We start from the raw sequence: 69582 nt of genomic DNA, 5'->3' as shown, positions 1-69582 counted from the left end.
TTTACTTGGTTTACCCAAAATTCAGGGTTACATCCAAGGGTTGCAGGGATTTCACTATGATGATAAAAAACGGTAGCGGATACAGAGAGTTCAAAATAAATAAATACCCTCGCACTAGGGCAATATAGCAAGTGCGAAAATAACCAAAATATCCTCCAAAAAGTTGGGCCTTGGTGTACAGTATCTATCAGGCTCCACACTACCCATCATATCAAAGCCCTCTCGCTAAGAGAGAGTATGTATTTTGAGATCATTATCATATTGTACATTCATGTTTCGGTTAATGTTGTTTATGGTTTCTTGCTATAACATTTTGAAAAGTTATTTATATAATGTGATGTATGGTGTGAATTTACTAAGGATGTGTTCGGCTGCATGGAATTGAAGAAAATTTTAGTTTAATTTTAAGAGTTGGTTTTCTCCAATTCCACCAATTTTAATGTTAAAACTTCAACTCGATGCAACAGAACATAGCCTCTTGCATTGTATGCTTTTAAGTTCTATATTTTAATATCACCACACCTACTTGAGAAAGTCATTACTTTTGAACAACATTTACATCAATGACAAACCAAACACACCCATCTAATGGCGGTCAAGGATAATTTTGAAATGTGGAATTCTCTCATCAATGTAAAATTTATATAGTTATATAAGTAGTTAGTTTATATAATATTCTTACTTTCATTTGTCCTTATGAAGACTTGAACCAGGTCCATACTATTCGGAAGTGCTTGAAATTTTTATTATTTTTACACATTCTAAAAAAACTCTTTGGTATCTTAAAAAACATTGTTTAATGAATAGTTTTACATTTTTAACAAAATAGCAATCCCTCACAGAAAGTGAAGAGCTTTCGAAGTGTTCCTTCTTCTACTCTTTAAATTGTTCACACAATCACAAGCTTTTGGGTTTCCAATTAATAATGGCTTCCATGAGCACACACACAGTGTCTTCCTCTTCTACTTCTACCCTAAAATGGAATTATGAAGTATTATTGAGCTTCAGAGGTGAAGACACTCGCAAGAACTTTGTAGACCACCTATTCGCTGCTTTGTCTCAGAGAGGAATCTAAACCTTTAAAGACGATGAAGAACTCGGAAGAGGGGAAGATATTTCACCGGCGCTGCTGAAAGCGATCGAAGAATCAAGGTTCGCTCTCATCGGCTTCTCTAAAAACTATGCTTCCTCCAAGTGTGTTTGGATGAAGTCAAACTTGTAATGAGAGCGGGGGAGAAGACTTGTTGAAAAGAAGAAGATAAAATATAAAAAATAAAAAATAAGTCATATGAAAAGTTTTTGCCATTTTTTCAAACAACAATATTAAATAGATATTTAATATTTTACCGTTGGTGTAACTTAATCAAAAATATTTTTAGTGCTAAAAAACGTGAATGAGTGAGTGAGAGAGAAAGATTTTTGGGCCTAATATTAAATTTATATATTTGTTAAGATTTATTGTAAAATGTGAATGAGAGTAGAAAAAGAAAAGGAAAAAAAGTCATATAAGGATGTAAATATTTGGGGGCCAATATTAAATTTATGTATTAATCAGAGTTCAAACAAGCAAGGAGAAAAAAACAGTTAATGTTAGGATATAAATCTTTGAGGCCTAATATAAATTTTTTATGTTTGTTAGAGTTTAACGAAAATTTTAAAATTTTGGGGCCTTCCTATTGGCTGGGCCCTTAGGCAACCACCTAAGTCGCCTAAGGCTCGAGCCGCCCTGCAGTGTTCTATGATGTGGATCCTTCGGAAGTGCGGAAACAAACAGGAAGCTATGGATCAGCCTTTGAAATTAAATGAGAAAGTTTTTAGCGGGTAATTATCACAAATTTAGTGCATTCTAATGCAATCTACTCTCATTCATCCGTTGAAGTTGAATATCGTGCAATGACTACAACGACATGTGTTCGATTATGAATGATGAGATATTCTAAAAGATCTGACACCACCATCATTAGTCAAAGGACTCTAACTCGATGGTATATGCTCTCCAACCTCAAAATAGAAAGAGAGGAATTCGAGCTCCAACATCAAAACCTCATGTTGGGAGATACAAGATACTGTTAACTAAAATAACATATATTTATTTTTAGTCAAGCCTGTTTGAATTTTTGTATCTATTCAAAATTTCTTGTAGCTCAATTAGAATCGGGCAAACACATTTGTAGTCAAATTAACCTTTTTTTTTCTTCTCCTAAAAACTAAAATTCTATTATTTTTTACCACTTACAACAAGTTAAAATGATTCCAACATTTAATTATTGGATGTAATTCAGCACATAAAGAGTGTGAAATGGATATTTGAGGTGATAATTTATCAAACAAATTCATAAAGAAAGCCTGTGAAATCGATTTTTGAATCATTAATGTTATTAATTAATAAAAGAGTCTATACTTCTCTCATGCTTGAGAGTCAAAAACCATGACTGTGATAGAGAGCAACTGCATACGACAGCTCTCGCAATATATCTCAATCTATCGTGGACTCGGTTTAAGTCTTAACTAATTAAATGTCCATCCATAATTACCGACTTTAAACCATTTATGTTTACTAATTTATAACATAGTATTAATTGTCATTACATACATATATAAATATATTTTGTAATCAAGCGGACACAATCAATTCCATAATGAATCGAAAAATAATACATTCCATTCACCAATTGTATAATGCTTTAATAATAATATCCAGATAAGAAACCATGACTTTTACAATCCAAAATTATAATTTGCTATGCTAGGGCACATATATCCTAACAGCTCCCACTTGCACTTATAGCCAATTCGAATCACATCTAACTCCCATGTTCTCCATATGACGATCAAACATCTTGATTGGTAAAGCCTTTGTGAATGGATCAGCAAGGTTATGTTCCGATGCAATCTTGGCCACAAGTATATCTCTTCGCTTTACTATATCACGAACCACATGATGTTTCCTCTGAATATGTCTTGTTCCTTTATGAAATTTTGGGTCCTTGGTTTGGGCTATAGCTGCACTATTGTCGCAATGAAGCGTCATAGGCTGATCTATGTGCTCCACAACCTCCAGTTCAATTAGAAAGTTTCTCAACCAAACAACTTCTTTTGCTGCCTCAGAGGCTGCAATGTATTCTGCTTCCATGGTTGAGTCAGCAATACAACCCTGCTTGACACGCTTCCAACTAACTGCCCCTCCATTGAACTTAAACACATATCCAGATGTAGATCTCCTGGCATCTGGATCTGATTGAAAATTAGAATCCGTATATCTGACTGGAACCAGATCATCACCTCAATAAATGAGCATTAGATTCTTAGTTCTTCTAAGGTATTTTAAGATATTCTTCACAGCTGACCAATGATCAAGTCTAGGATTGGACTGATATCTACTGACAATCCCTACAGAGTAGCAGATGTCCGGTCTGGTACAGACCATGGCATACATGAGACTACCAACTGCCGAAGCATATGGTACCCGCCTCATTTGCTTAATTTCTTTATCAGTCTTGGGAGACTGGTCATTAGAAAGAGCCAACCCATGTCTAAATGGCAAAAACCCTTTCTTAGAGTTTTCCATTCCAAACCTGATCAGAACTTTGTCAATGTAAGATTCTTGAGACAAGCCTATTTTCTTTTTAACCCGATCTCGCATAAGCTTGATCCCAAGAATATAACTTGCTTCTCCAAGATCTTTCATCTCAAATTTATTGAACAACCACCTTTTAACTGATGACAAAGCCTCTACATCATTACCAATGAGTAAGATGTCATCAACATATAAAACGAGAATCATGATGACATTACCCTGTTTTTTCTTGTAAACGCAAGGTTTAAACACGTTTTGTTCAAAGCCAAATAATTTGACTGCCTGATCAAAACAAATGTTCCATGTGCGTGAAGTTTGCTTAAGTCCATAAATAGACCTATTCAACTTACATACACAGTCCTCATGACCTTTAACCACGAAACCGTCTGGTTACCTCATGTAGATGTCTTGTTCAAGATGGCAATTTAAAAATGCCGTCTTAACATCCATCTGCCATATCTCATAGTCATAATAAGCACTAATGGCCAAAAGAATGCGAATAGATTTAAGCATTGCAACTAGTGAGAATGTATCCTCATAATCAATACCTTCACGTTGAGTGAAGCCTTTGGCAACCAGTTTAGCTTTGAATGTCTTAACATTCCCATCCATTCCTCTCTTTCGTTTATAGATCCACTTACAACCAATGGGCTGAACCCCACTAGGAAGTTCTACAATATCCCAGACTTTGTTAGAATACATAGATTCCAACTCTGATTTCATGGCATCTTTCCAACGATTCGCATCTATATCGGTCAACGCTTCCACATAGCTTATTGGGTCTGACTCATGCTTATCGGGGACGGCCTCATAGACCTCACCCAAAAGCGTGAGTTTTTCGGGTTGGATGATAGTCCTCCCACTACGCCGAAGGACCGGTGCAGGAATCGATGTACTAGATGATGGTAATTCAATAGGGACTTCTTGTGTCTAATCATTCTCAGTATTTATATTAGGTGTGTCCACAGGGTGTATATCTGACGTGCCAACCATCTCCTCTAACACTATCTGGCTACTAGGTCTGTGGTTCATAATATAATCCTCCTCCAGGTAAACAGCATGAATGCTGACAATAACCTTATTGTCCCTGGGATCATAAAATAATCCACCTCTAGTGCCCTTAGGATAGCCAACAAATAAGCATGTATCCGATCTTGCTTCCAACTTGTCTGCCTATTTCTTACGCACGTGTGCTGGACACCCCCATATATGCATGTGATTTAAACTAGGTTTATGTCCAAACCACAGCTTATATGGCGTTCCTGAAACAGACTTGGATGGAACACAGTTCAAAATATACATCGCTGATTCTAAAGCTAATCCCCAAAATGATAGAGGTAATGTAGCAAAACTCATCATAGATCTAACCATGTTAAGTAAAGTTATGTTTCTCCTTTCTGCCACTCCATTCTGTTGAGGGCAGTCAGGTGCGGATAACTAGCGCACAATACCCTCATTGACCATATGATCCTTGAACTCCCCCAAGAGGTATTCACCTCCTCGATCAGATCAAAGTGTTTTGATAAGTTTACCTAGTCTACGCTCCACTTCTGCCTGAAACTCACGGAATTTTCCATAAGCTTCTGACTTGTGTCACATTAGGTAAATATATCCAAAACGTGAATAATCATCAATGAAAGTGATGAAGTACTCAAACCCTCCTCTTGCTTGGGTGTTCATGGGACCACACATGTCTGTGTGCACCACTCTAATTGTTCTTTGGCTCTATATCCTTTGGCTGAGTAAGCCCTTCGAGTCATCTTTCCTTCAATACAGGATTCACAAGTTGGCATAGGCTCCTCTGCCTCACAAGGTAATAAACCTTCTTTAACCAACCTTTGAATCCTATTTTGATTGATGTGACCCAATCGTAGATGCCAATAATACAATGAGTTTGGAGAAACTGCTTTTCTTTTAACATTCAATCTAGATGAAGTTATATTCAATTCATAATTTTGCATTTGATATGAGCTAGGAGTTAAAACATATAGATTATCTTTCAATGCACCAGAAGTTATAACACAACCATTTAATTTAATTAAAACATTTTTTCCAAAAGTAAAAATATAGTTTTTGCAAACCAACGAAGAAACTTAACTCAAATTGCGCCTAACATTTGGCACATAAAGACAATCTTCTAAAATAAGACTCCTCCCACTATCAAATTGCATATTAACCACTCCCACTGCTTTAGCTTCCACCTCGGCATTAGATCCCATATGTAAGTATATCTCTCATTCATTGAGGCTTCTGGACTCCTGGAATCCCTGCAATGAATTGCAAACATGATTAGTGGCTCCAGAATCTATGCACCAGGAATCTATAGATTCAACCACATTACATGCCTCAATAATGAATATACCTTTTCCTTTGCCTTGTGTGCGAAGTATTGGGCAGTTAGGTTTCCAGTGACCCGGTTGACCGCAATGGAAGCAGTTTCATTCGCCTTCAACCCGCACTTTCTTCTTTCCCTTATCCTTTTGGATTACTTTGTTTGGCACAACCACAGTTTTGGCACCATCATTCTTCTTTTTCTTGCCCCTCCTCTTGGGCCTAGAAGTGGATGGTCCAGCAGACTAAGTGTAGCTGATAGATGCACCCTTACTTTTGATTATCCCTTCAAAGGTTACCAACTCATTCAATAGTTCAGCGAGTGTGTACTCAAGCTTATTCATATAATAATTAACCCTAAAAGAGTTTAATGAGTCTGGCAATGAAGCGATAATCATGTTAACCTGAAGTTCACCATCCAAGTTGCATCCAAGGTTCTCCAGTTCATTTAAAAAACCAATCATTTTTAAAGCATGTTCCCGAACTGAAGTACCTTGGACCATCTTAATGGTCATCAAATTTGTCATAGCATTTTGGCGTGCACTCTTACCAATTTGCCCAAACATTTCCTTAAGGTTAAGCATGATGTCTGCAGAAGTGAGATATTGAAGATGTTGACTTTGGAGTACATTCGAGAGTGAAGCAAGAATGTAGCACCTAGTCATCTCATCTGCTTTATTCCATTTCTTAAAAACTTCATGCTCCTCAGGAGGATCCTCAGGCAAAGGTGGAGAAGGTCTGGGAGTAGTAAGCACATAATTCAACCCCTCATATGTGAGTACAATATCTAGTTGCCTTTTCCAATCGATATAATTAGGTCCAGTTAATCGATTTTCTTTTAGTATGTTTGCAAATGGACTGAATGGACTAATCATGATAAATCTGAAAATAAAAGCATTCATACAATAAATAAAGTGAATAATAATAATCATGCAAGTATAAAATAATTAATTAATTGTGGGTCCCTTAACCACATTGCATGAAAAATCGGACAATCAATATGCCAATAACTTATCCGGTTGGCGGAATTCATTATTGCTTATTGACGAAAACAACTCATTATTTCCATATCTCTTTAGACAATGCCTTATCTATACATGAAATAATTCCCGATTAGATTTAGCCTTTCTAAAATCACCTAGTATAGACCACTCCGTTGGGGAGCTAATACTATTGATTTTAGATTAAGTGTATAACATAATTAATGCTCCAACGAAAAATCAAATATTAAATATATTGCCATTAATAGCTTAGACTCTTTAAATCATGCGTAGGGCCTTATTTTTAAAGATCTAACTATAATGGTTATTTAATAAATATATTTTTGTGAGACAACCATTCTTGTAATCTAGACTCTTTAAATCATGCGTGGAGCCTTATTTTTAAAGATATAATCATAATGGTTATAATTACGAAGGCCATGGGGTAATGTATAAAAAATCCCCGCTCCCACTCAATTTTTAATAATATAAAACTAGGGTTTTCAATTCATGATTTAATACATGTAAAACGCCTTGATTTTAATCCAATTAAATTTAGAAAATATATGGATTTTAAATGATTCACTAATATTTAATTTGAGGTAAAAAAAAAATAATTTACAAAAATAATTTTTCTGTTTCCCAATAAATGCCCTCAAATTAATTAGCAATCTAATCCAATTTATTTTCATAATTTAATTAATATAAATCAAGCCATTTAGTTAAAAAATCATGGATCCAATGCATGAACAATTATAATAAGTATTAAATTATTCCATGCATCAAATAACAGACAGAAGCAATATAAATGGCCAATGGATTCAACTTTTAACATTTAAAAACTATTCTTGCTGTACGGGCGTCCTTCAACTGTCTGTAAACACTCATAGGAAGCTTGTACGCGTCAGGAGAAGCAAAACGCCGCTTGGAACGAGCCTGGAGGACCCCACACGCGCTGGCACGTGCCTAGGGCAGGCTGCAAGACTCGGCATGCGCTTGGGGCGCGTGGGACGTGCCCTCACGCGCTCCTACGCGCCTGGGGCGCGTGGGACGGGCCTCCACGCGCGTGGAGGACAAAATAGCTTTGGCTAGCGCGTGCAATGCACGCGCCAGCATGTACTTGCTCAGCAGCTTCCTGGCGCGTGAAGAACACGCGCTAGGCTCACCCTATCTGTGCCACACCTGATCCAGGCCACCTCCGACGCCCCCTTCTCGCCGTCGGCGAAGCTCCGGCCACCGAAAAAACGCCGAAAAAATTCCAAAAAATCCGAAAAATTCCAGAAAATTAAATTAAGCCTCAAAATAATTCCAGAAAAATTCCAAAAAATTTAGAAAAATTCTAGAAAATTACTGAAGCATAATTTAACCCTTTCGGACCCTCTTGAAGCTTCATAGCATCCTTTGATGAATATTACATGGCTTTAATAAATACTCACAATTTGATATACAATGGAAAAAATTAAATTACATCATTGAATTTTCAAACGGCTAAAACAAAGCCTTAATTACATTCATCCAAAAATAAAATTACATTCTATATACCTATAGGCTTCATCCATGGCCCAAACACGCATCATCATCCATTCACAATTATACATACATCATCATGTATTAATATATATCAACATAATAAATCATACATCAACATATATCAATAATTTTATATATTTATATATAATTTGGATCCATGAATATGATTTTTATAAACATATGTTCTCTAGTAATGAATCAAACCATGTGCTCTGATACCACTGTTGGGAAACGTGTAAGTTTTTAAAACTTTTGAGGGATTTGCAATCATGGATCTTGACTCATCACATAGAGACAAGTTTTATGCAAAGATAAATAAAAGATAATGTATAATTCAATAAACAGATTGAATACTTACATCAAAGGTCTGAGTAAACCTTTTGAACTTTCCTCTAAAGTGAATGTTCTCACTTATTGTAGATCCCTTTAGCAAGATCCTTTCTCCTTCTTTTTGATTATTATCTTCCCTTTAGGAATCACCAATATGCCTTGATGAATGACCTTGGAATCTAGGCTGGTGGTAGCCTCCTTTAGAAGAGAAAACAAAACCCTAAAATCTAGAGAGAGAAAGTGTATTCCTTTTTCTTGTTTTAAAAGTCACACCTAAAATATATATGAACTCATATATATATAGGCAAAATAAAAATAAGAATAAGGAAATAATAAATCATTCTCCATCTCTAATTCAACTTTCTTAATTCTAACATGACTCCAATATCAACTTGGGCTATTGATGAGAATCCTTTTGGGCTTACTATTTTCTTGGCTCCTATAAATTAATAATTGGTCTGGTCCATTAAACCATGGACCCAATTCAATTAATTCATAAATTAATTTCTACTCCACTAAAAGAAATTAATTGCACTCCAATTAAATAGTAAATAACCTGTAAGTCAATGTTGCACTTTGACCCCTCTATACTTAATTATTTATCGGATAATTAAAGTCATCAATCCGATAACATAATTAATATAATTATTTTGTTATCTTTGATTATTTCCTGCTCGATCACAATAAAATATTTATTTGACAAAAAATAATAATAATTTATTAAATAAATATATATAGAAAACATTTGTCTAAAACATACGAATGCCTTCAAATTTAATTTGTGATCAACCATAATCAAAACAAAATAAATACAAATAGCACTGATGCAAATATTGAGAATATAGACCTCTAATTATTAATTACATAACTACCCAAAGTATCGATCTAAGGATCCCGAGGTATCCGCCGAACAAATCAAAGTAATTATTAATTAATAAAAGAGTCTATACTTCTCTCATGCTTGAGAGTCAAAAACCATGACTGTGATAGAGAGCAACTGCATACGACAGCTCTCGCAATATATCTCAATCTATCGTGGACTCGGTTTAAGTCTTAACTAATTAAATGTCCATCCATAATTATCGACTTTAAACCATTTATGATTACTAATTTATAACATAGTATTAATTGTCATTACATACATATATAAATATATTTTGTAATCAAGCGGACACAATCAATTCCATAATGAATCGAAAAATAATACATTTCATTCACCAATTGTATAATACTTTAATAATAATATCCAGATAAGAAATCATGACTTTTACAATCCAAAATTAGAATTTGCTATGCTCGGGCATACATATCCTAACAATTAATTCATCAAAAAGTATTTTCAATTTTTTTTTTTGTTTTTCACCAAATGAAAGACTATTAAAAGGGAGGATTAATACAGGGAGAATAGTATTTAATAACTATGGGGTCAAATACTCCAGTCCAAATCACTATATTTGATTTTAATAGTTTTTTTGCTTACCACGTAAACTACAACATTACATTTTTTAAGGGTCCAAGCGAGGGACAAATTCGGACAAACCGAGAGGAGGAAAGAAATGTCATCAAGTACCACCAAGAGAGAATCCACAGTTTTTTCAATTTGTATCCACTGAATTAGAAAGAAGTTTCGTGCTTTTCCACTTTATATTAGAATAATTAGGAGGAAGTTTCCTGTTACACCAAATACAAGGAAAAGAAGAGATTAAATTATAAATAAAAAAAGTTAAGAGAAAAAGACTGATCAATTTATGATGGTTGGCAAACATTTAACAGGTATGCATATAATTCATATCACTGCTTATAGGTTTTGAAAATTGCTGATGTCAATGGGGTGATAAAAATACTAAAATGCTTTTATTATAATAAAAAAATAATAAAAATTTAATTAATGTAAAATTATTATTATATCCTTAATTTTGAAATTTATATACAAAAGAGGAGGACGTTTTAAAAATTAATAAAGAATAATTTTAATATTTATTAAATTTAGTCAAGTCATGTGCCAATGACAAACACATGTTTTTTTTTAATGGTAACAGCAAAATGTCCTACAATATTTTTAAATTATTAAGAGAGTAAAAGAGTGAGTTGTTTGCTCAAGAAGTAAACCTTATATTGTTTTAGATAATTAATATAAAATAAATTTTGGTGATCATCTTTTCAGTCAAAAGTGTCTTCCTTTCCAATGGACTTTCACACTCCGAGACAAAGAGAGACCCACAGAAAACCCAAAATTGACCAAGACAAAAGAGCACAATGCCATTTGGCAATACTAAATTGACTTTAAAATGAATAGCTTTACAGTTTACATTTTCCAAAAACATAGCAATCCCTCGCAGAAAGTGAAGAGCATTCGAAGTGTTCCTTCTTCTACCCTTCAAAATCTTCACACAATCACTAAAGCTTTTTGGTTCCCAATTAATGGCTTCCACGAGCGCACACACACTGTCTTCCTCTTCTAAGTGGAATTCTGAAGTATTCTTGAGCTTCAGAGGTGAAGACACCCGCAAGAACTTTGTAGACCACCTGTTCGCTGCTTTGTCTCAGAGAGGAATCTACACCTTCAAAGACGACCAACAACTCAGAAGAGGGGAAGATATTTCCCCGGCGCTTCTGAAAGCAATTGAAGAATCGAGGTTCGCCCTCATCGTCTTCTCCAGAAATTATGCTTCCTCCAAGTGGTGTTTGGATGAACTTGTGAAAATCATTGAATGCAAGAAAACTATGGGGCAGACAGTGGTACCAGTGTTCTATGATGTGGATCCTTCGGAAGTGCGGAAACAAACAGGGGGCTTTGGATCAGCCTTTGAGATTCATGAGAAAGATTTCAGTGGGAACATGGAGAAAGTGTTGAGGTGGAAGACAGCTCTGGTGGAAGCAGCAAATATAAGCGGATATAGTGTTCGGGATACAGCAAACGGGTAATTATCACAAATTCAGCGCATCCTTAGTTCACTTATCTAGTAATTATATCGTGTTTTGGATAATTGAAAAAAAGTGAAAAAACAAATTTCAATGTTTTTTTAATATTAAAAGTGGGTATTCCGATTACCAGGAGAGAAATGATGGATTTTGTATATAAACATGTATATGCTCATTAATATATCATTTGAGTGGTTGATTTCGGTTTTTCATTAATAAGTGGGTTCCTCACAAATCAGATCGTCCTTATAAGTGATGAGGATTCTAGACCAAAAGTAATTTTGATTAGAGATCAATCATCAATAATATTAACCCCACTAGTCCTTTGAATTGGGGATTAGCCACCAAAGTTATTAACTTTCCATTCATTAAATTCAATACGTTAATTCTATTACAATAGCATCAATACATAGGAAAAATAAGGAAATAAAAAAGAAAATACATATTACCTCAATCAATAAAATAATAATTAGAAAGAAGACGGCCTAATATAAACTACTAATATTATTGGTATTGGTTTCCTAACATTCCACCCCCTTGAATCAAAGGAACGGTTGAGAAGCAAACATTGTCACATTATGGGCTGGTGTTGCAACAAATTGCATCTTCTTGACACGGTGCTAATTCAAATGCCTTAGTTAAACTCTTCGGAAGAACCAAATGAACGCAAAAAAATTGCGTCTTCTTGACACAGAGTTTGGCTAGTCTAGCTACAAAAAAACTAACTTGATGCGATGCCAGCAAACCTGAAACCATATTAGCAAGTCACTCCAACTCAGTAATAAATTCACGAACCATGCCCATTTGAGAGACTTTGCTAGTGAACTATAAGGGTTAATATGTTGTCGAGACCCAAAGCGAGTGCATATTGCACGAGAAAATTGTTGCCAAGTCAGAATACCGAGGGATCTAACAATACCAAGAAATAGAATCTCCTTGGAGGTGCACTACAGCCAATGGAACCATCTGCTCATCTAAAATACCATTGAGTTTCTGTTTTTATTCAGCTTGAAACAACCACCTTTAGGATCAGCGCCATCAAATTTTGGAAAATTGATTCGGAGAGTCCGACCTTGAATAATCGGACCAGCCCGCAGAACAACATCGTCATCACGTTGTATAGGTGGATTAAGGTTGATGTCATTTTGGAGAACACGGTTGTCACGTTGAGGATGACCAAGAATAGGTTGAGGCTCTTGCTTATTCTGTAACATCTCTTTGATTTTTAAAGAATGGCATTGGTGGTTTGTCTATCACGCATCAACTCTTTGAAATTAGCAAACAACACTTCAAAATTGGCAAACAACACGCCCACCTAGTAGTAAGAGCGGCACCTTTTTTGTCGAGTTCCTTGACCAACATATTGAGAACACTAATAGAATCAAAGATAAGAAAGAAGAATAATAGAGAGAGAGAAATAAATTTTGGCGGGGTCTCAGATCGAAGATGTTAGGATTCTAGACCCTAAAGTGATCTTTTGATTGGAGATCAATCATCAATGATCCTTTGAATCGGGGATTAGCCACTAATAATCCTTTGAATTGGGGGTTGGGCCACCAAAGTTCTTAACTTTTTCATTCATTCAATTTGATACCCTAATTCTATTACGATATCATCAATATATAGGAAAAATAAGGAAATAAATAAGAAAATACATGTTACCTAAATCAACTAAATAATAATTAGAACTAGGGAAAGAAAAACTAAATAATAACTAGAAGAAGACAGCCTAATATAAATTACTAATAATATTGGTATTTGGTACGGACTCTGCAATCTAACAAGGAGTCTAACAGATACGGAAGCCAAAAAGTCGGATAAGCTACAATTAATAAGGCGATGTGGATAAAGAGTAGTTCTTCGATTCATATTGAACAAGGAAAGGAAAATTAATTCTATTGTTAAATACTACAACTTACCCTATAAAAAGGTGGTCAACTAATTCAAAAGGTACGACACAAATCCCTAACAGAGTCTATTCATTTTCTTGGTCTTGTACTAACATGACCGTTGGAGACTCTTGGGCTGGCACCACACTGGTGCCTTTTTTGATCACTTTTTCTCTTCTCTCGCAAGTTACGATGTCGTTTCTGGTCACCGCAGAATCTTGCATCATCAATTGGCGCCATCTGTGAGAACGTACTAGTTTCCTAGAAAAACGATGGTTCAGTTACGATTCGGAGCCCATCTCGGAGAAGGAGGTCAACACCCCTTGCGCTTGGACAGTGAAGGCCACCACCAACAACATGTGAAATGTTTGGCCTAGTTCACACCATAGCATACATAAGGCTACCAACTGCACTAGCATAAGGAACACGAGACATGTTCTCCACCTTCTCTTCGGTCTATGGTGACAATCGTGCTGAAAGTCTAAAGTGGGCAACCAATGGAGTACTCACAAGCTTTGATGCTTGCATACTGAAGCGTTCCAGCACCTTCTCAATGTATTTCTTCTGTGACAAATACAATCTGCCCGCTCTTCTATCCCTATGAATTTCCATACCCAATATCCTCTTTGCAACACCAAGATCCTTCATCTCAAATTCACCAATAAGCTCAGCCTTCAACGTGTTAATTTCAGATTGCAAGCTATCAACATGTCATCAACATATAGCAACAAGTACAAATACGAACCATCTGAAAGCTTCTTGTAATATACTCCTACAATAGCCATTCCCAACCATAAAGGTGTCAAATCGTTTGTACCATTGTCTAGGAGACTTCTTCAACCCATACAAGGACTTATTCAGTAGGCAAACATAATCTTCCTTTCCCAAAATCTCAAACCCCTAAGGCTAATGCATATAAATCTCCTCTTCCAACTCACCATGCAAGAAAGCAGTCTTGACATCAAGTTGCTCAAGCTCCAAGTCATACAGAGCAACCATAGCAAGTAACACCCAGATTGAGCTATGTTTCACCACAAGAGAAAACACTCCATTGAAGTCCACCCTAGATTGAGCTATGTTTCACCACAAAAGAAAACACTCCATTGAAGTCGACCCCTTCCCTCTGTGTATAGGCCTTCGCCACAAAGCGTGCCTTGTACCTCACATCTTCCCTCCTAGGCCTGTCTCTAGCCACACTATACTGCTGCAACTGTGCATCTCCCTTAGCCCAAAACTGCACCTGCTTCTGAGTACCGATCAAAATTATCCTCTAACTGAACCTTTACATGCTCCACCTGCTCACTGATACCCTGAGCTTTTACTGAATCAACTACCTCCTTCTGCGGAGTAAGCATCATAGACTCATGAAAGGTCACATCCCTGCTAACAAGTATCTTCTTTCCTGAAGCCTCTGGGCACCGCAATTTGTATCCCTTGACCCAAGCTGATAACCAAGAAATATGCATTTCTTAGCCCTCGGTACAAGCTTCCCCTCATTCACATGAGCATACGCTGGACAACCAAATATTCTCAGATTATTATAACTAGCAGGAGAACCAGACTATACCTCCTCTGGAGTCTTCCAGTCAATAGCAGTCGATGGAGACCGGTTCACCAATGGCCTGTTTACTAACAGGAATTACTTCCTGATTTCTTTTGTCAATTCCTAAAATAGGAATCAAAAGTGAAAATCATGTTTAGTAAAATATTTTTACTTTTCTACTTTAAGGAAGTACTTTCTAATTTTGTGAAGAGAAAAGAAAGTAAGAAATTCTCACTTTCTCTATTTTCTGTACTGTTACAAGGAATTACTTCCTTTTACTGTAGCTATCAGATTTGTTCGCTCTCTCTCTATAGATTTCCTTTTACTTCTTTGACTCCATTTCTGCTCTACTGCTTTTTTATTAATTCTCACTCTATCTGTTCTTTGGTTCCATTTTAGAGGGAGAAAGCGAGGATAGTTTAGGGAGAGAAAGAGAGGGGGCTCTCTGGGACTGTGTAATGGCAATGGCGGTTCTAAGAAGTGGATTTCTCTGTGTTCGTTTCTGCTTCTGGTGCTGTTCATTGGTGTCATGGCGAGAGTGAACAAGGACGAGATCTCTGAGACGAGTTTCTCTCTCTAAACTCACTCGTACTTTCTCTCTCTAAATCCCCTTTTTCTCTCTCTGAGTTTGTGTTCTGTGAGATTGAAGGTCATTTGAATGTATAAAAACCAGAGATTCTCTGTAGTAGTCTCTCTTTCTCTAAATTCCCTGTTCTGAGTTCATTTGAGCATAGAGATTCATTACGATGCTCGGTCGATTTTTGTGTTTGTAGCTATATTTTGTGATTAATTGCTTGTTTGGTTCGAAATTTATCAGCATTACATGGTTTTCTCAGCAAAATCTTGATAGTGTACAAGTTTGTTTGTTTGTTTGTTTTTTTTTCAATTCTAAACAGAATCCAAGAAAGTACTTGTAGTTCTTTGGGAATCTCTGGTTCATTAACTATATTTTTACAATTTTGCTCTACGAAATTCAGTTTTAGAGAGAGAGAGAAGGAGAGAGTTCATAGAGATTTAATTGTGTTCATGAGGTCTCCAGACCCAATTGAATATTGGAGGAGCTGAGGCCAGTTGAAAGACCCAATTTACACCTTGCTTCTGGGTTGAGAGACCCAATTGAATAATGGCTCGCCGGAGCAGACCAAGTTTAGTCCAGCATTGACTTAGAAAGATAACAGGAAAACAAAATTAAAATCAAAATTGTTAAACTTACTTTCTATTTTTTACTTTCAAAATATTAAAAACAAAATCTTCTTATTAAACATCATTTTACTTTCTATTTCATCTCAAAAAAGTAAAATTATGATTTTACTTTTGAAGAAAGTAAAAGTAAGAAAGTGAAAGCGTTAGTAAACGGGCCCCAAGTAACTAACTGTAGAAACAGCTTCAGCCTAAAAAGCTTTGTCTAACCTTGCATTAGACAACATACACCGTGCCCTCTCCAATAGCGTTATGTTCATCCGCTCTGCAACTCCATTCTGATGCGGAGTGTTCCTCACTGTGTGGTGTCTCACAATCCCGTGAGTCTTGCAGAACTCATTAAATTCTCCATCACAAAATTCCAAGCTATTATCTGTCCTCAAGTGCTTGACTTGTTTTCTAGTCTGCTTCTCAATCAAGGTCTTCCACTGCTTGAATGTAACAAAAGCCTCATTCAGGTGCTTCAGAATATAAACCCAAACTTTATAAAAGTCATCAATCAGTAGCATCATATATCTACCACCACTATGTGAAGTAACCTGAGAGGGACCCAAAGATCAAAATGAACATAATCTACCGTACCCTTGGTCTTGTGAATTCCTGTATTGAACTTCACTCTGCATTGGTTTCCAAAGACACAATGCTCACAGAAATCCAACTTCCTAGTTTTCTGACCACCAAGCAATCCCTGCTTACTCAGAACATCCATTCCCCTCTCACTCATATGCCCAAGCCGCATATGCCACAATCTGGTAGTATCTGAATTCGGATCTGAAACGATACAGCAACTGGACCCGTGACTATGCTACCCTACAGAGCATATAAACCATGCTTCTTCAGTCCTTTCATCACCACAAGAGCACCCTTTGAAACCCGAATGACTCCATCTCCAGCCTTGTAAGTGCACCCGATGGAGTACCTAGCGAAATTGATAGGCGTGTATTATCGGATGTTATCGTTGTGAATACACTCTGTACAAAAATAATTTGTCTCCTACAATTACTTTATTAAAAGTGTACAGTGATAAGCAGGGTCGAACCCAAGGGAATGCGTTGATGAAAAACTAATATGAATTCAAGTTAATTTAAATCTTAACACAGTAAAAATTGGGTGGATTTGAAAATGGATTTAAACTAATTAAAAAAAGAATAAAAAATAATAAAAGATAAAATATATGAAATTAACTTCATCACAAATCTCATAACAATGTCTAATTGTATCTAACATGGGAAAATTCATTGTATGCATAACTATGATATGTAGAGATACATGATGACTACACTATCGTCAAGAAGATAAATGCACATATAACAAAAAAACTAAGCATAATCCATCTTCGGTTGGCATGGGCCGTCTACATAATTACATTACTCTAAGGTTGTAGTACGGTCCGTCTTCCCTAGGCATGGCCTATCAAAATCCTTACATTGCATGCCATGAAAACCATTGCATAATCATCATTCTCATTGTCACTATAAGAATGATTTTGAGCTTACTCAAGATATATTTTTTGTTTAGATTATGCAACTGTCACACACATGAATAAATTTCCCTAATTATAAATACAATCAAACAAATATTACTTGAATGTAATTACATCAATCCCGAATAAGAAAAAGAAAACAAACAAAAACAAAATAAAAAAAATAGAAAAAAAAACACTGAAGGGGCAGGAGCCCCTTCTCGGACTCCACTATGTGGCTCTCTTCTCTGCTCCTTCTTCAAGTCTTGTAGGGGGGGAATTTATAGTTAAAATCTCCCAAGTAATATTTTTCTTGATTCTTTCCATTCCCATTATTCTTTCCATTCTTTATATTTTCTCATTCTTTATTTCCATTATTCTCCACTTTCCTTTTATATTTCTTTCTTTCTGCAAAATGTTGACGAGGTAGTGGGGCCCGTATGATGAGGTGACTGGCTTGATGACGTGGAACGGTTGATTAAGCAGGCTGACTGATGAACATATGCTGCTCCAAGAATCTTGTGTCAAAAGTTGACCGAAAAACTTATCTATGCTCTTGCATCTTGTAGCCTACTTTCACTTGTCCGCCAATTTCGTTCTAATTAATTAATTTTTTCAGTTCTTTTTGGTGGACATTACAAATAAACCAAACAAATATAAAAATCAACTAAATAACTAAAATAAATAAAAATAAGACACTAGCAAATATAAATTTGGGGATAAAAAATGTAACATGAACTCATCAGAAATCAAATTCTTTCTCAGTTTTGGTACATGTCTGACATTAGTCAATGTCCTCACAACCCCATCATGCATCTTGATTCGAACTGGACCGATACCTACAACCTTGTAGGCTGCAGGCTACATCATTCTCCATCAGAACTTCCCCTTCATCAATAGATCAATAAGAGGTAAACCAGTCCTTGTTTGGACAAGCATGAAATGAGCAACCCGAATCAAGAATCCACTCATTGCAAGAGCTGCTGACTGAAATTGTGAGAACGTTACAGAAGAAATATAATATAGAAGAAAGAGAAGAGAAATATGTAAAAAGCTTGAATGAGATGTATGTACACTCATTCACAACTCTCATAGTTATATCCTAAAAAGATCACATGTTAATATTACAATAAAGGAAACTAAATGAAATCATTGCATATTCTATGCCTAGACATATGCGTAAATAAAGTCAAATCCGTGATTTGTGGCAATTATATCTTAGATAATATGGTAAGTCACATCCCATCATTTGCGCCTATCATATCTCAGCAAACACTCCTCCTCAAGTTGGTGCGTGGATGTCTGAGACGCCCAACTTGGACAATGCATCCTTAAACACGGTCTTGCCAACACGTGCAAATATGATTAGCGATGCTTTTCTGTCAAATGAAGTGTCGATCAACAAATCAAAGTGTCTCCTTAGACTATAAACATTCAACAATGTCTTGTCAGACCCAAAACAACCAACCATGTCTCCTCAGACTGTAAACAATCAACAATGTCTCCTCTGACCGTTTCCCTTCATACACATGTTTAAAATATGTAGATAGAAGAATCAACAATGTCTCCTCAGACCATTCCCCTTCATACATATGTTTAAACAATGCAGATGAAAGAATCAACAGTGTCTCCTCAGACCATAAAAAAAAAAAAAAAAAAAAAAAAAATCACGACTCAGACCATTTTCGAATGGGTGGTTTTGAACTTGCAATGCCCTCATTGAGGTCGGATAACCCTGTCTACTTGACACCTCCCGGATGGGAGATGTATCCTTGGACCATTCTCGAATGGATGATGCCGAACTTGTAATGCCCTCATTGTAGTCGGACCATCCTGGCTCTGATACCAAGAAGAAATATAATAGAGAAGAAAGAGAAGAGAAATATGTATCAAGTTTAAATGAGATGTATGTTCACTCATTCACAACTCTCATATTTATATACTAAAAAGAGCACACGTTAATATTACAATAAAGGAAACTAAATGAAATCATTGCATATTCTATGCCTAGACATATGTGTAAATAAAGTCAAATCCATGATTTGTGGCTATTATATCTCAGATAATATGGTAAGTCACATCCAATCATTTGCGCCTATTATATCTCGGCTAACAGTTACCACTATCTGAATCATTACCCTCTGTAACAGCCACACTTTCAACTTTAGAGGATTTTCTCTTTCCCTTCTTACTCTCCGGATAATCTTTTTGAAGTGCCCTTCCTTGTGACAAATGTAGCATCTCAACACCTTCGTTTTGTTCTTAGACTTAGAACGACCTTCGCTACCAGATGCTGTCTTTTGATTCGTTCTCTCTCTTGTTAAACAGCCCCTCTGCTGAACTTTCTGTATTGCCCTCAAACGCCCTTTTTTTTGTAACTCCTTGGAATTCAGAGTTGCCTTCACGTCTTCCATGGACAAAGTAGTTATGTCATACATCATTGTATCGACAAAGTTCTCATATAAGGGTGGTAGAGAACACAACAAAATAATAGCCTAATCTTCATCCTCTATGTTGACATCAATATTATTCAAGTCCATGATGATCCTGTTTACCTCGTCAAGATGGTCTTCCAGAGACGAACCGTCATGCATTTGAAGGGTGAACAACTGCTTCTTTAGATAGAGGCGGTTCGCAAAAGATTTCGTCATATACCGAGACTCCAACTTCTGCCACAGCCAATCTGCCATAGTCACTCCAGCAACTTCTCGCAGAACCTCGTTACTCAAGCACAACAAAAAAGCGATAGTAGGCAAATATGTAGAGAGGTGAGTTTGAAGAGTCGTCCGCCCAGAGTCTCGTACTGTATGCTTTCTCTATAACCTTAACTTTGTCCTTAATCTTTTCTGGAAGTGCATCATCCCCCTTCAGCGCCTTGGATAATCCTTGTTGAACCAACAGAGCCTGCATCCTAACCTGCCACAAGTTGAAATCGTTTCTGCCGTTAAACTTCTCGATTTCCGAAAACTAGGATGTCATCCCTACTTCGAACCGAAAGCTCTGATACCAGTTTGTTACGACAAATGCAGCGAACTAAGCAACAATTACGAAACACGACAGAAAAATAAACACACCACACAAAGAACACAAAAATCTATACGTGATTCGGTAACTACCTATGTCTACGATGGAGATCCAACGAAAGTCTTCACTTATGTAAAATCAGAGATTACAAGTTTTTAGCCCCTCACTCTATTTTTGTACGAATTTCAGTGTCTCTCTCACACCCACTCCAAACCCTAAACACCCATATATATCGGGTTACAAGATAATACTAATTTGAGTCCATTATCCATGAGGAAAAATGGGTCAAAAAGATTTTCTCGGGGTCAAGCCCTGAACCCCTAGAGCTTTGGTGGGCTTGGGACCACACAAAGCTTAGCAAACGGGTCGCAATGTGACTTGGCACCAAACTCGGGCCACAACATCACAAAATATTTCTTTGGTAAATTTGAACAAAGGGAAGTGCATGCCCTATTCGAAAAATAGTTTCAAAGAAACAAGTCTTGATGCCTTGAAGGGCGTTGCAAGACCTCTCGTAAGGCTCTGCACGACGGAGGATGATGTTATCCGGAAAGGAGTGTTTGAGGTTCAAGTACGCAATATTATTGTTGGTTATTATAAAAATAGCCACCTCAGGTCTGACCGAAAGACCTTATAAGGTGATGTGGATAAAGAGTAGTTCTTCGATCCATATTGAACAAGTAAAGTGAAATTAATTCCCTTGTTAAATACTAAAACCTACCCTATAAAAAGGTGGTTAGCCAATTCAAAAGGTACGACACAAATCCTTAACAAAATCATCTTCCTGGTCTTGCACTAACTTGACCGTCGGAGACTTTTGGGCTGCTACCACACTGGTGCCTTTTCCGATCACTTTTTCTCTTCTCTCCTAGCTTACAACGTCGTTCTAAGTCGCTGCAGAATCTTGCATCATCAGTATTGGTTTCCTAACATGCAGTCCAATGAAATTTTCACACATCTGAATCCAAAAATCTTTCTTTTTCTTATTACGCATCACTGGTTCTTTGTTTGTGTCTTTCTCACCACTCTCTCTCTCTATCTAGCGAAACCATCACCACTTCTTCTTTTGCGTCTTTCAAGGCCAAGCACTTGACCGCGTACTAGCCTCCACCACCACCATGAAACACTTGGAGAGGGGTGGAGGGAAGATAAGAAGGAAAAACAAATATCCTTCGTTTGGTAGAGAGGAGACAAGGAGAGAAAGGATAACAAGGTAGATGAGTCATCCTTCTTCACAAATTTTCATCCCACCAAATATGGATGGAAGAGATGAGGGAAGACAAGTGGGGCTATTATAAAAGTTTTAAATTACAATATTATCCTTCTTAAATTACAATAATATAGATAGTGATGGATATAATGGTAAAAACAATTTAAAACTCTCTCTTTCCTTCTCTTCTAACGAACAAAGTAAGTTGTCACCTTCTCTTCTTTTCCATCCAACAAAATAAAAAGAGGAAAGGACACAATGTCTTCTCTAGGTATGACTCATCCATCCCTTCTTCTCTCCATTCCATCCACTTTTTTTCCTTCTTACCGAACGAAGCATTAGTGTCGCTTTCTTTAAACCATATCAAAAACTACTTTCTTAAATCATTTGGAAGCTAAGGGTTTGGAAATTCCAATTATACATGGAAACCTTGCTACAAAATCTTCAGGTAAATTTAGTGTTACTGATGAATATCTTATCTGACATGATGGTGTTATATAATGAGGAAGGTATGAAAGTTTGTTTGGCTGGATCACCATAATTTATGGCATAAATGAATTAATTGTGTAATTACCATAGCAAAAGATGCAGCTTGCATGTAATTAAAACAACTATTGTTCGATGCAAAGTGCAAACATGACGCCTGGTAAGTATGGTAGTCTCTATGGTGCCTGCTTCCCACATCGAAAGTTTAAAAAAAAGTAGGTGTGAAGGAGTCATATAAAAGCAACATACACATGGAGTTCAAAGAGTACACTTCTTAGTTATAGTAATCCAAATTTTTTAAAGTAAGTGTTGAACCACCCGGCTCTGAAAGAGAATTGGCTGATTCTTGGTCATACCATCCAGCACAACCTGAGTACCCGCTGATTCTTAGAAAACCGGCCGGTACTGATGTGTATACTGGCACTTACTGTTATACCAGTGAGTCTTGGTATTGGGACCATAAGAACACGTTGTGAACCGGCCGGTTTGCAAAACATGACCCTAGGTAGCATAGAAACAGGCACGATACAATACCGATACGTCAACACGCTAAATTTTTAAAAAGCAGGGCATGGCTACGGCGTGGAGTAAGAGTACTATAGAACTTTAATTCTTTTCTAATTTCTATACCAAGAGTTGCTCTAACATGATTTAGAGAACTAAGTAATGCTCTTATTGTAATGATTGTATTCCACTGCCTTGGCATTACAATATATTTGGTTTTAAATGAACAAGTATCATTTTATGGTTGACTTGTGACCATGTATATAATTTCAATTTTTATTAAAGAAAAAAGTTGAACACTTTAGAATGTGTTCGTATTATTTTCAAGATTCACGGGCATGTTACACTACATGTGTTTGTGTATACAAGACTGGTGTTAAAAATGTCAAAAAGTCCCGGTCAAGTGTCTAGAAGTGACAGGAAAAGTATCCAGAACTCTTGGCTAAGTATCCAAAGTAATAAAATTTAATTTTCAATTATGGACACGTAGGTGTTCGAGGAGTGTTCGTATAGTGTCATGACACGGACACAACACTGATACAAACCCTTCATAGAAGTATTCATGCTTTCTAGGTTATACCCACTAACCCGTTAAAAATGGGCCAATTTCATTTTTAATTTTGTGGGGAAGGACACTATGATGTTGTGGCCCGAATTTGGTGCCAAGTTGCGTTGCAACCCGCTTACGAGTTTTTTGGAAATAGGTTACGTACCCTAATTAGTCTCTTGTAGCCCAATATATAAGGGCCCTTAGGGTTTGGAGTGGTGTAAGAGAGAGATTCTGAAATTCGTACAGAAAACTTGTAATATCCGATTTTACACATAGTGAAGACTTTTGCCAGATCTCCACTGTGGACGCAAGTTGTTGCCGAACCACGTATAAATCTTTGTGTTCTTTGTGTGGTGTGTTTACTTTAATGTCGTGGTTCTTGGTTCTATCTTAGGTTCGCTACGTTTGTCATAACAAACTAGTATCAGAGCTTTTAGTTCGAAGCAGGGATGGCGTCCAAGTTCTGGAAATCGAGAAGTTTAAAGGCATAAACGATTTTAACCTGTGGCGGGTTAGGATACATGCTCTGTTGGTTCAACAAGGGTTATCCAAGGCGTTGAAGGGGAAGGATACACTGCCAGAAAAGATTAGACAAAGATGAGGTTATGGAGGAAACATATAGTACGATTTTGTTGTGATTGAGTAACAAGGTTTTGCAAGAAGTTGCTGGAGAGACTACGACGGATGGGCTATGGCAGAAGTTGGAGTCCCGTTATATGATGAAATCTCTTGCAAATCGTTTGTATCCAAAGAAGCAGTTGTTCACTCTTCAAATGCACGAAGGTTCGTCTTTGAAAGACCATCTTGACAAGGTAAACAATATCATCATGGACTTGAATGATATTGGTGTCACGATTGAGGATGAAGATCAGGCTATTATTCTGTTGTGTTCTCTACCACCCTCGTATGAGAACTTTGTCGATACAATGATGTATGGCAGAACTGCTTTGTCCATGGAAGACGTGAAAGCATCTCTAAATTCCAAGGAGTTGCAGAAAATGGCATTTGAGGGCAATACAGAAAGTTCGGTAGAGGGGTTATTTGTTAGAGGGAGAACAAATTAAAATGGAGGGTCTGGCAGCAAAGGTCGTTCGAAGTCTAAGAACAAAACGAAGGTGTTGAGATGCTACATCTGTTACAAGGAAGGGCACCTCAAAAAGGATTGTCCGGAGCGAAAGAAGAGAAAGGGAAAATCCTCTGAAGTTGAAAGTGTGGCTATTACAGAGGGTAATGATTCAGATGGTGGTAACATTCTCACAATTTCAGTCGACAGCTCTTGCGATGAGTGAATTCTTGATTCGGGTTGCTCGTTTCATGCTTGTCCAAACAGGGACTGATTTACTTCTTATTAATCTATTGATGGAAGGGAAGTTCTGATGGGTAATGATGTGGCATGCATGGTTGTAGGTATTGGTACAGTTCAAATCAAGATGTACGACGACATAGTGAAGACACTGACTGATGTCAACCATGTACCAGAACTGAGAAAGAATTTGATTTCCTTGCGTACGTTGGATTCCATCGGGTGCACTTATAAAGCTGGAGGTGAAGTCATTCGGGTTTCAAAGGGTGCTTTTGTGGTGATGAAGGGACTGAAGAAACATAGTTTATATGCTCTGCAGGGTAACACAATCAAGGGATCAATTGTTATATCATCCTTGGATCCGGATTCGGAATCTACCAGATTGTGGCATATGCGGCTTGGGCATATGAGTGAGAGGGGGATGGATGTTTTGAGTAAGCAGGGTTTGCTTGGTGATCAGAAAACTGGGAAGTTGGATTCTGTGAGCATTGTGTCTTCGGGAAGCAGTGCAAAGTGAAGTTCAGTACAGGAATTCACAGCACCTAGGGTATGGTGGATTATATTCATTCTGATCTTTTGTGTCCCTCTTAGGTTACTTCACATGGTGGTGACAGATATATGATGACGCTGATTGATGACTTTTCTCAAAAAGTTTGGGTTTATATTCTGAAGCATAAGAATGAGGCTTTTGTTTCATTCAAGCAGCGAAGTGAAAGACCTTGATTGAGAAGCAGACTGGAAAACTGGTCAAGCGCTTGAGGACGGACAATGGCTTGGAGTTTTGTGATGGAGAATTTAAAGAGTTCTGCAAGACTCACGGGATTGTGAGACACCACACAATGAGGAAGACTTTGCAGTAGAATGGAGTTGCAGAACGGATGAACAGAACGTTATTGGAGAGGGCATGATGTATGTTGTCCAATGCAGGGTAAGACAAAGTGTTTTGGGCTGTAGCTATTTCTATAGCTAGTTACTTGGTGAACCGGTCTCCATCGACTGCTATCGACTGTAAGACTCCAGAGGAGGTATGGTCTGGTTCTCCTGCTAGTTACAGTAATCTAAGAATATTTAGGTGTCCAGCGCATGCTTATGTGAATGAGGGGAAGCTTGAACCGAGGGCTAATAAATGCATATTTCTTGGTTATCAGCTCGGGGTCAGGGATATAGATTATGGTGCCCAGAGGCTTCGGGAAAGAAGATCATTGTTAGCTGGGATGTGACCTTTCATAAGCCTGCGATGTTTACTCCGTAGAAGGAAGAAGTTGATTCAGGGAGAGCTCAGGGTGTTAGTGAGTAGGTAGAGCATGTAGAGGTTCAATTAGAGGATAGTTATGTTCGGTCGACTCACAAGCAGGTGCAGTTTCGGGTTGAGGGAGATGCACGGTTGTAACAGTATAGTGTGGCTAAAGACAGGCCTAGGAGGGATATTAGGCCACCTGAGAAGTATGAGTTTTCATATGCTGATTTGGTTACTTATGCACTTAGTGTGGCAGAGGATATTGATGAGCCATGTACTTATTATGAGGCCATCATTGGTGGAGAGTCAGCACAGTGGTTTGTTGCTATGAGTGAGGAGATTAGTATCTTCATAAGAATTAGACTTGTAAATGGGTCTTCAAGAAGGAAGGAATTCCAGGGGCGGAAGATGCGAGGTACAAGGCACGCTTTGTGGCGACGGGCTATACACAGATGGAAGGGGTGGACTTCAATGAAGTATTTTCTCCCTATGGTGAAACATAGCTGAATCCGGGTGTTACTTGCTATGGTTATTCTATATGACTTGGAGTTTGAGCAACTTGATGTCAAGACGGCTTTCTTACATGGTGAGTTGGAAGAGCAGATTTATATGCATCAACCTGAGGGGTTTGAGATTCTAGGAAAGGAAGATCATGTTTGCCTATTGAGAAAGTCTTTGTATGGGCTGAAGCAATCTTAGATAGTGGTACAATCAATTTGACACCTTTATGGTTAGGAATGGCTACTGTAAGAGTAAGTTTGACAGTTGTGTGCATCACATGAAGCTCTCAGATGGTTCGTATTTGTACTTGTTGCTGTATGTTGATGACATGTTGATAGCTTGCAAGAACATGTCTGAAATCAACATGTTGAAGGCTCAACTTCAAAGAGGATGAAGGATCTTGGTGTTGTAAAGAGGATATTGGGTTTGGAAATTCATAGGGACAGAGGAGCGGGTAGATTGTATTTGTCACAGAAGAAATACATTTAGAAGGTGCTGGAACACTTCGGTATGTAGGCATCAAAGCCTGTGGGTACTCCAATGGCTGCCCACTTTAGACTTTCAGTATGATTGTCACCATAGACAGAGGAGGAGGTGGAGTACATGTCTCGTGTTCCTTATGCTAGTGCAGTTGGTAGTCTTATGTATGCTATGATGTATACTAGGCCATACATTTCACATGAAGTTAGTGTAGTGAGCAGATACATGGATAGACCTGGGAAGGTCTATTGGTAGGCTATGAAGTGGATATTACGATACTTGCGAGGCATTACAGATGTTAGGTTAATCTATAACAGAGGCAGCGACACATGTGGGAGTGTTGCTGGATATGTTGATTCGGATTATGCTGGAGATCTTGACACGAGGAGGTCCTTGACAGGGTATGTCTTCACTCTTTATGGGAGTGTGATCGGTTGGAAGGCGACTTTGCAGCCCGTAGTTACATTGTCTACTACTGAGGCTGAGTACATGGCAGCTACTGAGGCAGTGAAGGAAGCTACATGGTTGAGAGGCTTGGTTGGTGATTTGGGCTTGCAACAGGATGGTTTGACTGTGTTTTGCAACATCCAGAGTGCCATACATCTGATTAAAAATCCGATGTTCTATGAGAGGATCAAGCATATTGATGTCAGGTTTCACTTCATCAGAGATGTGGTTACACAGGGTGCTATTACAATAAAGAAGATTGGATAACAGAGAATCCAATATATATGATGACTAGGTCATTCCTGCACTCAAGTTCAGACACTGTCTGGACTTGATTGGTAATTGTAGTTGCTCAACCCCTTAGGGACATATGGAGAAGGCGAAAGGAGTAGCTGGAGATCGTGGATCTTGGCGTAATTCGAGCCAAAGTGAAGATTTGTGATGTTGTGGCCCGAATTTGGTGCCAGGTTGCGTTGGAAAAATTTTGACGATTTTTTTCTCATGTGTCGTGGACCCTAATTAGTCTATTATAGCCCGATATATAAGGGTGCTTAGGGTTTGGAGTGGTGTAAGAGAGAAAGACTAAAATTCATATAGAAACAGAGTGATGGACTGAAAACTTGTAACGATTCTAAACATAGTGAATACTTTCACTGGATCTCCACCGTGGACGTAGGTTGTTGTCGAATCACGTATAAATCTTTGTGTTCTTTGTGTGGTGTGTTTACTTTTCTGTTGTGATTTTTGGTTTTATCTTGGGTTCGCTACATTTGTTGTAACAGACACAAGTATTATGCATAAGTTTTTGGGCTATTGTATGTATTGTGGCTTATATATATACGCACCATAATTAACATTGCATTTAGGTTTTTACATATACGCAAACATGTACTATGTGAGAGGTGAGAAATGGTGTAAGTGGGCAAGGCCATTTTTATCTTTTTATTTTAGTTGCTTAGGTTAGCATGATACATACAATAGTTGTATTAGAGAGGAGGTAGTTTGGCAATTTTACCTCTACAATCTAACCCAGGGATGCTAAGATTGGATGGTTAGAGCAGACTTGCTACAATTGATAGCAGAGCATGACTGGTCCCATCCGTACATAAAGTACATTTAAAATAAAGCCCAACACCCTTCCCATCCGTATAAGTAGAAATATAAAAAGAAGAAGAAGGAAAGAATTGTGTAAAGACTTAAATGAGATTAATCACTCATTCACAACTCTAGTATTTATAGATAAAAAGAGTACATGCTCATATTACAAGAAGGGAAACTAAATCAAATCTAAATCAAATTAAAGCATATTCTGTAGCATAATTAAATCTCTGTTAATATGGTAAGTCATTCCATGAATCGTGGCTATCATATCTGCTAACACTCCCCCTCAATTTGGTGCATGGATATCTGAGATGCCCAACTTGGACAATGCATCTTTAAACATGGTCTTGCTTGCACCCTTCTTCAAAATCTACAAGTTGCAGAGTGTAAATCTGACTAGCGATGATTTTCTCTAAAATGAAGTGCCGATCAACAAATCAACAATGTCTCCTCAGACCATAAACAACCAATCATGTCCCATCAGACCATAAACAACCAACAATGTCTCCTACAATATAGAAGAAAGAAAAGAGGAAGGAGAAAATTGTGTAAACACTTGAATGAGATTAATTACTCATTCACAACTCTAGTATTTATAGATAAAAAGAGCACATGTTTATATTACAAGAAAGGAAACTAAATCAAATCAAAGCATATTTTATGGCATAATCTATAGTATAATCAAATCTTTGCTAATATGGTAAGTCATTTCATAAATTGTGGCTATCATATCTGCTAACACTCCCCCTCAAGTTGGTGCGTGGATATCTAAGAAGCCCAACTTGAACGATGAATCTTGAAACACGATCTTGCTAGCTCCCTTCTTCAAAATCTACAAGTTGTAGAGTGCAAATCTGATTAGCGAAGATTTTCTCTCAAATGAAGTGTCGTGCCGATCAACAAATCAACAATGTCTCCTCAGATCATAAATAATCAACAATGTCTCCTTAGACCATAAACAACCAATCATGTCTCATCAGACCGTAAACAACCAACAATGTCACCTAAGACCATTTCTCTTCGTACACATGTTTAAACAATGTAGATGAAAGAATCAACAATGTCTCCTCAGACCATTAAAAAAAAAACTACTATGTCTCTTTAGACCATTTCTGAATGGGTGGTACTGAATTCACAAGTAAAAATATAAGTAGAAGAAAAAGAAGAGAAATATGCCAAAGGTTTAAATGAGATAAATCACTCATTCACAACTCTGGTATTTATAAATAAAAAGAGCACATGCTCATATTACAAGAAAGGAAACTAAATCAAATCTAAATCAAATCAAAGCGTATTTTAAAGCATATTTTATGGCATATTCTATAGCATAATCAAATCTCTGCTAATATGGTAAGTCATTCCATAAATCGTGGCTATCATATCTGCTAACAGTATCCGATGTTGGACAAGGCCTTGTGACTATTAGTCTGTTTTAAATATAATCAGTTGACAGCCTGAGTGTTGAAAAGAAAGTAAAATCAGAAGGGGGAAAAAAATCAAAATAGTATAAACCAAAAACTATATTTTATTTGTTTGTAGCAGTCCTATGCATGCCTCAAATGATTTGATATATCTATAGTAAATTATTTTTTCTTCACATGTTCGAAATCGCTCCTTTACAAATACTATTTCTTCATGTCACTTGAACTCAATTATCTCTTCTATGAAATCAATTTACATTTCAATTTCTTGATCAACATTTAGTTAATCTTGTATTTTATCCAAAAGCATGCCATTCAGCTGGTGCAAACTCAACAGGTATATAAAAAGATCTTTCAATTCTTTTACATGAAATAGGGCTATTTTGGTAATTTTGCAACAAATGTGCTTTCCCAAAATACTATTTCAGCTAAAAGTAACAACTCAAAGAAAATAATTCTAAAAAGGAAAGCATAACCAAGTCTTTTACCTCAGATCTTAGAAGAAGTTCGAATTTCCTTGGAGCCATCTTTAGAGAATTTCCTGGTAATTGTCTGGTGCATGTGGGACAGGTAAACTGCATGTACTCAGTGGTGAAATATGAGAACATTGATAAAAAATAAACAAATAAATAAATGGAAGAAAAAAAGTTGAATGGAAAAGGAAATCCGAACTTCTTCTAAGATGTGAGGTGAAAGACTTGGTTATTCTATCCTTTTTAGGATTATTTTCTTTGAGTTGTTACTTTTAGCTGAAATAGTATTTTGGGAAAGCACATTTGCCTAGAATGTCATAAATGTGTGTCAATATGCTTAGATATGTAGTTGTTTCAGTTTCTCTTTACAGTTCATTTATATTTCTGTTGGGGAGATTCAATAAAAAATCAACCAGCATTGAATAATATTTCTTCATTTCATTATTATGAATTTTAAGTTCTCAACTTACCACATAGTCATGATTCTAACTCTACAGGCATGAGTCAAAATGTATTGTACAAATAGTTGAAGAGATTTTCAATAAACTGAACCATAGATCTCCACTTGCTGCCCAATATCTGGTTGGAACAGAGTCTCGTGTGGAGAAAATGAAATCATTGTTGTCTGAGGGTTGGATGAGGTTCGTTTTATAGGAATATGGGGAATGGGGGGAATAGGTAAGACAACTATTGCAAGAGCTGTTTATGACCGGATCTATCATCAGTTTGAGGGTAGCTGCTTTCTCGCAAATGTTAGAGAAATCTCAGAAAAACAAGGTTTGGAAGCTTTACAAAAACAACTCCTTTCTGAAATACTTATAGGGATTAATATAAATATAACCGATACTGTTAGAGGAGCAAACATAATAATATCCAGACTACGTTTTAAAAGAGTTATTGTTGTTCTTGATGATGTGGATAAACGGGAGCAACTAGATGCAATAGCTGGAGAGCGTGGTTGGTTTGGCGTTGGAAGTAGAATCATCATAACGACACGAGATAAACATTTGTTAACTGCTCATGGAGTGAATGAAAGTCACGCAGTTGAGGCATTGAATGAAGATGAAGCTATCCAGCTCTTTTCTTTAAAAGCCTTCAAACAATATTTTCCTTCTGAAGGTTATTTGGAGCTCTCAAACCAGATAGTAGATTATGCTGGTGGCCTTCCATTAGCACTTACAATTTTGGGTTCTTTTCTATATGGTAGAAAAACAGATGAATGGAAAAGCACATTGATTAAGCTGCACAAAATTCCTAACAAAGAAATTCTTCAGGTGCTTAAAATCAGTTTCTACGGACTGGATGAAATGGAGAAGGAAATTTTCCTTGATATTGCATGCTTCTTCAAAGGGAAACACAAGTGTAATGTAACAAGAATACTCAACAGTTGCGGCTTCTGCCCTGGAATTGGAATACCTGTTCTTATTGAAAAGTCTCTCATAACTATTTCAAACGATCGGTTTTGGATGCATGATTTGATACAAGATATGGGTTGGTATATTATTCATCAAGAATCTCAAGAATCTTGGAAACGTAGCAGGTTGTGGCTTCGAGAGGATATTTGTTATGTGTTGACAGAAAATATGGTAAGATAGCTTGGGAAAAATCAGCCTTTTTACTAACAGACATTTTTATTGAAGAAGCCACATTTTTTAATCCTAGCAGACATTTTATATTGTATCTCTTACTTCTACTTTGTGCTCTCGGTTGTTATGGGGCAGAAAAAGTTGAAGCCATAGTCTTGGAACTGCCTAAACCAGAAGTTGTTGACCTTAATTCTGAGGCCTTCACAATGATGAAGAAACTAGGGCTATTCAAAGTCCATAATGTGGTGTTCAATAAGGGCCCAGCATATCTTCCAAATGAGTTGCGGTGTCTTGATTGGCATGCATACCCTTCAGGTTGTCTGCCTGCAAGTTTTCGGGCAGAGAATCTTGTTGAACTTAGCATGTGTTATAGCAGCATTAAACATCTTTGGAAGGAAATAAAGGTATGCTCAATATTATATATTTGAACTTTATTGAATAGACTCTCCTTTTCATTAGAGCCAGTTATTCTAATATTTTTCATTTGTTTCAACAGCCTCTGACCAAGTTGAAAGTCATCAACCTTAGTTACTCCCATAGGTTATCCTTGACCCCGGACTTCACAGATATTCCAAATCTGGAGACACTGATTCTTGAGGATTGTATGAGTTTGGTAGAGGTTCACCCATCCATTGGAGTTCTCAAAAGGCTTGTTTTTCTAACTTTGAAAGACTGCAAAAATCTGAAGAGATTTCCGAATGGTATTCACATGGAATGTCTTGAGACTTTTATTCTATCAGGCTGTTTGAAATTGGAAAAGTGTCCAGAAATCTTGGGGGATATGGCACGTTCATCAAAACTTTATTTGGATAGAACTGCCATAAAAGAAATGCCCTTGTCAATTGAACATCTCACTAACCTTACTTTGATGGATTTGAGTGAATGTAAAAATCTTACAAGTCTTCCAAGAACCATTCGTAGGTTGAGATGTCTAAAAACTCTCATCATCTCTGGATGTTTAAAACTAGAAAAGTTTATGGAATTATTGGTTAATATGGAATGTCTATCAGAACTTTATTTGGATAGGACATCCTTAAAAGAACTGCCCTCGTCAATTGAACATCTCACCAGCCTTACTTTAATGGATTTGAGTGAATGCAAATACCTTATGAGTCTTCCAAGAACCATTTGTAGGTTGAGCTGTCTAAAAAGCCTCTCTCTCTCTGGCTACTCAAAACTTGAGGAATTGCCAGAGGACCTGGGAAATATAAAATGTTTGGAGGAGCTTCGTGCAAATAATACTGCTATCAAACGACTACCATCCTCCATTAATCGTTTGGAAGGCCTCAAAGTCTTATCCCTCAGTGGATGCAAGGGAACAATATCTCAATCATTTTTTTCATCTTGGTTTTTACCAAGGAAATGTGAAGATTCTGTGTATTTGGTGCTTCCTTCCTTAACAGGTTTGAATTCCTTAACAACACTTGATCTAAGTGATTGCAATCTGTCTCTAGGAGGGATCCCTAGTGACCTTGGCTGCATATCCTCTTTGAAAGACTTGAATTTAAGCAGAAACAATTTTGTTAGTTTACCTGCAAGCATATCCCGGCTTTCTCAACTTGAAAGGCTCGAGTTAGTAGGCTGCAAGAGGCTAGAAGCATTACCAATGCTTCCATCTTGTATTCTTAAATTAGTGGCAGATGATTGTGAATCATTAATAAGCATTGGAGATCTGTCTACAAATAATAGATCACTGAGTACGGTCACATTCACTAATTGCTTTCAGCTGTTAGAGAATAAATGGAGTGAAAATGTGCTTGATATGTTGCTGAGATTGCTGTTTCAGGTTACTCTCTCTTCCTCTTAATATATATATATATATATATGAGCATGTATATAAAATATGAATGAATGACATGTTTGTTGTTTTCTTGGTGCAGAAGATTTGTGTCTCAAATTCTCTTTTTATTATTTTTTTACCCGGAAGAGAGATTCCAGAGTTGTTCCGCCATCAGAATTTGGGTACTTCAACATATCTGCAACTGCCTACAGATTGGTGTAACGAGAGATGTATGGGGATTGCAGTGTGTGCTGTTGGTGACTTCGCAACTGTAAACTCACCCATGCATATGCCACAAATGGTTTTATGTTTCTCAGACCATAATAATAAACCATTTACTCTTGTGTCGGGTAGGTTTTGGTTTCCCACGAACATTTATTCCGAACACATGTTGCTGAACTATTTTCCAACTCATGTCCTTCCCAGTGAGGATGGGAATTGGAGTCAAAATCCAAACAAATGGTGCCAACTTGAGGTTTACTTTGAAATCCATACAAATGGTGCCAACTTGAGGTTGCCGGCGAAAAAGTGGGATTCCATGTAGTGTGCCAGAAAGATGTGAAACAATGGAAGGATGGGTGTGGGAATTTGGGAATCATTGACGTATCAGATGAAGCAGCAGCAGTGGAAAACAAAAATAATACTCTTAAGAGAGAGCGTGATGACTCCTTCGTCCTGGGCGTGTGGATAAATTATATGTAGTTTGGTAGAGGTTCACCCCATACATTGGAGTTCTCAAAAGGCTTGTTTATCTAAGTTTGAAAGACTGAAAAAATCTGAGGAGATTTCCAAATGGTATTTCACTTTGAATCTGTCGAGACTTTTATTCTATTAGGCTGCTTGAAATTAGAAAAGATTTGTTATGGAATGTCTATCAGAACTTTATTTTTATAGTATCTCCTACTTCTGCTTTGTGTTCTCGGTTGTTAGGGGACAGAAGAAGTTGAAGCCATAGTCTTGGAACTGCCTAAACAAGAAGTTGTTGACCTTAATTCTGATGCCTTCACAAAGATGAGGCTATTCAAAGTCCGCAATGTGGTGTTTAGTTGTGGTGGCTTGATTGGCAGGCATACCCTTCAGGCTGTTTGCCGGCAAGTTTTCAGGCTGAGAATCTTGTTGAACTTAACATGTGTTACAACATCACTAAACAACTTCGGAACTTGGTTGACCCATCCATTAGAGGTTGACCCCCCTCATACAAGAGGCTAGAAGCATTACCAAAGCTCCCATCTTGTATTTTTTAATTATTTGCAGATGATTACCAATCGTTAATAAGCGTCTGAGATCTGTTTACAAATAATATATCATATGCGAGAAAGATGTGAAAAAAATGGAAGGATGGGTATGGAAATTTTGGAATCATTGACAAGTCAGGTGAGGCAGTACCAGTGGGTCAAGAGAGAGCGTGATGAGTCTGATGATCAAAGCCCCCGCGCTAAGAGATCGAGAGCATGAATTTTGAGATCGCACCACAATTGTCAAGAAATCACTGTAAACCATTATCACAATTTGAGTAAACTTCACGAATAAGAGGAACGGTTCAATCTTTTGCATGTATTGAAAGTGAAATAGATATAAAATTTATACGTTCCTGGTTTAGTTGTTGAACAGAAGTCATCCATCACTCTAACCACATTTATATCCGTGATCAACCAAATTTATTTTCAATTTTAGATTCACCACTTCAAAAGTGTTGATTTACATAGTTTACATTCATGTTTCAGTTAATGTTGTTTATGGTTTGTTGCTAAACATATTTTAAATATTTATTTGGAAAAGTTGTTTATATAATGTGATGTATAGTGAGTTTTTTAAAAGTATTTGTTGTGAATGTTGGACCCCTTGTACCTTTCCCATGTTCTATGTAGTATTTTATTTACCTACTTTGGGAAAGTCTCTCACTTTTGAACAACATTTACATCCACGTTAATGCAAAATTACTTTGACATTGCATCATATTGACATATTGTACCATTTGAAGCACCGTAATTGTTACTCCCTCGGGCTTAAAATAAGCAGAGTCTAAAATACATATTTCATTTGAAAAGGGGAGCAAAAAAGAAAAGTGTACATATAACCATTCTCGTGTTCAAATTATACCATATAATAAGAGGCTTATAATCAGTTAAATAAAGTAAGATAGACAAAAATACAAAAATGTCCCTCAAGATTGTCTTTACAAAAATAATAAAAGTAATAAAAGATGATTAAAAGTTGAAATTACTTAAGAGGGCTTACTCAAAGAGTAAAATCAAATGAAATATAATGTAAAAAATTAAAATATAATAATAAAAAATATATCTTTAATCAAATAAATAATTTTTATTATTATCTTTATTTAAAAAATCAAATGAAATATAATGTAATATATATATATATATATAAAAATTCAAGTGCCAAATCATATTCCGACTAATAATTAGTGAATAATAATATAAATAAATATAAAAATACTATATATTTTTTGTGCGGAATAAACTTTTTTTTTTTATACAGATGACAAATTCTTTGACCAAAAATTTCATTCTTAAAAAGAGTATATAAGAGGTATAAACATTTAGGTATATATATATATATATATATATATATATATATATATATATATATTCGTCTTATTGATATTTAATTTTATTATTTTTTTTGGTAAATTAATATTTAATTTTTGATCATATGAATATGGAAAAATAAATTACTAACATAATATGTAAATCACTTTTATGTTTTAAAAAATATTATTATTTCTATAAAGAAAATATTATTGTATATATATACACGTCACAACATCTCACATTGGGACATGCAGAGAGTTTCAGATACACTAAGATATAAGTAAATTTTTTGAAGAAAGATAAATTTAATTAATTAATTATTATTTATTTATTATTATTACGTGGGAGAGAGCCATTAGAGAGACACAACTAATGAGAAGAAAAGAATATAATTATAGAGAGAGAAATAAAATAAAATATAAATAAAGTATTTATAAAATAAAATAATAAAATCGAGGTATTATATACTAGTATAAAAATGAGGGAGAAATGAATAGTATTTGTAGAAAGAAAAATAATAAAATTGAGGTATTATAGAGTGAGAAATGAATGAGCGCAGGAAAGTCCAAATTCAACCTCAGTATCTCATGAGTCCGGTTCCACATCACTTTCCACCGAATTTTCATTAAAAAAAGAGAGCGAAATTGCTTATATGTCAAGCAGAAAACCCAATGTATAGATAACCAAATCCTCACAGAAAGTGAAGCAAAGTGTTCCTTTCTACCTTCAAATCCTTCACACATTCACCAGATTTTTGGTTACCAATGGCTTCCACGAGCGCACACACAGTGTCTTCAACTTCAAATCCTAACCCTAAATGGAATTACGAGGTATTCTTGAGCTTCAGAGGTGAAGACACTCGCAAGAACTTTGTAGACCATCTGTTCACTGCTTTGTCTCAGAAAGGAATCTACACCTTCAAAGACGACGAGCAACTCAAGAGAGGAGAAGAAATTTCACCAGCACTACTCAAAGCGATCGAAGAATCTCGATTCGCTCTCATCGTCTTCTCCAAAAACTACGCTTCCTCCAAGTGGTGTTTGGATGAACTCGTGAAAATCGTGGAATGCAAGAAGACGATGGGGCAGACAGTGATACCAGTGTTCTACGATGTGGATCCTTCAGAAGTGCGGAAACAAACAGGGAGCTTTGGATCAGCCTTTGAAATTCACGAGAAAGTTTTCAGTGGGAACATGGAGAAAGTGCAGAAATGGAAGACTGCTCTGGTGGAAGCAGCAAATATAAGCGGATATAGTGTTCCGGATACAGCAAACGGGTAATTATAACAAATTTAGCGCATTCTTAGTTCACTTCTCTTGTAATTATATCGTGTTTTGTATAATTGAAAAAAAATGAAAAAATAAATTTCAATGTTTATTTTTTTTATAAATTCAAGTGGGTATTCCGATTACCAGGAGAGAAATGATGGATTTTGTATATAAACATGTATATGCTCATCAGTATATCATTTTCAGTGATTGATTTCAGTTTCTCATGGATAAGTGGGTTCCTCACAAATCAGATCGTAGTCCAATGAAATTTGACCCATCTGAATCCTAAAATTTTTCTTTCTTTCTCTTACTACCCATCACCAGTTCTTTGTTTGCTTCTCTCTCTATATCCAGCAAAACCATCACCACTTCTTCTTTTGCATCCTTCAAAACACTTTACCTCCTACTTGCCTCCACCACCAAACACTTGAAGAGGGGTCGAGGGGAGATAAGAAGGAATGAATAAATTTTCTTCGTTTGGTATGATATTGTCCGCTTTGGGACCGACGGTTTTGTTTTTGGGGTTAATCCTTAAAAGGCCTCATACCAATTGGAGCGTACAAATCCTGTGTACAAATCCTACATATATAACACTTAACGTTTCCACACCTAGGCGAGGTGGGATCGTGCATGCTGTAGCCCGCCCACGGCACACCTGTCCACATAAGTCGCCAAACCCTAGAACAAAATCGTGCAAGCTTGGACGCAAAGCGGACAATATCATACCATGTAGTGGAGTGGGTCGTTACAAATGGTATCAGAGCCTAACCCAGCCGGAAGCGTGCTGACGGGGACGTCGGGCCTCTTAGGGGGGTGCATTGTGGCGACCTAGGGCGGGTGCAAGAGGTACTGGTAGGCTACCACACTGAAAAAATCTTGACTCATTTTTTGCTCATTGGTCGTGGACCTTAATTAGTCTCTTGTAGGCCGATATATAAGGGTGCTTAGGGTTTGGAGTGGTTGAAGAGAGAAACTCTGAAATTCATACAGAAACAAAGTGGGGGGCTAAAAACTTGTAATCTCCGATTTTACACATAGTGAAGACTTTCGCCTGATTTCAACCGTGAACGTAGGTTGTTGTCGAACCACGTATAAATTTTTGTGTTCTTTGTGTGTTGTGTTTACTTTTCTGTCATATTTTATCTTGGGTTCGTTGCGTTTGTCATAACACACTTCATCGGAGATGTGGTTGCATAGGGTGCTATTGGGAAGATTCGGAGGGCAGAGAATCCGGCAGATAGGATGACTAAGGTCATTCCTACACTCAAGTTCAGACACTGTCTGGACTTGATTGGTACTCGCAGTTGCTCAGCCCTTTAGGGGCATATGGAAAAGGCGAAAGGAGTAGCTAGAGATTGTAGATCTTGGCATAATTCGAGCCAAAGTGGAGATTTGTGATGTTGTGGCTCGAATTTGGTGCCGGGTCGCGTTTGAAATTTTTTTATGGTTTTTTGCTCATTGGTCGTGGACCCTAATTAGTCTCTTCTTGTAGCTCGATATATAAGAGCGCTTAGGGTTTGGAGTGGTCTAAGAGAGAGAGACTGAAATTCGGTGAGGGGCTGAAAACTTGTAATTTCCGATTTTACACATAATGAAGACTTTCTCTAGATCTCCACCGTGGACGTAGTTTGTTGCCGAACCACTTATAAATCTCTGTGTTCTTTGTGTGTTGTGTCTACTTTTTTGTCATGATTCTTGTTTCTATCTTGGGTTCGTTGCATTTGTCGTAACAGACACAAGTATTATCCATAGGTTTTTAGGCTATTGTATGTATTGTGGCTTATATATATACACACCATAATTAACATTGCATTTATGTTTTTACATATACGCAAACATGTACTATGTGAGAGGTGAGAAATGGTGTTAGTGGGCAAGGCCATTTTTATCGTTTTATTTTAGTTGCTTAGGTTAGCATGAAACATACAGTAGTTGTATTAGAGATAGGGTAGTTTGGGGTGCTCAGATTGGATGGTAAGAGTAGACCTATTACAATTGATATCAGAACATGCCTGGTCCCATCCGTACATAAAGTACATTTAAAATAAAGCCCAAACACCCTTCCCATACGTATCCGATGTGAGACAAGACCCTTGTGACTATTAGTCTGTTTTAAATATAATCAGTGGACATCTTGAGTGTTAAAAAGAAAGTAAAATTAGAAGGGGGAAAAAATAAAAATACCATAAACCAAAAATTATATTTAATTTGTTAGTAGCAGTCCTATGCATGCCTCGAATGATTTGATATATCTATAGTAAATTATTTTTTCTTCACGTGTTCGAAATCGTTCATTTACAGATACTAATTCTTCATGTCACTTGAACTCAATTAGCTCTTATATGAAATCAATTTACATTTGAATTTCTTAATCAACATTTGGATAATTTTGTATTTTATCCAAAAGCATGCCATTCTGCTGGCGCAAACTTAACAGGTATATAAAAAGATCTTTCAATTCTTTTACATGAAATAGGGCTATTTTGGTAATTTTGCAACAAATGTGCTTTCCCAAAATACTATTTCAGCTAAAAGTAACAACTCAAAGAAAATAATCCTAAAAAGGATAGCATAACCAAGTTTTTTACCTCACATCTTAGAAGAAGTTCGAATTTCCTTGGAGCCATCTTTATAGAATTTCCTGGCAATTGTCTGGTATATGTGGGACAGGGAAACTGCATGTACTCAGTGGTGAAATATGAGGTGTTATAAGAGGCTTGACACCACCAACTTTGATAAATAAATAAATAAATAAATAAATGGAAGAAAAAAAGGTTGAATGGAAAAGGAAATCAAAACTTCTTCTTAGTTGTGAGGTGAAAGACTTGGTTATTGTTAGCATATATGATATCCACGATTTATGGAATGACTTACATAATAGCAAAGATTTGATTATACTATAGAATATGCCATAAAATATGCTTTAGAATATACTATAATTTGATTTAAATTTGATTCAGTTTCCTTTCTTGTAATATGAGCGTGTGCTCTTTTTATCTATAAATACTAGAGTTGTGAATGAGTGATTCATCTGATTCAAGCATTTAGACAATTCTCTTTTTTTTTTTCTTTTTTTTTTTTTTTTTTTTTTTTTTCTTTTTATATTTCTACTTGGTATCAGAGCCAACACCTTTTGACACCTTTCAGCAGCCTTGCTACTTGTGTGACAGCCACCTTAGACTATTTGTGATATCTTGTGACGTTGCCTACACATATTTTGCAGTGTTGCTGTTTTGTGATCGAAAATAGGTATTTTTAAGTTTTACAATTTCTTTTTTATTCTTCTAGAGTTGGGTAAATTGGGATAGTTGGTCTCCAACACCTAGAAGGGCTTGGGTAAAAAAAATTTAGTCTACAAAGAAGTTCCGGATATTAAGAAGGAGGCTGTCTGGCTATATGTAAGCGGGAAGCGCTCCTTAAAAAAGGTATGTATTTAGATTTTTCGGGAATGGTCTGAGGAGACATTGTTATTTTTTATGATCTGAGGAGATCCTTTGATTTATTAAGAGAATTTGTGGTGTTTTTTTGGATTTTTTTATTATCGTGTGACAAATTATGGCAGATTCAGGGTCCTCGACTGTTAATTCTCTTGGCTCAAGTTCTGTGGGCGGTGGTGCCATTTTTCCCACCAACTCATCAGAAAATTCAAGACTTCAAATCACCACAATAAAGTTGGATGGTTCCAACTATTTCATTTGGACACAGTCTGCCAAGATGTTCATTGGTGGCAAAGGCAAGATTGGCTATATTATTGGTTCTGAGAAAGAGGCAGCTGAGTCAGAAAAGACATATCCACAGTGGTTTGCAGATAACACTATGGTTATGTCTTGGCTAGTCAATTCGATGTAACCAAACATAGTTGTTGGCTATATATTTATGAAGACTGCTAAGCAGATTTGGGATTCAGTTCAACGCATTTATTCTTAGAAGGAGAATAATGCACAGATTTTCCATCTGGGGTGAGATATCACCAGGATTTCTCATGGTGACTTGATAATTTTAGGTTACATCGCCAAGCTTCGTGTTATTTGGGAGGAGATGTCATATTATGATTCCTTTAACTCTTGGAAGTATCCAGATGATGCAGTTTTATATGCAGGGATTGTGGAGAAGAATCAAGTGTTTCAGTTTCTTGCCGGGTTAAACGACGAGTTTGAGTATGCTCGTGTTCATTTATTGGACTTATCTTTATTCCCTACTCTTGAGGATGTATACTCCTATGTGTTGTCAGATGAGAGTCATCAAACTCATCCATTAGGTGTTGCTTCTGTTGATTGTTCTACTATGGCAGTTCGGGTTCCCAACCTTTCAGGAACTGCACCATCCCAGAGAGTTCAAAGCTCTACCACCGGTCCTCTTCTCGGACGACAACGTGGACAGTGTCACTATTGTGGAAAAATTGGTCACATCAAAACTTGTTGTTATGCTCTACATGGATGCCCACCGCAACAAAAACAACAGTCTCGATTCTCTGCACATTTTGGTACACGACTAGTCTCGTTGTCAACTCTTGACAACTTTGCCTCTACATCTTCTGCCACAGTTACCTTAACTCAAGCTAATTTGGACAAGTTCAAACAATTCTTCAACCAAATGGAGCATCATCTCAGCAAACCTCCACTTATGCCCACTCAGGTATTATTGCATCTGCACATAGCGTATCTACATCTTCGACACCATGGATCATTGATTCTGGTGCTTCAGACAATATGACTGGTATGCCCCCATTCTTTGAATCTTATAGTATCTGCTCTAGCCATCGCAGGGTACACCTTACGAATGGCTCTTCATCTTCTATTGCTGGGAAAGGTCACATATCAATTACTCCTTCATTAACTTTGTCAGATACACTTCATGTTCCACAGTTGACTACAAATCTTATTTTTGTTAGTAGTGTTACTAAACAATTAAATTGTAGTGTAATGTTCTTTCCCTCCTATTGTATTTTTCAGGATGTCAAAACGGACGATTGGCTGTGAGCATGAAGCGGACGGTCTATACTTGTTGGATGCTCCTTTGTTACCTCAAGCACGTTCAGCTTCATTTTCTAATTTTGTTTTATCTAATAAAGCCCAGCTTATGCATTGGCATATGCTTTTAGAACATATTTCTTTCGGTTATTTAAAACATTTATTTCCTTCCTTATTTTGTAACGTGGCAGTGTCAGATTTATCCTATGAGACATGTCATTTGGCTAAACATGTTCGTTCCAATTATCCTGCTAGTTGTAATAAATTTGTTGTAACACCTTTTGATCTTGTTCATTTAGATGTGTGGGGTCCTTGCCCAGTTACTTCTAGTATTGGATTTTGATATTTCATGTTGTTCAATGATGATCATAGTCATGTTACATGGGTTTATCTTATGAAAACCAAAAATGAGGTGTACACCATGTTTAAAAGTTTATCATAATGGTTCAGACTCAATATGGTCGTACCATAAAAAAAATTTAGATCTGACCAGGGTATGGAGTACACTTATGGGGGGAGGTATAGTAATTATGTACATAATTTGGGATTGAGCATCAGATGGCTAATGCTAAAACTCCTCAACAGAATGGCCGTTCTGAGAGAAAGAATCGCCACATCCTTGACTTAGCCAGAGCAATCTGTATTGGCATGAATGTTCCCCAATCAGTTTTTAGAGATGCAGTTCTTACAGCTGTTTACATCATTAGTAGGACTCTTCTAGGGTTCTTAACTTTGCAGCACCACTCTTAATCTTACATCCCAATTCATCTATTTTTTTTATTGCTCCGCGAGTCTTCGGGTGTGTATGCTTTGTTCAGCAGTTGGGCAGTCTCGTACAAAGCTTGACCCCAAGGCTTTGAAGTGTGTGTTTTTGGGCTATTCTCACTCTTAAAAAAGTTATACGTGTTACCATCCTCCCAGTCGTCAACGGTTTAGATCCATGGATGTTTCTTTCCTTAAGCATTCACCATACTATAGTGGTTCTCAAAGTGAATGGTTCCTATTGAATATAATGGATGATCACCTTCTTCCGTCTTCAACTCTTCTACCTTTACCTGTTTCGTCTTCTATAATTCCTTCTCGTGATACCCCTCCAGCACGGGGAATTGTTCCAGGTTTATAGTCGGAGACAACAGGTACAAGCTTTTACTCCCACGTTCGACTGCCATGTTCCCTTGGCACCAGCTCCGCCTTCTCAAGCTATTGTTTCGCTTAATGATCGCCCCATTGCTCTTTGAAAGGGTAAACGTTCTTGTACATACCTTATTTCTAATTTTGTTTCTTATTGTGCTCTCTCACCCTCCTATTGGAGTTTTCTTGTTTTTGTTGCCTCGGTTCCTCTTCCTTCTATTGTTGCAGATGCACTAGCACAACCTCGATGGCATGATGCTATGATAGAAGAACTACAAGCACTTGAGAAAAATCAGACTTGGGACATGGTTCCACTTTTTATTGGACGAAAGGCTGTGGGTTGTCGTTAGGTGTTTACAGTTAAGCATAATCCAGATGGGTCAGTTGCTCGTTACAACGCCCGGTTGGTTGCCAATGGTTATACTCAGACTTATGGCATAGATTATCAGGAGACTTTTGCCCCTGTTGCCAAGATGAATACCATTCATGTATTATTTTCCGTTGTTGTGATTCGATCTTGGCCTCTATTTCAGTTAGATGTCAAGAATGCCTTTCTCGATAATGATTTGCAGGAGGAGGTGTACATGGTTCCTTCTCCGGGCTTTCGTTTTCCTGCTCATTCTGGTATGGTATGTCATCCTCGTCGTTCTCTGTATGGCCTCAAGCAGTCTTCTTGAGCTTGGTCTGATCGCTTTGGCACTGCCATGCTCAAGTTTAGTTTCCATCAAAGTGCAGCTGATCATACCTTGTTTTTACGTCATTCAGGCGGTAAGACAGTTGCTCTCATTGTGTATGTCGATGATATTGTTCTTACCAGAGATGATACTACTGGAATTGCTGAGGTTAAGAGATATCTTGGCAGTCAGTTTGAAATTAAGGATCTTGGTCCCCTACGGTACTTCTTGGGCATTGAGGTGGCTCGCTCTAAGGCTGGCATTTTCATCTCTCAACGCAAGTATGTTCTTGACTTGTTTTCTGCTTCTGGTCAGCTTGGCGCTGGTGCTGATATTCCAATTGAGCATTATCATCGATTGGCTGATTCTGAGGGGGAGGAGTTGTCGGATATTGGTCAGTATCAACAACTTGTGGGGAAGCTCATCTATTTATCCATGACTCGACCTGACATTGTTTATATAGCGAGTGTCGTGAGTCAATTCATGCACTCTCCTCGTACCCCTCACCTTGATGCAGCTATTTGGATCCTTCGCTACTTAAAAGGGTGTCCGGGCCGTGGTATTTTGTTTGCCAATCATGGTCACTTACGTGTTGAGGCTTGGACAGATGCTGATTATGCAGGATCAGTTTCAAATAGGAGGTCAACTTCGGGTTATTGTACCACTATTGGTGGTAACTTAGTTACTTGGCGCAATAAGAAACAGGATGTTGTCTCTCGATCTAGTGCAAAAGCAGAGTATAGGGCTATGTCTCTTGGGGTACGTGAGTTGCTATGGCTGAAAACCTTAATGATAGACTTGTGCCTTCCGATGTCGCTTCCATTCTCAAAGTACTGTGACAACAAGTCTGTCATTAGCATAGCAGCAAATCCCGTTCAACATGACAGGACTAAGCATATAGAGGTGGACCGTCACTTCATTTGAGAGAATATTATCTCTGGTCAAATTTGCACTCCGTTTGTCACAAGCTCTCAGCAGCTTGCAGACATTTTTACAAATAGCATTAGCAAGATTGTGTTTGAGAATGCATTGTTCAAGTTGGGTGTTTCAGATATCTACACACCAACTTGAGGGGGAGTGTCAGCATATATGATAGCCACGATTTATGAACTGACTTACCATAATAACAGAGATTTGATTATGCTATAGAATATGCTAAAGAATATGCTTTAGAATATTCTGTGATTTGATTTATATTTGAGTTAGTTTTCTTTCTTGTAATATGAGCTTTTGCTGTTTTTATCTATAAATACCAGAGCTGTGAATGAGTGATTCATCTCATTCTAGACTTTACACAATTCTCTCATTTTTCTTCTTTTTATATTTCTACTGTTATTCTATCCTTTTTAGGATTATTTTCTTTGAGTTGTTAGTTTTAGCTGAAATAGTATTTTGGGAAAGCACATTTGCCTAGAATGTCATAAATGTGTGTCAATATGCTTAGATATGTTGTTGTTTCAGTTTCTCTTTACAGTTCATTTATATTTCTGTAACTATTTCAAACATTGAATAAAAAATCAACCAACATTGAATAATATTTCTTCATTTTAAGTTCTCAACTTAACACATGGTCATGATTCTAACTCTACAGGCATGAGTCAAAATGTATTGTAAAAATAGTTGAAGAGATTTTCAATAAACTGAACCATACATCTCCACTTGCTGCCCAGTATCTGGTTGGAACAGAGTCTCGTGTGGAGAAAATGAAATCATTGTTGTCTGAAGGGTTGGATGAGGTTCGTTTTATAGGAATATGGGGAATGGGGGGAATAGGTAAGACAACTATTGCAAGAGCTGTTTATGACCGAATCTATCATCAGTTTGAGGGTAGCTGCTTTCTCGCAAATGTTAGAGAAATCTCAGAAAAACAAGGTTTGGAAGCTTTACAAAAACAACTCCTTTCTGAAATACTTATAGGGAGTAATATAAATATAACCGATACTGTTAGAGGAGCAAACATGATAATATCCAGACTACGGTTTAAAAGAGTTCTTGTTGTTCTTGATGATGTGGATAAACGGGAGCAACTAGATGCAATAGCTGGAGAGCATGGTTGGTTTGGCGTTGGGACTAGAATCATCATAACGACACGAGATAAACATTTGTTAACTGCTCATGGAGTGAATGAAAGTCACGCAGTTGAGGCATTGAATGAAGATGAAGCTATCCAGCTCCTTTCTTTAAAAGCCTTCAAACAAAGTTTTCCTTCTGAAGGTTATTTGGAGCTCTCAAACCAGATTGTAGATTATGCTGGTGGCCTTCCATTAGCACTTACAATTTTGGGTTCTTTTCTATATGGTAGAAAAACAGATGAATGGAAAAGCACATTGATTAAGCTGCACAAAATTCCTAACAAAGAAATTCTTCAGGTGCTTAAAATCAGTTTCTATGGACTGGATGAAATGGAGAAGGAAATTTTCCTTGATATTGCATGCTTCTTCAAAGGGAAACACAAGTGTAATGTAATGAGAGTACTCGACAGTTGCGGCTTCTGCCCTGGAATTGGAATACCTGTTCTTATTGAAAAGTCTCTCATAACTATTTCAAACGATCAGTTTTGGATGCATGATTTGATACAAGATATGGGTTGGTATATTATTCATCAAGAATCTCAAGAATCTTGGAAACGTAGCAGGTTGTGGCTTCGAGAGGATGTTTGTTATGTGTTGACAGAAAATATGGTAAGGTAGCTGGTGAAAAATCAGCTTTTCGACTAATAGATATTTTCTTGAAGAAGCCACATTTTATAATCCTAACCGACATTTTATATTACATCTTTACTTCTGCTTTGTGCTCTCGGTTGTTAGGGGACAGAAAAAGTTGAAGCCGTGTGCTTGGAACTGCCTAAACCTGAAGTTGTTGACCTTAATTCTGAAGCCTTCAGAAAGATGAAGAAACTAAGGCTATTCAAAGTTTACAATGTGGTGTTCAGTAAAGGCCCTGCCCACCTTCCAAAAGAGTTGCGGTGTCTTGATTGGCATGCATACCCTTCAGGCTGTCTGCCAGCAAGTTTTCAGGCAGAGAATCTTGTTGAACTTAGCATGTGTTATAGCAGCATCAAACAACTTTGGAAGAAAATAAAGGTGTGATCAATATTATAAATTTTAACTATATTGAATATATTGTCATGTTTCATGAGAGCCTGTTATTCTAATTTTTTTCCATTTGTTTCAACAGCCTCTGGACAAGTTGAAGGTCATCAACCTTAGTCACTCCCATAGGCTATCTAGCACCCCGGACTTCACAGTTACTCCAAATCTGGAGACACTGAATCTTGAGGATTGTATGAGTTTGGTAGAGGTTCACTCATCCATTGGAGTTCTCAAAAGGCTTGTTTTTCTAAGCCTGAAAGACTGCAGAAATCTGAAGAGGTTTCCGAATGGTATTCACTTGGAATCTCTTGAGACTTTTATTCTATCAGGCTGCTTGAAATTAGAAAAGTTTCCAGAAATCTTGGGGGATATGGTATGTTTAACAGACCTTTATTTGGATAGAACTGCCATAAAAGAACTGCCCTCGTCAATTGAACATCTGACTAGCCTTACCTTGATGGATTTGAGTGAATGCAAATACCTTACGATTCTTCCTAGAACCATTTGTAGGTTGAGCTGCCTTAAAACTCTCACTCTCTCTGGCTGCTCAAAACTAGAGGAATTGCCAGACAACTTGGGAAATATAAAATGTTTAGAGGAGCTTCAAGCGAATAAAACTTCTATCAAACAACTACCATCTTCTATTAATCTTTTGGAAGACCTCAAAGTATTGTCCCTTAGTGGATGCAAGGGAACATTATCTCAATCATTTTTTTCATCTTGGTTTTTAGCAAGGAAATGTGAAGATTCAATGTGTTTGGTGCTTCCTTCTCTAACAGGTTTGAATTCCTTGACAAAACTTGATCTTAGTGATTGCAATTTGTCTGAAGGAGGGATTCCCAGTGACCTTGGCAGCTTATCCTCTCTGACAAAGTTGAATTTAAGCAAAAACAATTTTGTTAGTTTACCTGAAAGCATCTCCCAGCTTTCTCAACTTGAAAAACTCGAGTTAGTAGGCTGTAAGAGGCTAGAAGCATTACCAAAGCTTCCATCATGTATCCTTCAATTATTGGCAGATGATTGCCAATCATTAGTAAGCGTTGGAGATCTGTCTACAAATTATAGATCACTGTGTTCGGTCACATTGTCAAATTGCTTGAAGCTGTTAGAGAATAAATGGAGTGAAGATGTGAGTGATATGTTGTTGAGATTTCTGTTTCAGGTTACTTTCTCTCCCTCTTTCTATATATTTATATATGTGCACATGTATTTATGAATGAATGACATGTTGTTTTCTTGGTACAGAGGCTCTGTGTTGTAAATTCTGAATTTTCTATGTTTTTACCCGGAAGAGAGATTCCAGAAATGTTCGGCCATCAGAATTTAGGTACTTCAACATATCTGCAACTGCCTCCCGATTGGTGTAGCGAGAAATGTATAGGGATTGCTGTGTGTGCTGTTGGTGACTTCGCAAATGTAAAATCAGTTATGGATTTGCCAGATATCTTTTTACGTTTCACAGGCCGTTATAATAGACAATATATTCTTGGGCAGGGTTTGTGTTGGAATCCCACAGATAGGAACGTTGATTCCGAACACATGTTGCTGAGCTATCTTCCAACTCATGTCCTTGGGATTGGGAGTGGGGCATGGGATCAAAATTCAAACAAATGGTGCCAAGTTGACGTTTTTTTCAACTTTGGTGCAAGGGCGTTGCCAGCAAAGAAGTGGGGAGTCCATGTAGTGTACGAGGAAGACGTGAAAAAATGGAAGGATGGGTGTGGGAATCTGGGAATCATTGAGGGTTCAGATGAAGCAGTATCAGTGGAAGACAAAGATAATACTCTCAAGAGAAAGCGCGATGACTCTGATGATGATCAAAGTCCCCGCGCTAAGAAAGAGCATGTATTTTGAGATGGCACCACAATTGTCATGAAATCTCTTTAAACCATCATCACATTTTGTGCGTCACTTTTTAATTTTTCTCTTCTTATAATAAACATTGGCAACAATATACAATATAATGGATGCATTCTATGTTCTATCTTTTGCATGTAGTGTATGAGGAAGACAAAAATAATACTCTGAAGAGAAAGCGTGATGAGTATGACCCCCAACAACACCATGATGAAGCACACAAGGCAATGGAAGTGCCTCTGCTGATGATGAAAGCCCAGTAGCTAAGAGAGAGTATGTATCTTGAGATCACACTACAATTGTCGAGAAATGATTCTTAGGGATCCGAATCTGACGCGGCTATAGCACATCATCCTCTCATTTATAAATTCGAGTTTTTTCCAATATAAGCATTTTGGATGGTTTTTGTTTTGTGCTGATAAGATAGCAACCGAAAATCAATTGATGGACCTGTTTGTATTTCTCATTTGATTAGTGTCTTATTCTTTTTATTACGGTGCCTAAATAATACCACATAACACAGAATGTTTGATTTTTGAATTCACGTCGGATCTAGTTATTATAGTCAGATAATCTGTTAACCTTGTTCGCACAGATAAATACAAAGATGACAGATTAAATTTGAAAGAAATGACACGTCTTATTGATTGATCTTATGGCACAACAATACAGATTAGCTTCGATACGAAGAAGGAATGCACACAACCACATTTCTCTCCATATATAGGGAGTAGGAATTCTTTGTTCATGTGATAGTGAAAATGAACTTGTATGAAAAATGAACTTGTATGAAAATCAAGTACAATATGATTTCACATGATTGGAACCAAAATAAACAATCCAACTTATTTTTTTATTTTATTTTTTTATAAATAAGCTACTTGATTAAAGGAAACTAGTGAGAGAGGCATACATACCCCCTCTATGTACAAGCAGAGAGAGTCGAATCCAACCGATCTTTAAAATTATTCTAATATTTAAATTGTTGGAACACTAATTCACACCCTTTCGATTTGGAATCAATATTTGAGTGGGGTAATTAATCCGACGGTTATTTATTATAACTCAATATATAATATTATTTGTGTTATAAAGATAAAATACAAGAGCTTGATAGAGAGAGAACTATTATAGAAAGAGAACTTTATTCATTTCTCAAATGTATATATATCATCTAAAATACAAGGATGAGCTGATATATATATATATATATATATATAGCAACAAAATGAGCTTGCAAAGGAAGCTAAAGATTGCAAGTTGTACATTAATGCATTCCTTTCTGCATGCGTCTTGGTGATCATTACAAAAGCAATTTGCAAATCAACTTGCAAGGATTGTGGACCATATAGTATGTAACACTTTTCATTAGGGTTCACAATATTACACTAAAAATATGCCTTGTTAAAATATTGGAAAAAAAAAATCAGTGAGAAAAAATCATAGCAAGGGAAAGAGGGTATAATATTCTTGTGTGTCTGAAAATGGTATTGCATGGGTTAGAAATGTCTCGTTAAAACCTTGTCAGGAAAACAGTGAGACAAAATCTAGGCAAAGGAAAAAAAATACAGTATGCCAGTACCTTTTCAATCAATTGTTCCCCCTCATCAGTATGGTTATTGCATTAGTTCATTATAAAAGATCTTTGAGTTGATTCCTCCCAATGCTGTGATATAACTTCCTTTGATCTCATGAATTGCAAGTGTCTCAGAATGATCGGAAGAAGTTGCAGTAATTGTCTGCTTCATATATCGTCAGGATGTAGCAGTGCTTGCTAATAAGTTAATTGAAAAGCTATGTTAGGCAATGCGCAATTTGTAAAATATATAAGAGCACCGATTGCACTAAGATATGGTATTTCAGGGCTCTTGAAAAAAAAAACAAAAAAATGACCTTTCTAAATATCAAGTGATCGGATAACCATTAGATAACTTAAAGGGTGAACTTTATTCATATAAACGAGCTTCAGGACCTTTCCGTGTATGTTCATTAGGGGATGGGAATTCCACTTGATAAATGTTCAACCTACATATTAACACAATTTTTCTTTCCAAGATTTTCCTCTTGAATTCTTTCTCTTTAGCCTTATAAGTTCTTCTGGGATTCCCACAAGATTCAGATTATCAACCTACACTTTCTTTTAGTAAGTACCGGGCAATTATACCATATGCGCCTAGATTGTTTTAATCCGTACAAGGATCGTTGCAATCTTATCGATTACGTACTAAGTGGTTTTATTTTAGGCATTTTAAATCCTTTAGGGATTGTCATATAAATATCACAATCTAGTAATCCATATCGATATGTTGTAACCACATCCATTAGATGCATATCCAGTATTTTTGTGACTGCCAAATTAATTAAGGATCAAAATGTGATTGTATCCATTATAGGAGATTGTGTCTCCATATAATCAATTCCAGGTCTCTAAGGGAAACCTTGAGCTATCAATCAGGTCTTATATCTTATAATTTCATTATTCTCATTACGTTTTTGTACAAATACCCAATAGGCTTGACACCTCTCACGTGTCTGGACCACAAACAGACTTGACACCTCTTAAGTGTTTGGATCAAATGTCCAGACTTTTCGTCTAGCTACTGCAGTTAGCTTTGCTTTTATAGCTCTTTTTCAATGATGGCCAATCATGTCTCCGTCGACTTCTACAACATTTTGAGGTTCCGGATCCTCAATAATTATATTAAGAGCAATTATATGTGAGAATATGTTGTCCACAACAACTTCATTTCTATTCCATCTCTTTTCATAATTCATTGAGATCATGTTCAGGTACCTTTGTAACATTATCATAGTTAGGTAACTTGACCTCGTCAGGTTTTTGGGCCTCGTTAGGTCCCTTTGCCACATCAAGGGCATATGCCTCATCAAAGACAATTTTATCACTCTGTTAGCTAATTGGGCCTCTTTAGGAGCACCCATTTCATACTCTATCATGCTCTTTGGCATTTGCCTCATTTTATCACTATTAGCTAACTAGGCCTCTTTAGGAGCACCCATTATATTATGCACTTTTTCTAGTGCTTTTCTCTTTTAAGGAACAGAATCTTTTGCACCGACTGGTCTCCACGATTTATGCGTGCTTCAGATGTATTTGCAACACTAACAAACTATCCCATTGGGATGTCAATTCTTGTTGGAATATTCGTAGCTAGCAAATATGATTTTATTACTTTCTTTGTGCCAGTGAATGCATCTGGTAATTGATTTGCAATATTTTGCAAACGAATGTTCCATTGAACCTCTTATTCATATTGATTTGTACAAGGATCAAATTGAGATAATTTCAAAGCATTCAATTTACATCATTTTGCCTAGGGTTGCAACTCGTGCGGGTTGGGCGAGTTTGAGGTATAATTTGAGCTCAACCTACCATATGAAATGTTAAATCCAAGCCCAAGCGTAACCCTATCCTCAGCCTTACCTACCCAACCTAAACCCAACCCATCCTTTTACTTTTAAATTCGGGCTTGCAACTCGGGCTTAGATTCCGGATAAAAATTTCGAGTTAATTCGGGGTTACTCATATGGCTAATCATTATATCAAAAATTTAATATGATCTTGAATTAGTTTTAGATTAAATTATACTCTTAAATAAGAAAAAGTTTAAAGACTTTTTGTCGATTTTTAATAAATTACAAAAAAAAAAAAAAAAAAAATTAGAAAATTAATTCTCATAAATGTTAACATACAATAAGTTGAGATTTAACAAAAAACAAAAAAGTTGAAAAGAAAAAAAATAATTATAGTTTAAATATTATATATAATATATTTAAAAATAAAAATATATATGAAAATAATATTAGAATTCGGGTTCGGGTTGATTTGGGTTGCTAGTACTTTAACCCAAGCCCAACCCTAATTAAATCCGGGTTGAGATTTTTCAACCCAAGCCCAATCCTAATTGTAAAAATGATTACCCAAGCCCGTGAAAAATCGGGCTGGGCTCAAGCTGGGTTCGAGTTACCTAACCCATGTTGCACCCCTAATTTTGCATTTATGATCTTACCTTTTCTCCCCCTTATAGTGGGAAAATAGTCTCGTTATAATAATAATCGGCACAACGTGCCATAAAGACTTCTCATGTCGGGGGTTCAAAATATTTATTAACAGAAGGGGAAAAGTTTTAGCAAATGAAATACTACGAGTATAAAATAAACAGACGAGCATATGGTGGTATAATAGTACCCATGAGAGAACTAATGAAATTTCTCTAGTATATGTTTCTTATATGAGGTATTGGAAGTGATACATATATATTTTACATCACCTTCATTTTCATGGAAAAAATATTTTCAATATCGAAAAATTGTGTGTATTAGGCAAGAATCCCAAATCACTACTGATTAGGGATCTTTTCTTTATCACCAAATATTTAGATTCCTTTAAAGTCTAATTTACTTCCTTATTTGTATCAATCCCTTATTCAATGGGATTATATCTTTTCTAGCTTTATTAGTAAATCAAGTACTGATGTATATAAATACATGTGTAAAGAGATGTAAACGATTATGGAATACAATTAAGAAATTGTTCATAGTATCAGAGCATTCAAATACTCCAACGAGTTTTCTGATCCATATCACATTTTTCACTGTCTTTTTTTTTTTTTTTTTTTTTTTTTTTGTCTGATTATCGTCGTTTAGTCGGTGCATTACAATATCTCACTCTTACACAGCCAGAAATTTCTTTCACCGTGAATCATGCAGCTCAGTTTATGAGTCACCCTCGAGAACCACATTTGGCTACTGTAAAGCGTATACTTTACTACTTGAAAGGGTATCTTGGGCACAGGATATCCTTTCAACACTCAACCAGTGCTATTCATCTTATTGCATTCTCCGATGCTGATTGGGCAGGTTGTCCCGACAATTGTCGATCAATTACTGGATATTGTGTTTTCTTGGGTTCTAATTTAATTTCGTGGTACCTACTGTTTCTAGGTCCAGTGCCGAGTCAGAATATCGTGCTCTTGCCTATGCATGTGCTGAGACTATTTGGATCCGGTATTGTGATACCCTCGGATCCAAAACACGGGTTGATCAGGCCTAGGCCCAAACCCGAGGGAATATCAAGCAATTAATATTTACAACGAACACAGATTGCAAAACTGAATAAGAAATAATTAACAGCTGGAAGAAAACTAAATAGAATCCTTAAAAATTAAAACTTAAAATCCATTAATCTAAAACCTCCAATTAATTAACAACTCGGGAATCTATCTAGTGGACCTCTAATAAAAATCACAGCTGTAACATAAAATAACTATATTAAAAATCCAAAGCTAATAAGCAAGCAGACCTACGTAATCGGTGGAATGGAAGTCTGTATCTGCTCTGCACGATCAAGCTCTAACCTTGGAACTGACGAGCACCTGAAAAATAAGAGAGTGGGTCAGGCCCACATGCAAGTCCTATTCTACTACGATCCATACATAAACCCGATATGCAGATACATCCTAGATAGACTCAACAATATCTATAGTAGTCCATATATGTATAAGTACACACTATAGGACGCTCACTAGTCTAAAATGTCTGTCTCAGCCTGAGTAGAGATACCATGCAAATCACACATAATGTGGTCATGTGTACCTAGACCTACCAGGGAACAACACCACTGTCCAGCTATCCATCCTAGGCGATATACGCACCCTAACCATGGTCTTGAGACTTAAGCTCATACCATAACACCATAATATAAATATATAAAGTCCGTTCCAGGTGTGTCATTCAAAAGGTTTATTGACCTGACACCTAAGTATAAGTAGGACTTAACTTTTGTAGTCAATCCATCTTATTTCCATATAGGCAAGACTTAGTATTAAAACTAATCCGTCCCTAGAATAGGTAGGTCTCAGTGTTTTGAACTGAGCTGTCCCTATTATTCCACTGTCCCATACCGGTGCATAACCATCCATCTAAGTAGGACTTAACTTTTTATAGTTAAGCCAACTTATTCTAAATTAGGTAGGATTTAGTGTTTTAGCTAATCCATTCCTAGTATGCCACCGTCCCATACCGGTGCATACAATCCTCCAACACGTAGTTGATAAAAATAATATTAAATAATTTATCAACAGTTCTCCGAAATATGCATAAGTATAGTTTAATACACATATAATGACATTAGGCATTCACTACAGACCCTAAAAATCATGCTCCAACTATTTAAAACTGCTAAAATAAATCATAGCATTTACGTCCTCCAAAATAGCCTGTAAATCGATACAATTACAACAATTTAAGTATCAATTAAATCCAAACTAAGTATAGTCATTTATGGTTAGTTCACCATACTTATAACACTGTAAAAATATGATTATATATAATTAGATCATATTTAAAAACCCTTGCCAAGTTCCAGTAAGTAAAACTAACAACACAGTGTGCAACTTACCAGCTTTCCCCTTAAGTTTTTCTTGCTCTATCCTTCAGTCCAATTATGAATTTATGTCTCCTCATAATTTTACAGGTCTACAATAGTCCCATATAACATTTAATACAATTTAAACCAACAGAGAAAAATCCATTCAGTCCAAATAGCCCCTAAGGATCAAGCCTGAACCCTTTTAAGTGAGAGCAGGCTCTTTTAAACTTTGAAGCCTTCTCTAATTCACCTAGAGTCGGCTATAGGACCTTGAGAGCCGGCTCCAAGGCACCAAGAGCCGGCTCCACTTTTTTGGGAGCCGGCTCTAAGGGTTTTGGAAGCATGCTCTCCCTCCCTTAGCAGCCGTCGTCCGTTTCACCTTCATCTTCTTCGACTCCGGTGATTTTTCAGGCCTCTGTACTGTGTTAAATTCTTATTCTAATATTCAATTAACATTCCAGACTAATTACAAGACAACCATATGCATCATTAATCTCAAATAAGCAAGAATTAAACATGTATACAGAAGGAACCAACTAACAAAAACTTTAAGAATTTTATATATCAGTTTCATTTAACGAGATTCATTATCAATTTAAGCATGCATAAAAGATTGTATAAACATTTATTAAACTCCTGGAGTCCATCTAAGCATGCACAGATCACAAGTTTATGGGAAAGAGAATAATAGAGACTTGCCTTTGAGACCTTGGATTAAAATCTCTAACTATGTCTCTATCAACTCCGGCAACATCAGTTGTGTTAAACAACCTTTACTGCTCCTAGTTCAGTCCAGTAGCACACACCAAACTTCCCTCCTAGATTCAGTCCTAGCGTAAGACAAAAATCCTAGACTTCCTCCCTTTATCTCTCTCTGTATTTCTTTCTGTAACTCTCCGTTTCTTCCACTACGGGAATAGGGGTTCTCTGTTTGCAGTTTACAGAATTAAGTTTTCTGTTCTAAAACCCTAAGTCGACATATCCTATAGTATTTATAGGCTTCAATTAACCAAAACCCTATTCCAATTCTAACTATAAGTCGGCCATGTTGAATCCTAAAACCCTAAGTTAAGATAAACAAAATAAATAAACAGTGAACCAATTAAATAAATCAATTAAATAATTAAATTAACTAAAACAGTTAAGGCAACCCAATTACTGAATACAACCATTAATTTTAATTTAATCCAAATAGTCAAATAACAGTTACATATTAATAAAGCAATTAACTTAATTTAAATAAGTCAAATAATACAAATAATATAATAAATTCAAATTATATAACTAATTCAATAATCACCACAATATAAAACAATTAAGCAAATAATCAAATAAAATGACACATAATCAAATAAAATGTAATTAAATAATAAATTAAATACCAGGAATATCCTTTTAAAATTAGGGGTATTACATTTTTTCCCCCTAACAAATGGAATTCCATCCTCGGAATTCGCTCTTACCTTCTTCCAATATTTCATAAAACTACGAGCGAATGACATCCTCCCATTTCCAAGTGGACTCAGCCTCATTGTGATGACTCCACTGAAGACGCACTAAAGAAATAACCTTATTACGAAGGATTTGATCCTGACAGTCGACAATACGACACGGTGGCTCCAAGTATGTTGCATCCGGCTATAACTCAATCTCCCCAACATTAATATGCTGATACCGATCCTCATCTCGCAGAAATTTCTGCAACATGGAAACATGAAACACGTTGTGTACGCGATCCAAATTATCCGGAAGTGCCAACCGATAAGCGACAGCTCCAACTCGATCCGTAATCATGAATGGGCCGACAAATCATGGAGACAACTTCCCGTTTTTCCCAAAGCGCATTATCCCTTTCATAGGAGACACTTTGAGGAGAACATGATCCTCAACCTGAAACTCCAAAACACGTGTGCGACAATCCGCATAACTCTTCTGCCTACTCTGGGCAGTACGCATGCGATCCCTAATAAGAGCAATCTTCTCAAAAGTATCCTTGATGAACTCAAGACCCAAGAATCTGCTATCGCCAACCTCCATCCAACAAACAGGCGACCGACACGGTCGACAGTACAACGCCTCAAAAGGTACCATCCCAATAGTCTTCTAGAAACTATTATTATAAGCAAACTCCATAAGCGGTAAATAATCCTCCCAGTGGCCCTTAAAATTAAGAACACACGACCGAAGCATATCCTCCATAATCTGATTAACCCTCTCAGTCTGTCCATCAGTCTGAGGATGATAAGCAGTGCTAAGATGTAACTCTGTACCCAAAGCCTGCTGAAAATTCTTCCAGAATCCTGACACAAAGCTCGAATCCCTGTCCGATGTAATAGACAATGGAATGCCATGCAACTTCACAATCTCGGTAATGTAAAGTCTCGCCAACTACTCCGAAGTGAAGACAGTGCGAACATGCAAGAAATGAGCTAATTTCGTCAGTCTATCCACGATAACCTAAATGGAATTGTGATCCTTGAAAGAGTTCGGCAACCCTTCCACAAAATTGATAGAAATGCTCTCCCATTTCCACTCCGGTATCAGCAGTGGCTATAGAGCTCCTGGCGGCCTCTAATGATCAATCTTAACTATTTGATAAGTACTACATCATGAAACAAATATAGCAATATCCTTTTTCATACCTGCCAACCAAAACTGTCACTTCATATCCTGATACATCTTGTCACCTCCTAGATGAACAGAAAACTCAGAATGGTGAGTTTCCCTCATCACATCTTTCCTCAACTCGTCAGCAGAAGGTATCACTAACCGTCCCTTGTACCGCAAACCTTTGTCAGCCCCAATGACCGGGTCCTCGTTTACAAGGGTCGCGATACCAAGTCAAGCTTGAAGAGTTGTGAATTTAGGAGGTGGCAAAGTTTTACATTTATAGAAAGCCACTACTACCTTTCTCTATATAAAATATAGATAGGGTGAGTAGGGATCGTCCCAAGGGATTATATGTGTTGGAATTTCAACTTCGACTCTAGCGTACCAAATGATTGCAAAAGAGAATTGGGTTGGTTGATTATACTAAATGAGCTAAACTATAATAAAGCAATGCAATAAGATAAAGAGTAAGTAAGAAGGAAAGGTCTTGGGGTGTAGAGATCACCACCAAACAATACTATTCCAAACCATAATCAAGTGACTAATGAGGGAAATGAATGTGTTACAACAATGTTGTGTGTGTAAAAGACATTTAATTGGTAAGGGTGACTCAACAAGTGCAAATTGTCTCAATCAACATGTGTGAGGCCACAATACATCTATTGGTAGAGGAATATATTGTCTAAACATCATGTGAAGATAACAAAATAACAATTCAAGTCATTGAACCTTTCATTAAGCTCATAGTCCAAGCAATCCATAAGGATGATTTAGTTAAACATGCATTATCTAAACATCATGTGAGAGGTACAAAATATCTATTGGGAGAGGAATAAATTGTCTAAACACATGTGAAAGATACAACATATCATAATTAGTCATTAATCTTTCATTAAGCTCAAAATCCACATACAACACAATATTAGAAGAATATGCCATTTGGACTCACAAGCATGGAACATCAAACATCAAGAGTAAATTGTCCTCCCATCTAACATTACACTACCACTACACTAAATCTACACTACTATCATGAAAATAAAGCTATCTAGACTAGGGGAGAGGCACAAACCATCAAGAATAGGCATAAACCATCAAATGAACCAAAATAGCATTCATTAAGCATATCATCTTGATAATCTCTAGATCTATAGCATCAATACACATAGACATGCATCAAAAACACTAAATCTAGGGATAAGCACATGAATATCCTACTCTAGCATACATAGACATATGGATAGAATAGAATAGTCAATTGGAAGCATTAAACCATACAAACCATGAAATAATCAAGATTTATATATACATGAATATCAAGATGTATCATACAACACTAATCCCTCAATAATACATAAGATTAGAGTATAGAAAGCATGTTTGGGGCTAACTCTAGCCCCAAGAGGATGTCTAGCCACTCATAGTAGTGATGATCCAACCCTCAAGGGCTAACTCCATGGCTGCTCCTTGTTGGTGAAGAGCTCCTCCAATGGTTGCTCTAGCTTCCTCCCTTCTTCCTCTCCAAGAATAGCTTCCAAGATGATTTTCAATGTGTGACAAGAGAGTTTCTCAAAAAGTGTATTATATTCCTTATATAGGTAGGTCAAATACACCCTATGATGAGCTGTGGTCGTGCAAGGCATATTCTCCAATGATTGGATGAAGAACGGAATAAATGAGCTGGACTTTAACTTTTTCTCGCTGGAGGAAGTTCGATCGATCGAACCTTAACTTGGATCGATCGAAAATGGGTTCGATCGATCGAACTGCATCTTAGATCGATCGAAGTAGTCTGACTCCTCCGGATAATGACAAGGCTGGGATATTTTCAAGATATTTATGGGGAAAAAGACAAAAGTGGTTGGTAGGCGTACAGCTGTGGATAAGATCAATCATTTGAATAGGACAAAATAGGGTTCGATCGATCGAAGGTGATGTTCGATCGATCGAACTTGGAATTTCAGCAAAGGCCAAGGTTGGATCTATCGAGAAGTACTGTGATCGATCATAGATGTTCGATCGATCGAACTCTAAGTTGGATCGATCGAACTTTTCAACTGCACAACTTGATTACTTTTTGCTCCTTTCTTTCTCCACTTTGCTCCCTCCTTTGGTTTATCTCAGGATTGCTTCAATTAAGCTCTTATTTGGCTGAGTTAGCTAAATTTTGGGATTAGTGCCTGAAAATATAAATATCACGTAATAAGTCTAAAACGGCAAAGTAAGATAGATAAAGGTACTAGAATGCTTAAGCTTAACGGGTTTAAATGCGCACTTTTCAGTGCTCATCACACCCCCAAACTTAAATATTGCTAGTCCCTAGCAATGAACTAAGAAGTAAAGGAATGAAATAAACAACTATACAAGAATAAACTGGAAAGCAAGTAAAATGATAACACCATTTTCGTAGGGAACACGATTGCATTTAGCATATGCAACAAGTATTTTAAACCCCTAGGTTACCCCTAGTGGACGAGTAAAGTCTCGTGAGGGTTTCCAGAAATGGTACCCACAAACATTAAGTTCATTCTTTCAAAAGAGGCACCAATATTGCAAACAAGCATTGGGAGAAAACTACCTCAAGTATGCAATTTTTCAACCGTTTCTAAGCAATCTCCCAAAATTTCAATATCAAGCAAGCAAGTATGGTCCTCCATATATCAAGAAAATGATCATGAATATCAAAACAAATCTAGAATCCATGTGAGAGGTCCGGCATCAAGTGTGTTGCTATCTTAGCCAACTAGAGAAGTAATCACATCCTTACCCTCAAACTAGCACACAAATCTAGTACCGATCATCAAGATAAGAGAGTGGACCTTTTATTAAAGCTTTATTGTTCTAGGTGCGCTTATTCTTTTCACTCATTTTCTTCTTTTTTTTTTTTTTTTTTTTTATTGAGGATCAAAGATGGAAATATTGTGCAATGTGTTGATCTCTTAAGCTTTCTAGAAGATTCATGTAGCGAGCTTTAGGTCAATGACTCCCAAACCAGATGGCTTTGGGGCATTAGGTGTTAAGACACCCCAACGGACTTACAAACTCAAATCAACTAGGCTACAAATCAAGAGAACAACCATCTAATCATTTCCCACTTCTCGCCTTTTGGGAGAAGTCCTCACTTTTATTGCTTTTACAACTTCTTTTTTTTTTTTTTTTTTTTTTTTTTAATCAATTATTAACCTAGAGTTTGGGCCCTCCACCTTTCGGCGCGAGAAGTTCACTGCTTAATGAGGCAAGAATCCCGGCTACTCAATGAAAAGGGGTTGTTATCCACCTTTATCAAGAATGAAAGCTTTCAATGCACTACTAGCCCAATTGGGATATAACCAATTCAATAATCAACAAAGCATGTACCCCACAAATGAATGCTAGTGTGCACCGGTGCTAGTGTAGAATCCTAGAATGAATCTCAAAACAATCACAAATTCAGGATGATGTGGACCACAAATGCAAGCAAGACATCAATCTTTTGAAAAATTTACTCCTAAATGGCATCCTCAAGGCATACAAGGAGTATTGGACTCTCAAGTTAAGCAATTTTAAATTTTAAGCAATATAGTCCTCAAAAGATCAAAATCATAGCTAACATCAATCTCAAATCTCAATCATGCATTTAAAGCTCAAATCTTAAGTAGAATGCAACAAGACACCTTACCCCCAAACTTAAACCGCACATTGTCCTCAATGTGCAATGAGAACAATGGAAAAAAAAGTGGAAAGAGTATACCGTGGTAGTGTAGACATGAAGCCCGGTCATGATCCAATTCGAAAGACGTCTCCCCCAAACTTGGAATCAACAACCTACTTGAATAACCACGCTAACAAACTCACATCAAATATCAAATGGGATAAGAATAATCAAATCAAGCATTCTAAGGCAATGTAACACATGATGCAAGAGAGATATAAGATCAAGCCCTAACTAAATCATAAAGTATGCATGACTACACATAAGGGCACAATGATGAATCTTTTTATATTTTTCATTTAATGAAAGCAAGTATATACAAAATGCAAGAAAAACAAAGAATAAAATGCATGAACAAAATATAAAAAGAAAATTAAATAAGGCAAAATGTAATGAAAGAATATGTTCAATGTAAGAAATGAAAAACAATATGTGCAATGCAAGAAATGAAAAGGAACATGTACAATGCAAAAAAAATGGAAAGAATATGTACAATGCAAGTATATACAAAATTTTCTTACTTTTTGTTTTTCATTTTTTTTTTTTTTAATATATATGTGAAAACATGCAAAGAAAAATGAAAAATGTAAGAAATATGCAAAATGGGTGCTAAGTTTAACGTCTCTAGCAAGACGGAATACTTCTTTGAAAAATCGTCTCATTTTTTTATTTTTTATTTTTTTAGACAAAACAAATATGTACACAAATAAAAATAAAAAGGCAAGTAAATAAAAATGTAAGAAAATAAGGAATGCAAAGATTTTTATTTATTTTTTTATTTTTATTTATTTTTTTATTTATTTTTTTGATAAGTTAGAAGAATTAAAAATTAAAGTTAAACAATATATTTTTGGATTTTTGGAAATAAGATAAAATAAAAGAAAAATGTTTTTGGAATTTGATTTTTTTTTTTAATTTTAAATATTTGAAATAAAAATAAAAATAAAGCTTGGAAATAAAAGTAAAAATGAAAATAAAATAAAAATCTTTTTGGAATTTTTGAAAATAAAATTAACAAAAATATTTTTGTATTTTTAACAAATTTCCAAAAACTTCTTTTTTTTTTTTTTTTTTTTTTTAGTCAAGAGAAAGAGGTAACTAAATGAAATAAAATAAAATAAATAAAATAAAAATAGAAATAGGAAAAAGTCAAAAAGTGAAAGGGTCAAAGGGGCAAAGTTGTGATCGATCGAAGATGAAGTTCGATCGATCGAACATAGCTGTGATCGATCCGAGATGAAATTCGATCGATCGAACATGTAAAATTTTGGAGATCCCGAGAGCATGCATTTTCAGAATTGAAACATGTCCAAAATTTTTCTAAGTGTTGAAGCTCGAGATCGATCGAACTATAAAGTTGGATCGATCGAATGTTCTTTGATCGATCGAAATTATAGTTGGATCGATCGAACAGTGAAAATCCTGGAGATCTCGAGAGCATGCACTTTCAAAATTGATGAAAGCTCAAAATTTTTTCTAAGTGTTGGGACTCAAGTGGAGTTCGATCGATCGAATCCATAGTTGGATCGATCGAAGAACAATTCGATCGATTGAAGGTGCTCTTGTGATCGATCGAACTGGCACTAAATGCCTAATTTTGAACTGAAAGTTCAGAAAATCCTATGCTAAGCCCCAATGATGGTAACAAGAATGAAAATTTGAAAAATAGATGGAAGAATGTACACAAGAATGAAAAATAAAAATAAATGAGGGAGGAATAGAGTTGTGAAACTCTACGAATACTAGTGTTTAACGTCTCTAGCAAGACGTTAGGTCAACTCACTAATCAAATGAATCAAAAACTGGATATGAAACATCCTTATTGACCCTCTTTTCACTTTTCTCATTTAATATCCCACTTATGACAATAAAATCATCCTCCAAAAGAATGACTTGAAAAGAAATAAAAGAGATGATATTGTTCCTTTCATCCACGGTCTTGAAAACAAAATCAATCATGGTTAGGCTTGCCTCTTTGTTGTGTTCTTGAAACACATTCAAATGATCATCCATATTGATAATTGGTGAGGCATTGTCTTTCAAAGACTCATTTGGATTAATAAGAAACACCCTCTCTTCATTCCTCTTCTCCTCCTCATAAATTACCATTTCCTCACATTCTAAGTAAGCTAAGGAGTCCATTAGAAAGTTTATTTCATTTTTAGAGCTTTTAAAGTCAAAACCACAATTTTTATACATTTCCAAAAGACACTCCTCAAGAGGGTCATTAGAGATAATAGAAGGAAGGCCCTCTTCAACAAGTTCCTCCTCCTTCTCTCCTGCCTCAAGTGTGGTCAACATCTCCTCACTCTCTAAAGTAGCCATTTCCGAGATAAAATCATAATCAAAACAAGGAAAGTCCTCATTAATCATGTTATGTTCTATTGGATTAGCCATTAACTCACTTGCCACTTCCTCCTCTATATAAGATAGAGTGCTAGGCATTAGCTCACTTGTTTCATTCTCCTCACTCTCATCATCCTCATCTATATACATTGAAGTTCTTGCCATTTTTTTATTTGCCTCTTCCTCCTCCTCTTGATGAGAAAGAGTATTTGTAATTTGCTCAACTTAAGCTTCTAAGTTGGCTAAAGTTTGAGAATGAGAATTAATAAGTGAAGTGTGTGAAATATGCACATCAAGTAAAGCTAACACTTTTTCTTCAAATCCGAGTGAGTACTTAGAAGGTGGTGGAATTGATTCATCATAAAATGGTGGTGGAGGGCAATAGTCATAAGAAGGATTAAATGAGTGATCAAGTCCATAATAAGATGATGCATGAAATGAATTGGACTCAATCTTATAAGGATTAAAATGTGATGGAGGAGCATAAGGTGAAGGGATGTAATTCCCCCCCAAACTTGGATCAAACAATTCCTCCATTCACAATTAAAACCCAAATGCAAGAAAAAATTGGCCTCAACAAGGGCCTATGCTTGGACAAAAATTTAGCAATAAAATGAGCCTCAACAAGGGCTATCACATGCATACAAAGAAGTGAAACAATTAAAATACAAGAGTTCCAAGAATTGCTCACAACGGTCCTTTAGCACTTCAACTCCAAATTTAGCTTTTAAGCTCCAATGATTGCTTTAAGTTCCAAAGTTCACCTTCCTTGTAGTCAAGTACCTAATTGAACAAATAACGATGAGAATCAAGAGGAAAGAATATACAATGGAAAATAAAATAAAAATAGAAGCAATCTAATGAACACTATTGTCTAGTTTAATTCCAACAAAACCGTTAATCCCCGGCAACGGTGCCAAAAACTGACCGGGTCCTCGTTTACAAGGGTCGCGATACCAAGTCAAGCTTGAAGAGTTGTGAATTTAGGAGGTGGCCAAGTTTTACATTTATAGAAAGCCACTACTACCTTTCTCTATATAAAATATAGATAGGGTGAGTAGGGATCGTCCCAAGGGATTATACGTGTTGGAATTTCAACTTCGACTCTAGCGTACCAAATGATTGCAAAAGAGAATTGGGTTGGTTAATTATACTAAATGAGCTAAACTATAATAAAGCAATGCAATAAGATAAAGAGTAAGTAAGAAGGAAAGGTCTTGGGGTGTAGAGATCACCACCAAACAATACTATTCCAAACCATAATCAAGTGACTAATGAGGGAAATGAATGTGTTGCAACAATATTGTGTGTGTAAAAGACATTCAATTGGTAAGGGTGACTCAACAAGTGCAAATTGTCTCAATCAACATGTGTGAGGCCACAATACATCTATTGGTAGAGGAATAAATTGTCTAAACACATGTGAAAGATACAACATATCATAACTAGTCATTAATCCTTCATTAAGCTCAAAATCCACATACAACACAAAATTAGAGGAATATGCCATTTGGACTCACAAGCATGGAACATCAAACATCAAGAGTAGATTGTCCTCCCATCTAACATTACACTACCACTACACTAAATCTACACTACTATCATGAAAATAAAGCTATCTAGACTAGGGGAGAGGCACAAACCATCAAGAATAGGCATAAACCATCAAATGAACCAAAATAGCATTCATTAAGCATATCATCTTGATAATCTCTAGATCTATAGCATCAATACACATAGACATGAATCAAAAACACTAAATCTAGGGATAATCACATGAATATCCTACTCTAGCATACATAGACATATGGATAGAATAGAATAGTCAATTGGAAGCATTAAACCATACAAACCATGAAATAATCAAGATTTATATATACATGAATATCAAGATGTATCATACAATACTAATCCCCCAATAATACACAAGATTAGAGTATAGAAAGCATGCTTGGGCTAACTCTAGCCCCAAGAGGATGTCTAGCCACTCATGGTAGTGATGATCCAACCCTCAAGGGCTAACTCCATGGCTGCTTCTTGTTGGTGAAGATCTCCTCCAATGGTTGCTCTAGCTTCCTCCCTTCTTCCTCTCCAAGAATAGCCTCCAAGATGATTTTCAATGTGTGACAAGAGAGTTTCTCAAAAAGTGTATCATATTCCTTATATAGGTAGGTCAAATACACCCCATGATGAGCTATGGTCGTGCAAGGCATATTCTCCAATGATTGGATGAAGGACGGAATAAATGAGCTGGACTTTAACTTTTTCTCGCTGGAGGAAGTTCGATTGATCGAACCTTAACTTGGATCGATCGAAAATGGGTTCGATCGATCGAACTGCATCTTGGATCGATCGAAGTGGTCTGACTCCTCCGGATAATGACAAGGCTGGGATATTTTCAAGATATTTATGAGGAAAAAGACAAAAGTGGTTGGTAGGCGTACAGCTGTGGATAAGATCAATCATTTGAATATGACAAAATAGGGTTCGATCGATCGAAGGTGATGTTCGATCGATTGAACTTGGAATTTCAGCAAAGGCCAAGGTTGGATCTATCGAGAAGTACTGTGATCGATCATAGATGTTCGATCGATCGAACTCTAAGTTAGATCGATCGAACTTTTCAGCTGCACAACTTGATTCCTTTTTGCTCATTTCTTTCTCCACTTTGCTCCCTCCTTTGGTTTATCTCAGGATTGCTTCAATTAAGCTCTTATTTGGCTGAGTTAGCTAAATTTTGGGATTAGTGCCTGAAAATATAAATAACACGTAATAAGTCTAAAACGGCAAAGTAAGATAGATAAAGGTACTAGAATGCTTAAGCTTAACGGGTTTAAATGCGCACTTTTCAGTGCTCATCACCCAATATAGTAGAAGGGAACCTCTCCGGAAGCTATCTCTGCTACTTTGTCAATGCACTGTTGATCCGTGAGTTGAGCCTTCAAAACCTTGTGAATGATTGAAGGTGTAACTACCATACAAGCCATGAAAGCATCTGATAACTCATCCACTATCCTCAAAGCATTCCACTCAACGGTGAATAAAGTAGAAAGACTACCGACAGGTCGGCGACTGAGTGCATCCGCTACCACATTCGCTTTTCCTGGATGGTACTGTATAGAAAAGTGATAGTCTTTTACAAACTCCAACTATCTGCGTTGTCTCATATTCAGCTCCCGCTGAATGAACAGATACTATAGACTCTTGTGATCGCTAAATAATCTGAAGGACTCACCCAACAGATAATGCCTCCAAATACGTAAGGCAAAGACCACAGCTGCCAACTCCAAATCATGTGTTCGATAATTAAGCTCATGAGGCTTAAGCTTCAGAGACCCATACGAAATCGGTCGCTCCTCCTGCTTCAAAACACATCCAAGACCCTGCAAAGAAGCATCTGTGTAAACAAGATACTTTATCCCGTTCTGTGGATCAGACAAAACCAGTACAAAAGTCAACTTAGTCTTCAACTCATCAAAAGCTTTCTGATAATGTTCATCCCATACGAACCGTACACCCTTTTTAGTCAGATGAATGAGTGGTCTCGTTATCTCTGAGAACCCCTAGATGAACCTCCTGTAACACCCTGCCAAACTGAGGAAACTCCAAATCTCGGTAGGTGAAGTAGGCTGTCCCCACTTAACCACCGCTGAAACCTTGGCTGGATCTATCGCTATTCCCCTTTTTGACACCACGTGACCCAGAAATTTCACCTCTAACTGCCAAAATTCACATTCTCGAACTTGGCATATAACTGGTGTTCACGAAGCGTCTGCAAGACTATCCGAAGATGTCTAGCATGTTTCTCCTCTGACCTCGGTTAAATCAAAATGTCATCTATGAAGACAATGACAAATTGATCCAAGTAAGCCCTGAAGACCCTGTTCATTAAATCCATGAAAATCGCGGGTGCATTAGTCAACCCAAACGGCATCATCCGAAACTCATAAGATCCATATCTAGTGAGAAATGTTGTCCTCGGAACATCCTACTCTCGAACCCAAAGTTGATGATATTCAGACCGCAGATCAATCTCAGAGAAGTACATAGCTCCCTTCAACTTATCAAAAAAATCATTAATCCTGGGCAAAGGGTACTTGTTACGAATAGTAACCTTGTTCAACTCCCTGTAATCTATACACAGGCAAAGCGAACCATCCTTCTTCTTCACAAACAGAACTAGTGCTCCTTAGGGTGAAGTACTCCTGTGAATAAAACCCTGGCTGAGTAGCTACTGAATCTGATCCCTCAGCTCTCACATCTCCATTGGTGTCATCCTATATTGTGCCCTAGCAATAGGCGTAGTGCTTGGAGCTAAGTCTATCACAAAGTCGATCTCGCGACTAGGCGGCAACCTTGGAATCTCCTGAAATACATCCTGGAAATCCTATATAATTGGTATGTTATCCAAAGATACAGTAACCCCCTCCTCCGTTTCCTTCTCCACATGGAAAAAAAAGGTGCTAGTGACCCTGCTAGAACGTGGCATAGCAACGACGTAAATATCCTGACTAGGTATAGTAACCACAATAGACCCATTCAAAACAAATAACTTGAGCATTGCAGTGATAACCAAACCATCCCAAGTATCACGTCATAAGTGTGCATGTCCAGGACAAAACGATTGGCTAGAAATCCGAGTCTACCAATATCTAGTGTCACAGGCCCATCACTCTCATGAGAAATGGCAGTATTGCCCAACAGGGTAAAAATATCCTGAGGTCTATTGCATATGTGTGTCACCAACCACTCCATGAAAATCCCCTATTTCCAAATACTCCGTAGAGCAAAACACATAAGGTAAAATGAAATGCTCCGCAATCGTCCCACTTAGACTATCATTCCATTCCTGGGAATCCCACCTTCTAAACCAAACTTACCATATTAATTTACCCAAGTTCTTTTGTAAACCTCTTGGTAATCATCTTGTCTTAACACGACGTACGTACAAGCAAATATCTGCTTGCCTATTTAAAAACCAATCACACCACTGTGATCAATCATTTATCATCACAACATACACATTCCAATATAGTCTAATAAAACCATCTGTGTGTATACCACAAAAATGCTATCGCAAAACACAGTAAAGATAGCCAAAACCGCTAGTTCACTTTATTAAGAACTTTCCCAACC

At 36.8% G+C, this 69582-nt stretch overlaps 2 protein-coding genes and 1 pseudogene across 3 annotated transcripts; all 3 read left to right on the top strand.

The window, feature by feature from the left end:
* The first annotated feature begins 11041 nt into the window (after positions 1-11041).
* On the top strand, positions 11042-31155 carry LOC132271328 (disease resistance protein Roq1-like). The gene is made up of 2 exons (XM_059772676.1): positions 11042-11669; positions 30999-31155. Exons 1-2 carry the CDS (start codon positions 11170-11172, stop codon positions 31153-31155), a joined length of 657 nt encoding a protein of 218 aa, XP_059628659.1. The 5' UTR covers positions 11042-11169.
* An 11-nt stretch (positions 31156-31166) lies between these two features.
* Positions 31167-35591, top strand: LOC132271329 (disease resistance protein Roq1-like; annotated as a pseudogene).
* A 1435-nt stretch (positions 35592-37026) lies between these two features.
* LOC132271327 (TMV resistance protein N-like) lies at positions 37027-49894 on the top strand. 2 transcript variants are annotated; one of them, XM_059772675.1, is made up of 6 exons: positions 37027-37692; positions 46054-47143; positions 47270-47545; positions 47640-48716; positions 48800-49457; positions 49553-49894. In XM_059772675.1, the coding sequence occupies exons 1-5, from the start codon at positions 37181-37183 to the stop codon at positions 49406-49408; spliced, it is 3564 nt and encodes a 1187-aa protein (XP_059628658.1). In that variant the 5' UTR covers positions 37027-37180; the 3' UTR covers positions 49409-49457; positions 49553-49894. The 2 variants fall into 2 exon arrangements, with proteins under 2 accessions (XP_059628658.1, XP_059628657.1); XM_059772674.1 differs by having other exon boundaries at positions 37028-37692; positions 48800-49894.
* Positions 49895-69582: the final 19688 nt, after the last annotated feature.

Source organism: Cornus florida, unplaced genomic scaffold, assembly GCF_030987335.1.
Source record: "Cornus florida cultivar Cherokee Brave unplaced genomic scaffold, ASM3098733v1 CherokeeBrave_3.0.0_Hap2_Chr08, whole genome shotgun sequence".
Lineage (NCBI taxonomy): Eukaryota > Viridiplantae > Streptophyta > Magnoliopsida > Cornales > Cornaceae > Cornus > Cornus florida.
Note: the sequence above shows the minus strand (reverse complement) of the source record. Positions and strands in the feature narration are given on the sequence as shown.

Coding starts and splice junctions, on each gene's coding strand:
- LOC132271327 (XM_059772675.1), top strand. CDS start 37,181: ATGGCTTCCACGAGCGCACACACAGTGTCTTCAACTTCAAATCCTAAC. Junction 47,144..47,269: donor ATGTGTTGACAGAAAATATG/GTAAGGTAGCTG, acceptor CTCGGTTGTTAG/GGGACAGAAAAAGTTGAAGC. Junction 48,717..48,799: donor TGTTGAGATTTCTGTTTCAG/GTTACTTTCTCT, acceptor TTCTTGGTACAG/AGGCTCTGTGTTGTAAATTC.
- LOC132271328 (XM_059772676.1), top strand. CDS start 11,170: ATGGCTTCCACGAGCGCACACACACTGTCTTCCTCTTCTAAGTGGAAT. Junction 11,670..30,998: donor GTTCGGGATACAGCAAACGG/GTAATTATCACA, acceptor CTAACTCTACAG/GCATGAGTCAAAATGTATTG.